Source organism: Dipodomys spectabilis, unplaced genomic scaffold (genome assembly GCF_019054845.1).
Source record: "Dipodomys spectabilis isolate Male_0828 unplaced genomic scaffold, ASM1905484v1 ptg000226l, whole genome shotgun sequence".
NCBI classification, from domain to species: domain Eukaryota; kingdom Metazoa; phylum Chordata; class Mammalia; order Rodentia; family Heteromyidae; genus Dipodomys; species Dipodomys spectabilis.
In genome coordinates, this window is record NW_024870903.1 from 2,365,720 (window position 1) to 2,437,808 (window position 72,089).

General features: G+C 43.1%; 1 long non-coding RNA gene across 1 annotated transcript; it reads right to left on the bottom strand.

Annotated features, from left to right (window-relative positions):
* Nucleotides 1-29,431: 29,431 nt before the first annotated feature.
* Nucleotides 29,432-48,413, bottom strand: LOC122123206. Its single transcript, XR_006150343.1, has 3 exons — nucleotides 45,117-48,413; nucleotides 39,303-39,307; nucleotides 29,432-29,444 (listed from the first exon to the last, which is right to left on the bottom strand). It is a non-coding gene; the product is annotated as an uncharacterized LOC122123206 (long non-coding RNA).
* Nucleotides 48,414-72,089: the final 23,676 nt, after the last annotated feature.

Genomic DNA, 72,089 nt, shown 5'->3' on the forward strand with positions numbered 1-72,089 from the left:
ACAGTGCTCAGTGCTCAGGCCCCACGACCTGAAAACAACTACTCTCATGAAAAGAGAGTAGTTGTTTCTGGAAAATAATAGTTTAATAAATGGTGGTCAAAAAATCTTTCTACTACTGACAAAATTGCATACATATTTAGTTAGATCCAAAAAAGACCCAAGATACTCATGCTCATTTGAAACTTTGGCAAAGTAGCAGGATACAACTGTAACATTATTATGGATGTTGACTCTGGCATGGAATTAATTTCCTCTTTGATCTGACAAATGAATATATGAAAAAACAGAACTTCAACTAAATATCAAGACCTAACTAAACATATAACCAGAAAAGTCATCATGCAAGCCGTATTGCAACTGGGATAAAGGAAAATATCAATCATACTGATTCTGTATTTATTGTAAATGTTGACTTTTTCATAAATTATTTCTTTCGCTTGCATTTTAAAAACATTGCGTTAAGTGTATATCTTGGTAACTAATTTTGGATTCCTCCTTCAATATAGTTCTGAGTATAATGTCTCACATCAATTCCTAACCCATGAAATGATGTTGATTACAAAATAAATAGTAATAACCACTGTTTATAATACACAAAATGTCATAAGCATGACATCAATAATCATTGGTTAACATTTTGTATCGTCTCATGACTGATGAGGCCTATCTGCATGAGCATAATTGTACCTAGATTCCTCAGTCTAAATTTAACAACTGTTAAAAAATGTTTATATCTTTATCTGTCACCCATCAGAGATTAAACCTGAATATAAAGCCTAAGGAAAATGATAAGGTAAGAATTTAGCTTTTCTAGATATAAAGTAAACAAAATGCAACATAGAGTAACTCTGGTTTAAAGTCAACCTATTTCTCCAAAACATTCTAAGCATTTCCTTACAATGTGTATTATTCTCAAGAAGGGAATGGGTAATGTGAGAAGAGGACTAACCAAGCATTGTCTTCAAATAGACATAATTTGGATTTACCTCTTTATTGTGCTATAAGCATTTTTGATTAAAAAAAAACAGTTTGAATAATTGATTTCCAGATCAAGTATAATATATCCTACTTGCATATACCAAAGTACATTCAGAAAATGTTATATAGCAATTAAGTAAAGAAAGTCCTGGCAGAAAAAATGGCATCTCTATACTATGTGATGCCCAATTCTTTGGTATTTCATTCTGCCTCCATTTAATGAATGTGATTGTTTAAATGCTTCATAAAGTATTAATTAAAATTGATCAGTATGCTAGAATACAATCGTGTATAATTTTATCCTAGAATCATGCAAGAACTGCCCATTCAATCACAACATACATCACATTCCATTGGTATTCATATGGATAGGAATGAGTTTCTTAGGATCTCCTGCATTTGGAAGTGGCAGGAACAGGATTCCAACTGTGGGCTCCTGCTCCCACCACTTAAACCTGAGGATAGGGAACTCAAGGGTGTGTCCAAGAACATCAGCAAAACCAATGATGAAGCAGGCACCAGTTGCTCCTCCTTGATACTTACAAGGCTGTGATAGGAGGATCATGGTCACTCTAAGCCAGAAAGTCCTTGAGACCCCTGTCCAACTTCAATGCCAGCAAAGCCAGAAGTAGAGCCGTGTGGCTCCAGTGGTAGAGGGATAGCCTTGAGCAAAAGCAGCTCAGGGACTGTGCCAGATCCTGAGTTCAAGGTCCAAAACTAGCAACAAATGGACATACACAACAATCTGTGCAGCCATCCGGCTCGAGCAGGTCACCCTCTTGTCCCCAACTGAATTGGACAGAGTTCCCTGGGAAAGGGACTGGGGGAGCCACTGTCATCTTAACTCTGCCCATTCTGCCTGCATCACAGGATTCTGGCCACACCCCCATTATTTTATGATTCTTTCTGACCAATGGGATACAAGAATTGTGGCTATGCCCACATTCCATGTTGCCTGGTAGATGGATGAGGCTCGGTTAACACACTGAGGCTGAGATCAACAGAGGGGAAATCATACCACAGGAGCGGTGGGCCAGCTGCAGGCACCTGTCCCTACTGGCAGCTCAGTGCCAGACTGAGCTGGAGCTACAGCCCCCTGCCCCATGAGCTGCCACCACAGCAATCATGGGGATGAGAAGCGGGACACGTGGGTGTCCAAGAAGAAAATCTGCTTCATCCACAACCTGCCTAATGAGGTGGACTTCCAGAATCCAGCAGGTGAGCTCCACCATCGATGCAGCCAGCTGTCAGCACACATCCAAACAATTGAGGAGTCCCTCGTGGTGTGTAAAGAGCAGATGTTGGTCCTGAATGAGCTATTTTGGGAGAAAGCCGAGTGTGTGTGCTGGCTGTTCCAGGAGAAGATGGAAAAGAGGAGAGTGCTGCAGGAGCTGCTGTTGATCCTCACACAGGAAGGCATGGACAGCAGGCTCCAGATGCCAACACAGGCTGAACCCCACCACCAAAGCTGCTTCAGATGCATCAGGGCCTGTGGTGGGTGAAATAAGGGAGGAGCAGAAAGGTTTTGAAGAATTGCAACTTGAAGACAGTGTGGAAACTGCCAGAGGATAGATCAGGGTTCTCGTCACCATAGAGGACTCCCCCAAGGACATATCTTACTGCAGATGCCCCAGATACAGATCTGCCCACAGCTCAGGTGAGGAGCGCTCTCTCCCTTTCTTCTGTAGACTGATGTAGATAATGACTCTCCATATGACATACTGACTCTCAAAAGCCTTGGCAGCCACCGGAATTAGGTGGTCAGGTGGCCTTCTCTCAGGCCTCCATCTGCTGGGTGATGGGAAGGTTAAACTGGGGGTCGGGTAGGGTAGAGGCTGCCTGGAGGTGGCCCAAGTTCAAGGGACATCTAATGGCCCATTGGTGGCGAGGGAAGAGACCCATGTTATGCTTATCACAAAGAATAAATTGTTTTCAAAGGGGAAAAAAGCCTCCAACAAAGATTTTTTTCTTCCAGTCCTGGGGCTTGAACTAAGGGCCTGGCCACTGTCCCTGAGCTCTTTTTGATCAAGGCTGGTGATCAACCAGTTGAGCCCCACTTCCCCTTCTAGCTTTTTCTGTGTGGAATCAAGCCCAGGGCTTCAGTCATGCTAGGTGACCACTCTATCACTGAGCCACATTCTCAGCTAGGATGATTCATCCCTCCCAAGCCCATATGGCCATTCCTCAGATAAATAAGAAGTAGGGGCTAGGAAAAATATGAAGCACTTCTGGTTCACACCAAAATACCTCTCCGCCCCCTATTCCCACACCCTTACTTGAAGTTTCTCTTCTACCATTGAGGGATGAGGGAGGGAGAGGGGAGTCCCAAGAGAGGACTATCAACAGTGGCCCCCTGAGCCCCACATCCTTCCCCACACAAGGGATCCTCCAGATTCCAATTTACCTGACTCAATGTGGAGTCTACACTGTCTTCCCACCACTGCAAGGCTCAGGATGAAATAAAGGTCAACCCTGGGCTCAGCCCTCACCCAGGGTGGAAGCTCCTAATCCCAGACCTACTTCCACCTCTGACTGCCCTGAGTTAGGCCAAACCCACCACTCACCACTATGTTGGCAGTGATGACCTCTTGGATGGATTCCAGGAAGAAGGTCTGTGGCAAAGAGCAGAAGCAGCAGGGTGAGGATGGCAGAAGGAGATGCAGTGATTGCTCTGGGATCTTCCTCCTTGGAGCCCTCCCTTCCATCCAGAGCCATGCTGACCCAAAACATGGACAAGACCAGGGGGTGAGACAAGATGGACCAGCACAGGACTAAAGGAGGCACTGCTTTGTCATGGAGCACTTGAAAATTCCAATTATATTTGGCCAATGCCAATCCCAAAGCCAACATGCAAAGCCTCTCCTTGTTGTCATTGGCCATGAACACTGTCCCTGAGCTCTTATTCTCGAGGCTGGCACTCTACCATTTGAGCCACAGGACCCCTTTTGTTTTCTGACAGTTCATCGAGGATAAGAATGTCACACATTTTCTGCCCAGGCTGTCTTGGCACTGTGATCCTCCAAATCTCAGCTTCCTGAGTAGCTAGGATGCCAGGCATGAGCCACCAGTGCCCAGTATGTGATGACTTTTGAAGGCATCTTGGCAATTTTGTAAAGGAGCCCCAAAGGGCCTGGATAGAACATGACCCATTGAAGGAGCTGGGATCAGAGAAGGATGACCTTCTACCCATTCTGTTCCCCAAAATTAAAGATGCCAGGTAGCGGTGTATGCATCAGACACCTAGGCCAGCAGCCACCAGGCTTAGTGGGGGAAAAGTAGAGAATACCCAAAGATTGCGGTGTAGAAATCTCTGATTTTCCATGCATGTGGTGTGTGTGTGTGTGTGTGTGTGTGTGTGTGTGTGTGTGTCTGTGTGTGTGTAAACTCAGGGCCTAGGCTCTATCTCTGAGTTTTCTTGCTCAAGGCTACTGCTCTACCACTTGAGCCACAGCCCCACTTGCTTTTCGATTGTTAATTGTAGTTAAGTGTCTCAAGGATTTTCCTGTCCAGGGTGACTTGGAAGCATGATGGAGACCCCAGGGAAGCAAGAGTAACACAACTCACAGGTAGAATCCCTATGGCGGGACACTCCTGCCCCCTGGTGGCCAGATGCAGGACATGCGGCCCCGTGCCATTGTCCTCTAAAGTTCAATTTTAAGAAGTGACCAGGGCCAAGCTGACTTTTGTTCACCCTGAGTGCTGATGCCAGAGCAAGTCTGTTCCACCCTAGGCCAAGAGAGCTCCAGGAGGCCTAGCTTCCCAGGGGCACAAGAAAGATAGAGGTCAGCTCCAGGCTGAGCTAAGAGCCTTTGCCCACAGACACCCCAACTTGGCCTTCCTTATCACCATAAGACCTGTCAAAGAACAACCCAAAAAACCAAAATTGGAACTGTGCCTCCAAGTGGTAGAGTTCTAGCATTGAACCAAAGAGCTCAGGGACAGGGCCGCCAAACTTTGAGTTCAAGACCCCCAGCTGACCCTCCCCCATAAAACACAGGTTGGCTAAATGTGAACTGGTAGGATTTGTGAAGTGTTTCTGAAGAATGGGGATACTGAAGAAAGCACCCTAATTCTAATGAAAGCTGAACCTGTGACATACAGCTATGTACTGAGTCCTTCAAAGGGTGCTATTTGCTGGGTCTTTCCCACATGGGGGTTTTGTTCTGAGTCCTCCAAAAGGTGCTGTTTGCTGAGACATCGCATAGGGTGCTATGTGCTGAGTCCCTGAGAAGAGTGGGCAGTGCTAAGTTTTTCAAAGGGTGCTGTGTGCTGAGTCCATTACACAACGTACTGTATGCTGAGTCCCTCAAAAGGTGTGGTGTGCTAATTCATCTGAAAGAGTCCTGCTATGTGCTGAGCTCTTGAGAAGAGAGGGATGAGGTGAGTTTTTTGAGTGCTGTGTGCTGAGTCCTTTACACAGGGTACTCAGTATTGTCCTTCAAATGGTGCTGTGTGCTGAGTGCTTCCACAGTGTGGTATGTGCTGAGTCCTGCCATAGTGCGGTATGTGCTGAAACCTTCAAAATTCTTCTATGTGCTGAGTTCTTCGAAGGGTGCTATGCAATGAGTGATTTACAAAGGGTGCTTTGTACTTAGCCTTTCAAAGGGCTATGTGTGGAGTCTTAACACAGAGGGTGCTGTGTAATGAGCCCCTGGGAAACTGCTATGTGCTGAGTTTTTCAAAGCATGCAATGTGCTGAGTCCTTTACACTGCAAGCTATGGAATCCCTCTTTCAAAGGGTGCTGTGTGCTGAGTACTCTACACAGGGTACTATATGCTGAGTCCTTCAAAGGGAGCTGTGTGCTGAGTCCTTTACACAGGGTGCTTTGTGCTGTTTTTGGAAGTGTGCTGTGTGTCATCCCAAAGAGTGCTATGTTCTGAGTCCTTGAAAGGTAGTTATCCCCAACAATCACACACACACACACACACAAACACACACACATACACACACAAGGGTCACCATGCACGTTCTTAGTGTGTGGAGTGAAGGACGATGGAGGAGAGTCTTCTCCAGGGGTGGAGCTGAGGGGAGATTCGATCCCTGGGGAAGGTACTGGGGTTGGGGGAGCGTGCTGAGCTAAGGTGATGATGCAATTGCCATGGCCTGGTAGCCTTAGAGCCCAGTCAGGGCTGTGATTGCAGCTAAGGGTAGGGGGCATGGCCTAAGGGAGGAGTGGGCATGGCCAAGTGGAGGAGAGGGTGGGGCCCTGGGGTGCACTGTGTTGGCAGCGATGGGGGGGGGAGCAGGCACGCCTGTGTGGTGGCCCAGGAGTGGAGTGGGGGCAGAGAGAGAAAGAGCAGAGATAAGAGCAAGCACAAGCACAAGGGGAAGCCGTTCCAGCGGCTGGTGGCTGCTGCAATCAAAGTGCAGTCCTGGACAGGAGCACAGAGCACCTGGAGCCAGCGAGGCAGGCACATCACTGCGGGCGGCCCCACAGGGCATGGCGGCCATGGCTGCCCTGAATCTGAGGTCCTGGCACAGGAAGCAAGGTGGTGGCTTCTGTGGTGGAGGCAGCGGAAGCAGGCAGCTGAGGCAGAGGTGGTGGTGGTGGTGATGGCAGCTGAGGCAGGGGTTGCAGAAAGCACGGCCCCATGCAGGTGCACCTGTCCCCTCCCAGCAGCACCGAATTTCAAATATGGCTCTGCCTGCTCTGATCGGCGGCCCCTTAAGCAATCTCCCAGCAGAGATGGTGGGTCCCTGCCTGGCATGAGGCCCGACCTGGTCCCTGCCCTTGGTCCTTGCACTCCGGGCCTGGGTGCACCCAGAACCATTGCCTACAGCTTCTCACAGCAGCACGCGTGAGTGGCCACCCCATGGGACCTCACCTGGTGACTCCCACACCCAGCGAACCTCCTCACCCCCTCACCCCCCCTCCCCCGCAGACCCAGACCCCCGCCTCCAGCCTACTCTCTCCCATCTTGCCTGCACCTCCTCTGCACCCCACAGTCCACCCTGGCTCTGCCACAAATGTGCCCCAGGAGAGGGGGGTGGGTGTCACCCAAGGATCCCACCCCAATTCCTAGCAGCCAGTGTCCCAGGAAAAGGGCAGATACAGGGATTGGTGAGGAGAGAGCACCACAGAAACCCTGGCCTAGAGCAGTGGAAGCCACCTCTGCACCTTTCCTCTCCCTGGTGGGAACCTAGTGGCTTTAGTTAGATGTGGGGAGGAGCACCTCCACACCTTCCTTCTCAGGTCTTTTCCTTTTTGCTGGGGGTGGGGGGTGTTGGATGCAGGGGATAGGCCCCCCTTGCTGTGTGAGCCCTTGTCTTCTGTGCTAGGTCACCCTTTCACCTGAGGAGGGTCCCAGAAGAACCCACTAGGGAGGTGAGGGCACAGGGGTTCAGAAGGTGACTATCTGGGAGGAACACACCCCCTCTGATACACACACACCTATCCTGTCCCCCCCCCACCCCAGCTGTCAACAGTACTCACAGGGTGATCACATTTCCCAGCTCTGCCAGCTTCTGCTGGTGTTCCTGGTCCTTTTGGTCTCCTAGTCCTCCCCAAGAATCCACCAATTAGCCCAGAAGCATCTAGGCTGGAAGTAGGCAATCCATCCATGTATGTAGCCTTTAAGACTCCATCAAATTCCCCAACAACGCTCCCACCCCAAGTCAGACACCTCTCTGGAGGCACCAGGACTGCCTGATTTGTTTTTGTCAGGGCTCTGAGGAGTCACCTGTCTCGGGATTCCTTCACCTAGTGTCCAGGCCTAGGGTTTTGGTGAATAGGGAGTCAAGGCTGGTTGTTCCCAATGGAAGGGTCTGGCCCTTGGTAAAGCCAGAGGCAGGGTGGTTCTGCATTATTAGAGCAGTGATCCCCTTGGGTGGGAGCCCCTGGTTCTGACAAGGGAACTGCCATGCTGGAGCTTGTACATTGCCCAGATGAAGAACTAACAAACTCAGGCGAGGCACTGCTCTGAATCTCTCTCTCTCTCTCTCTCTCTCTCTCTCTCTCTCTCTGTGTGTGTGTGTTTGTGTGTGTGTGTGTATGAGAGAGAGACAGAGACAGAGACAGAGAGAGAGAGAGAGAGAGAGAGAGAGAGAGAGAGGGAGGGAGGGAGGGAGATATCGATCATCTTTCTCCTCGTACAGCCTGACTGTGCTCAGATCAGTGATCAGTTGGCAAATTGCAGGTGCTGCATGGTGAGTCTTTTGTGACCGGTTTAGATGTGTGTGTGTGTGTGTGTGTGTGTGTGTGTGTGTGTGTGTGTGTGTGTGTGTCGGGAGATTAGGAGATGAGAAAAATGGAAGTATATTTAAGTCATCATGTCTAAAAAGAGCAAAAGCTGTTTATTTGTGTGCATGTGTGTATTTGTTGTTCTTTTTTCATAATGCCCAGTATGAGCTCAGCCACAATTTTTGTTTTCTCCTTCACCATTTCATGGCTCCTTTGGGGAAGGTTTCAGTATATGTTCCTTTCCACCTCTTTCCACCTCCCTCTTCCACTTTCTTGCAGCCACAGTAGCTGCTGGACCTGCATGGACTCCCTAGGAGGCCTGTGTGAACCACAGAACAGAGTGGACACCTGTCCTTCTGTCTTCAGCCAGAAGGCTCGTGAGGCCAGTGTGACCACAGCCACACTCTTCCAGCCAGACACTCTGCTCTCATGTGTATAGTTGGAGTTAATTCAAGGGTTGGGAATGTGTCTGCCAAATATAATTAAGGAATGAGATGGGTGGGAGTAGGGCAAGGGCTGTGAAGCTAGGAGTGTCTGGGGAGTGTTGAACGGTGTAACATGGCAGATGGTTCACCACAACCAAGGATGAGAGGAGAACCTTACCCAGGACATTGACGGTGTCTGTGGGCATCTGGGCAGGGGGCTCTGGGCCCTCACTGGTGGCGTGGATTCCCTCCTGGGGCAGTGCATCCATGTGTACTCCTCCCTGGAGTCCTGCAGTCTCCAATCTGTGTCCCACCTGGGCTGTTTCCAGCTGGACAGTGGTAGGCAAGTTTCCCCTCCTGGAGCCTGCTCGGTATCATACCGTGGCAGTTAGCTAGAGCTCTCTGAATGCCAGTTTCTGTAACCTGCTGTAGGCTGTCTGGAAGGAAAAGGGGACCACTGACTTTGGAACCCTTTAAGTTTGATTGGGACAAGTGATATGCCACCTTTTCCAGGTGTTTTTTTCTTGAAGCTGGCAATTTCCACTAATGCCTGGGTTCATGGGTCAAATTACATGAACCAATTCAGCGGTCAGACAGTGAAGTTCAAAGTGGCACACACAGAGTTCCCAAGCCAGATGGTCTCCTGCTATGAATGTCGTGCCTTGACTGCCTTTCTCTGGCAGCTGCTGATTCTTCTACAGCTCTCTCTAGGGTGACCACCACAGTCAAGGATGTCATGGGGAGCAGAGAGTGACCTCACCATCCCCAGCCTGCCAGCTGTGAGCAGAGATGATTTTCAGCACCTGCAGTGGACTCTGGGAGATTTAGAGATCCAGGATGCCTCGAGAATCCTTTCTCTGTAACATGAAACTTGGGGGCCAGATATAGTGGACCATCCTGTCTGGCCCCACAGAGAGGAAAGGAGGCCACGTGAGCCATGGGTTCAGCTCACGGCAACCTCGTTCACACCTGAGGGGGCATGGAGTGCCACAGAGTTGGTCAGCCACTGGACAGAGATCTTTGAGAAGATAGGCATCCCAGTGGCCCCAGAATCCAGCGAGCACATCGTGGCTCACATCCTGGGAGCCAAAACAGTTAAGTGCGGTGGCATCAGGAGGGTGGGAAGAGGGACGAGTGAGAACTGTGGGAGAGCTACATCAGGCTTTGCCTCCCCCCGCCCTGCCCCAGGATGCTTACATGAATTGAATGGGACTTTTCTATAATATTGTCATAGACAGATGCTCATTTAGTAATCCAACAAAGAGTTACAGTATGCGCCATGCTTAAGGGAGTAAGGGAGTGGGAGTCATAGATGATGAAAGGTTCCGGTGCTGGTTCCACAGCACATGAAGAAACCTTGGTTTGAACTGGATGCTGGGGCTTCATGCCTGTCATCCTAGCTACTTAGGAGGCTGAGATGGGAGGATCAAGGCTTAAGGCCCAGACAGGAAAGACTATAAGACTCTTATCTCCAACTAACAACCAAAAAGAAAATGCCAGAAATGGATGTGTACCTCAAGCTATAGATTGGTCGCCTTGAGTAAAAAGGCTCAGGGACAGCACCCGGGCTCTGAATTCAAGGCCAGGAGTGAGACAAAGGAAGGAAACAGAGAGAGAGGAAGGAAGGATGAAGGGGAAAAAAGAGGAAAGGAAGGAAGAAGGGAGCATGCGAGCCTTGGTTTGGAGTCCCTGGATCAAGAGAGCCAACCACTCACAATCTCCGTGGGTAACATTTCAGAGCCTAAAGCCAGTATGTAGGATTAAGCCACTGACCCTTCAGCAACTTCATGACATCCAGGAGCTGTGTGGTCACCAACTGCAGGGGGAAGCAGCCTCAGGAAGGACCTAGGGCTCAGGGGGGGGTCACCAGGTTTCAATTATCCCTGCCCCAGCAAGTTTATTTCCTGGACAGATAATAAGAAATTGTCTAAGGGCTAGGGAGGTGTTGGGATGAGGGAAGAGGTAAGACGATCCCAGGTCAGGTGTTTCAGGACATTGGAGCCATGACCTCTCCTGACAATATAGACCACCAGTTATAGAGTCTTTGACCCAGCCACACTTCTATTAAGAGTCCTGGAACCTTGGGTTCACCATTGACTGCCTGGCTGTTGTCCACTGCAGGATGCCTGTGCAGTACATCCTTGGGGACTGGGACTTTCGTTGGCTCAATCAGAAGATGACACCCCCGGTGTTTATTCCGCCACCATAGACAGAGGTAAGTGGGCCACTGGCACAGGACAGCCAGGGAATGAGGACTGAGTCGGGACCAGAGTTACTTAGAGACTTCCTGTAGAGGGCACTAGGACCACGTGACTGCCATTCTCAGAGGCAGAGGTGGGTCTCTTTGCTGGCTCAACCTTTAGTCTACGTGGCAGATCTGGGATTCAGAGAGGGCTGACTGAAGGTGGGGCAGGCTTGGATAGAGGCTGGTGGGAAAACAAGAGGCACTGGGTTCTGAGCAGGGTTGTTTCTTTGAGGATACTCACAACCTAGGAACATTCCTGGGATGGACCAGCACCTTTCTTCCAGAGAGAGAGAGACCTAGAGCCCCTCCAGTTGGAGTCCCTGGCGGAGAAATCCTTTCATATTCACATCCTGTGGTTGGATAACTGCAACTCACCTTGCTGCCCAGTGTCAAGGCAGGACAGTGAGAGATCCTGAGTCTTTGATAAGGTCAGGGGATCCTCAGTATGAGATTGTACTTCAAGATCCTAACTTGGTTCATGGTCAGTCCCATCTAAGACTGCCATGATGTAGGACATAGAATCTAGAGAATCAGAGCCGGATGGGGTCTGTTCTGGGAGTCCTGAGTATTATGTGTGAACTTTGAGCTCCCGTGTACCAACCTGCTTCCCTTTCTTGGGTGGGTCTTTGCTAGAAAAAGCTTGAAACTAAGGACTGGGTTTTATCCCTTGTCTTTGATGATCAAAGCTAGCACTCTACCATTTGAGCCAAAGCTTCACTTCCAACTTTTTTGGGTGTTTAATTATAGAAAAAAAGTTCTAATGGACTTTGTGCCATGGGTGGAATCCAACTGTAGTCCTCAGATAACAGTCTCCTGAGGGGATAGGATGAAAAGGATGGAAAATTATCTTTGGCCAAGTGCCAGTAGCTCATGGCTGTCATCCTAGGTACTCAGAAGCTGAGATCTGAGGATCACGGTTCAAAGCTATCATGGGCAGGAAAGACCCTGAGACTCTTATCTCCAACGGACCACTGGAAAACTGGAAGTGGTGCTGTGGCTCAAGTCGTAGAGTGCTTGCCTTGAGCTGAAGAACTCAAGGACAGCACCCAGGCCCAGAATTCAAGCCCCACAACTGAAAAAAGAAAGAAAGCAAAACATCTTTGCCTGCAAAGGATGGTGGAGGTGTGTGTGTGGGAGAGGCTTTGTTTGGGAGACCATCTGCTGGCTTCAATGTACAGACATTTTTAAGAACTCCCCGTTTGCCCCAGTTTGAAGCCAGAGCTTCAAGAGGACTTGGACTGTGGCAGGCAGGGAGTGGGCAAATGGGTGCAGGGGTGGGATTATTGTGTCTTTATTCTCTCCATTGAAGGACGGATTTGGATGCTGGGTGACAAAGTCTGAAGTGAAGGGTTGCAAGAAGTTTGTGGCCTGATGAGGTGAAGTTGGAAGCCGCTGGTGGCTCACAACTGTCATCCTAGCTACTCAGAAGGCTGAAATGTGAAGACCATGGTTCCAAGCCAGCTTGGGCAGAAAAGTCTGTGAGACTTGATGTCCAATGGACCACCAGAGAACAGGACTTGGTGTTGTGGCTCAAGTAGGATATTGCTCACCTTCACCTGAATGGCTGAGGGACAGCACCCTGGTCCAGAGTTCAAACCCCATGACCAACTACAAAAAAAGAAGGGGCTAAGTTTTCCACATAGCAGTATGTACATTAAGAACTGCCATGTTGGACTATGATACATTCCAGATATGTGAGAGGCTTACTGGTTTTTCTATAGTGGGTCTGATGTCGGTAGTGCCACCTTCTTGAGGGTAGGATGTGATCCTAATTGAGACATTTCATGTGTCTGTACTCAGGGACTGCTGAAGCCTTGGGCTGTCCGTGTGTGTGTGTGTGTGTGTGTGTGTGTGTGTGTGTGTGTGTGTGTGTGTGTGTGTGTATGTGTGTGCGTGTGTGTGTGTGTGTGTTTCCGTGTCTGTGTCTATGTCTGTGTGTGTGTGTTTGGAGTTAGAAGACCTGGGCCTTGAACTCAGGGTCTAGGTGCTGTTCCTGAGCTTCTGTGATCAAAGCTATTGCTCTAACACTTGAGCCACAGCTCCACCTCTGGATTTTTGGTGGTTCACTGTAGATAAGAGCCTCACAGTCTTTCCAGAATGGGCTGGCTTTGAACTGTGATCTTCAAACCTCAGCCTCCTGAGTAACAAGGAAGACAAACATGAACCACCCCTGCAGGTTGTGTGTGTGTGTGTGTGTGTGTGTGTGTGTGTGTGTGTGTGTGTGTGTATGTGAGTGTGGAAGTGGGCTGTAACAAGGAGCAATGGACCCTTTGGTAACTTCTGCATGCTTTCTTTGGGGGGTACATGGACTTTGTGGCTGAGGTCTGGGGACCTGAAAGGGTGAGATGCTTGATGGGGACTCAGCACTGTTAAATTATAAGACTAAGGGATCTGTATGTCCTGGAGCTGTCTACTTCCTTGTGCCTGGTTGGTGGCAGAAGGAGCTTAGGAGGCCCTGGGGGGGAGCCCACAGGGGGTGGCTCCCCAGGGGGACAAAGAGCATGGCCAGCACTTAGTAAGGATGAGAGCCCTGTTAATATGGAGTACACTTTCATGGTTCAGACATTGGGTCTTATCATGATGTCTGATGGGTGAGGCCAACCCTATTTTAAATGTTGAGCTGTGATCTTCAGATCTTAGCCTCCTGAGTAGCTAGGATTATTGACATGAGCCTCTGGCACCAGGGCCTCTGATTCTTTTTGGTATATTAGGGTTTGAATTCAAGGCTTTAGACTTGCCAGTCAGGTCTTCTAACATGCGAGCCAAGACTTTCTGTCTTGGGCATTTCTGAGATAGAGTCTCAATATATGCTCAAGCTGGTCTGCATCGGGATTCCTCACTGTTACCTTTCTGGCCAGACCCTGGTTATAAGAAAATGAATTCACTCTATGTCTATATCGCTTTGCTGGGGTGTCATTTCGAGGAGTGGGGGCAGTGTGAAGAGGAAAGACCCCAGAACTGCCACCTCCTGGGGGACATTTGTTCTTGTGACAGAGCCAAGTCATTGCTGTGTATGATGAGGAAACCGCCATCAGACTGACCTGGAACAATGCTGAAAGGTATGTAGGCTGTTGAAGTATCAAACCCACCCATGTCTGCTTCCCACTCACAACAAGGGAGTGCAGTGCAGGTGGTCCAGCACTTGCCCTAGGGGATTATAAATGGATGGTGGTGGTCAGGTGTCGGTGGTTCCCTCACATCATCCTGGCTATTGGGGAGGCTGAGGTCTGATGGACGTGACTCAAAGCCAGCCAGGACAGGAGCATCTGTGAGATTCTTATCTCCCATAAACCAACAACCACCCCACCACACACACAAATCCAGATGTGGTGATGTGGCTCAAGTGGTAGAGCCTCATCCTTGAGTAAAAGAAGCTCAGGGATGACACTCAGGCCCTGAATCCAAGCCCTAGGACTCACAAAAAATAATGAAATAAATGAAGAATGGGCATCTGTTACCTTACTACCAAAAAGGATGGATTCAGTCTTCTCTCTGGTACTTGTATCCAAAGATAATGGGCTTCTCTTGATGTTCCTCTAAACTTCTTCTTCTCTCCATTATCTTTCCAGGCTTTAGTTGAAGGATAGAATTCAGATCATTCCACTCAATGTGACCTTATGTACCCTCCCCTGCCTGCCTTCCTTGGGGTGGGGATCCTGGTTGTACTCACCACAGGGAGGATAAGTCACCAGAGAGATAGAGTAGGTATCCCCAAAACTTACACACACACACACACACACACACATACACACACACACACACACACACATACTTACCCAGGCCAACTCAGACTAGCTTTATCCAAAGACACTTCATCTCCTTGGATTAACTGACCTAGGAGAAGAACTTGATCCCCTGTAAATGACTATTTTAACTAGGGCTCGCTAGTTGACATGAGATAAAAAGAAGCTCAAAAGAAAGGCTCTGGTGCCCATCACTGCCACGCCTACTCTGGCGGAGTCTGCTTAGCATGGAACACCTACTTTCAGACCTGAGAATGGGGCTTCACAGAAGCCTGCCTCTGAGAATGGGCTTCACCGAAGTCTACCTCAGAAAATGGGGCATCAAAGAGGCCTACCTCCTGGAAAGGCTGGCAAGCCCCTGGGAAAGGTATGTTTCTGTTCCTGTTTTTCTTTTCTTCACTGTATAGGAGTGCCTATTAATCTTTTACTGTTCCTGCTGTTTGTTCTACTTACTCATGCTCAACGTTCCCTTATTCAGGGCTCTTTCTTGGAAGTGTTGACGACTCCAACATCCGATGAGTGTCCTAAGAATATGACTAACTCACCAGAGTTAAGTGCTACCCTAAAAGCCCCTCTTATGGAGGTTATTAGACAAGTCATAAGTAAATATAAAAGTATTGGGGGTTTCATGACGTCACTTCAGCAGAAGGAATTGTTTGTAAGAGATTTACAAGAAGCTGTCGGCACGGCTAAAACAAAAAGAGTGCATGGCTATTGGAGACTTCCCTTTAATCCTGAAACATATACAATAGACCAATATAGATATCCTGTAGATAAGAAAGATGTAGAGGGATATTTAGACCAAAAGCTAAATAAGATTCCTAAAAGGTTGGTAGATGGAAGATGGCAATGACTTATCAGAAGAAAATGGTGGAATCCTCCATTATCTAGAGGACCCCAAAGACTTCCTCCAGATCCATAGCCTTTTACAGGTGTGTATGATAAGGATGGCAACCGTTGGGTAAACTACTTAGGAGAAAGAACTTCCTATAACTCTCCGTTTACTGAGAGACTTGCTAGATCTAGGTGCTTACTATCAAAAAAAAAAAGAAACAAGAAAGATCTTATGAGACAGTTAAGGCCTTTATGAAAAAGAGTAAAAAATTTTGTGAAAGGGTTACAGAGAAGACACTATGAGCTTAAATTTGATATATGGCCAGATTTAACTAAGTATACTGAATATCATGATTTTTGGCCACAAATTGGGGACACTCTAAAGAATGGCAAAGAAGCACAATTGCTTAGAAAAGATTTAAAACACATAAAGTACAAAACTAAACAAAAATAATAATAAAGTACTAGAGTTCATGCCTTTCTGTCCAGCACTTTGCCCATATGCTCTGGTTAATGGTTAATAGGTGATAAACATCAAAACCAATTGTATTTCTTAAAAATAGAGGTAAAGCCGAAAACAAGTGCCTATCGTCATAACTCGTCATCCAAAAAACAAGATCAGGGGACCAGCTGGTGACCACCCAAGAACGAAGCCTTGCAACAAGATTGTGTAACTTTTTGCCCTTTCTCATGGAGACTTTTGCTATAAAAGCTTGTTATCCTCTGCAATAAATCGCACTCAGCATTCACTCCTCTTGTGTGTGAGTTGTCTGTTTGCCATCTCCCCACCTGTTCCAGTTACCTCCACCAGGTGTCCTCCGTCATCCCGACAGAGCCGGTCCATGGCACTGGCTCAGGCTCACACCTGACATCCTGGCTACTTGGGAGGCAGACATCTCAGGATCAAAGATTGCAGCCAGCCATAAGCTGGTGAGACTCTTCTCTCCATGGAACCACCAAAAAGTCAGAAGTGGAGCTGTGGCTCACGTGGTAAAGCACCAACCTAGAGCACAAAAACTCAGAGATGCAGCTCCCAGATCCTCAGTTCAAGCCCACCAAAGAAATGGACCCATGTTGTTGCCCCCAGACTGCCTGGGCCTTGAGTGCCCTCTCACAGAGTGTGATACAGCACCAGTCCCTGGGTAGTGTATCAGAGCCTTCAGAAATTGGGTGGTAAAAGCCAGACCTTCCTCTTCATCTGCTTTCAACCCACACCAGCAGGAAGGGAAGGCATGACAAGTCCAACATCCTGCAGAGGAGAGAAGACCCCACTCTGCCATGGTGATTGGAGCAGGCTTCTTAGAAGCAGCACTTGAAAAGGGGTCTTGCTTAACAAGGAGTTTCTGACAGGAAGCACACAGAACAAAGATGCTGTACATAAAGGACAACATAGAGGAGCATGTTCACTTTCAGCCAGAGCTGCTGCTGAGAAACTCAGTACAGATGTGCAAGACTGTCCTGAGACACGCCCGAGGGGTTACAGAAGAACAGCTATCCAGGGTTGGGATTGTGTCTTAGCAGTAGTGGGCTCGCCTAGCACACAGGAAACCCTGGGTTCTATTCCTAGGTCCCACATACACAGAAAAAGCTGGAAGTGGCACCGTGGCTTAGGTGGAAGAGCACTGGCCTCGACCAAAAGAAGCTTGTGTATAGCACCTAAACCCCGAGGTCAAGCCCCTAGACTGTCAACATAAAACAGCACTCCAAGGGTCCTTGGTGACAGGTGGATGGCTATGCCCTGTAGCTCTTAGTAGATCCATCCATTTTTATGTGTCTCCTTGTTTGACAGAGGGGAGCTGGACACTCTTTCTGCCCAGGCATCCCCTGGACCCAGTTATCAGCAACCCTCCCAATATCTTCCACCAGGACATGGAACAGCTGGCCCCAGAAATCCTCAGATACTGGTTGGGTGGGGCAGGGGGATACAGGGCAGGCCCCAGAAGTCCTAGTGGGTCTGATCTGCCCCAGATGACCATGCCTTCCAGAGGAAGCAGATGGGAGGTTAGAGAGGAGTAGTGATATGGAAGGGGCACTTTAATGCCTATGGCCCTACCCAGATTCTGAGCCTCCCTTTGCTGTCCCTAAGGGATCTAGAGGAGTGACTAGGTGGGAGTGTCTAGAGGAGGACTAGTTGGAAATTCTAAAGACTGAGACACCATAAACTATGCGCCGATGGCTCATGCCTGTCATCCTGGCTACTCGGGAGTATCTTGTTTCCCCAGCACAGGCAGGAATGTCCCAGGAGAGTCTCATCTCCAATCTCCAACCAGAAGTGGCACCATGGCTCAAATGGTAGAGCACTGGCCTTGAGCAAAAATCATCATCAGGGACAGTACCCAAGCCCTGAGTTTAAGACCCTCAACCAAAAAAAAAAAAAAAAAAAAAAACAAGAAAGAAAGACACCCCTTGCCCTTGCCTGCAAGAGATGGTGAAGGAGTGGGTTTGCTGTGGTTGGGAGACCAGGTGCTGGCCTCAGGGTATAGACATTTCTAAGAACTGCCCAGTTTTGCCCAAGGGTGAAGTTACAGCATGGTGGGCTTTGCCTTACCAAGAACTCCAGAGGTCGTGGCTTTTCTTAGGCAGGGAGTGGCAAATGGGAATAGGGGTGGGAGGGTAGTGTCAATTATATTCTCCCCATCCATGGCAGAATGGTTTTGTATGCTGGTGTCAAAGTCTGAAGGGAAGGGCTGCATGTGGTTTGTGGCCTGACAAGGTGGGTTTCCCCTGGGTGTGAGAAGGTGACTGAAGCCAGGCGTTGCCAGTGGCTCACAACTGTCATCCTAGTTACTCAGGAGGCTGAGATCTGAGGATCGAGTTTCAAAGCTAGCTTGGGCAGGAAAATCTGTGAGACTTTATCTCCAGTGAACCACCAGAAAACCGGAAGTGGCACTGTGGCTCTAGTGGTAGAGCATGCACCTTCAACTTAAGAGCTGAGGGACTGCGCACAAGCCCAAAGTTCAAACCCCATGACCAACAAATAAAAATAAGGTAGCTGAGTATTCTACATAGCGGTGTGTACAGTAGGAAATGGCATGCTGTGTCATAATCCATTCCAGACATGTGAGAGTTTCTGAGTTTTGTCTACAGTTGGTCTGAGGATGGTAGTGCCATCTTCTCAAGGGTTGGGATGTTAAGGTGCTCAGGGACTGCTGAGGCCTTGGGCTACCCATGGTGTGTGTGTGTGTGTGTGTGTGTGTGTGTGTGTGTGTGTGTGTATTTTTCCCTCATCTTTCTCTGTCCCCTTCATTGGTGCCTGTTTGCCTCTTTCTGACTTCAGTTGGTGCCCTTCCTGCACAGCAACCTTGCCTTTAGCCCCCTACCAGGGTCTACAATGAGTCTTAAATTGCCAGAGACCTGCATATTCCAGCTTTTCTTTGGGGCCCAAGTCTGGTCATCCATGTCTCTGGCCACCTCCAGGGGATTCTGGGTTAGCAGGGCAGGCTGGCATAGGTTCTCCCCTGACAACAGGGTGAGGGGGGCGAGGGTTCAGTCATGTGATGTCCTGCCCTTTTTCTCAGTTGGGCCTCTGGCTACATGTCCCTTCCTGTAGGCTGGTAGTGGAGTGGGGGAAGGGTGGTTGCCAGTGGCTCTGGCCAACTCAAGCATGATAGCTGACTGAAGGCCACCCAACCAAGGATCTTCTGGGGCTACATGGGAGGTGAGGCCATGGTGGCTTGGAAGTATCTGTCAGTGTCTAGGAAATGTCAATGTACCTTACCACAGGAAAGTATCTTCCAGCCCCAGTTGGGCCTCTCTAGGTCCTTCTAGACAATTCCAGATGCCCAGAATACAGAGGCACAGACTTTAGATTCCATGGCCAGGGAACTGGGGGATGAGAGACTGGTATGGCCAATACCTCAATGTTTTGGGGCATTAGCCTTGATCTGGCTATGCCCCCCTTGTGTATGTTTACTTGTTAATCCAGTGCTGGCCATACACCAGCCTCTTGTGGCAGTGTTGTGGAAGTGGCAGGAGTGGAAGTGAGATCTAGGATAACCAAAATCTGGATGTATGGCCTGTGGGGATGGGGATGGCAAAGGGTGTCTATTAAGAAAAAATATCTCAGAGCTGGAACTCAGGGCCTAGGCACTGTCCCTGAGCTAACACTCTACCACTTGAGCCACAGCTCACCTTTCAACCTTTTTACTAGTTTAGTGGAGAGAAGAGTCTAGTGGACTTTCCTGCCTGGGCTGGCTTCAAGCTGCCATCTTAAGAGCTCAGCTTCTGAGTAGCTGGTTAATGGTATGAGCCATTGGCAACTGCTAAAGATGTTACCGTGTGTATGTGTGTGTACGTGCACATGTAAGTGTGTGTGTGTGTGTGTGTGTGTGTGTGTGTGTGTGTGTGTGTGTGTGTGTGTGTGTGTTTACCAGGGCTTTAACTCAGAGCCTCGGTGGTATCCATTAGCTTGTTTGCACAAGGTTGGTGCTGTACCACTTGAACTAGGGTAGCTCTGCTTTCCAGTGTTTTTGGTGATTCATTGGAGAGAAGAGTCTGCCCAGGCTAGCTTTGAATCTTGATTGATCCTCAGGTGTCACTCTTGAGTAGCTAGGATTACAGACATGAGCCACTGGCATCTAGCTACAAGGATGTCTTCTCATACTCTCTTCTGTTATAACACATTGTCTACTTGCCCTGGCCTAGATCCTCTGACCTCCACATCAGCTCCCAGCAGCCCCTGACTGTGTGGAGAACATAAAGCTCAAACTTGATCCTATTTCTTTGTCCTCAGGGGAGGGAATGTTTCCTCTGAAGCCTGGGTTAGGAGGGGTAGCTGCAGCTGGGTACTCGGCTGGGAGAGAGGTACTCTGTTTTAGCCAAGAAGGAAAGTGTGGCCAGATGATAATAGCTGATGCTGTCCTATTCCTAGCTCCTCAGGAGGCTGAGATGTGAGGATTACCATTCAGAGCCAGTCCAGCTAGAAAAGTGTGTGAGACTCTCTTCTGCAAATAACCACCCAAAAGCTGGAAGAAAAGCTGTGGCTCAACTGGTAGAGTGGTAGCCTTGAAGGAAAAAACTGAGGGACAGATCCCAGGCCCTGAGTTCAAGCCCTAGCACAAAGATGCATGGGTATGCATGCACACACGCACATGCTCACACACATACACACATACACACAGACACACAGACACAGACACACACACATACACACACACACAGAGGAAGGTGTTAATGATGAGCTGAGCTAGAACTGGGGGCACTCCTGAGGCATAGTCATAGTAAACTCTCAAAGTAGATCAAGTGGTTTCTCCATAAGTCCTTTTTGAGCCAAGTGGGTCTGGGCCATGGCAGGAAGTTCCATGGAATCTGCCCCTCCATCCGTGCACGGGGCCACAGGATCAAGGGAAGGACACTATGGATGCTCCTTTGTAGTCAGTCCAAGATTGAAGACCTTCATCTGTCCCCAAGCAGTGGAGAGGAAAGCAGGGCTCCGAGCCCTGGGACTCCTGGGATAGTGACTGCTACAAGCATCAGCCAGCCAGCTATGGATTCCTGAGCCTACAAGTCTTTCATGAGCCCAACTCAACACCTGCCCAAGGTGTGCCTGACAGAGTCGAAAACTTGTGATACCCACATGAGTAGGCATTACCTGCTGTGCCATCTTGCAGCTCCTGGCCCTCCTGGCCCAGAACTGTGGTCTGAGACATCGGTTTACTGCTCAGATGTACACTATACCCATGAGTGATGCCATTCTGATGACCCGGCTGATGACCTCCATGCCCCAAGACGGGACCTTTCTCTGATACTGTGGCCCGTTCCATACACAAAGGCTGCCAAAGAGACTGCTCTGAAGACACCTAGACATTGGGAGACCCGACTCTCAGGGGCCCATTGGAAAGTACTCTGCCTAGAGTCACAGAGTGAGCTACAAGCAGGTGTTGGTCATGGGGCTCAAACTCTGGGCCTGGGCACTGTAGCTCAGCTCTTCAGCTTACCACTTGAGCCACAGCATGTCCTCCAGTTTTCTGATGGTTCCTTGGAGATCAGAGTCTCCTGGACTTTCTTCCAGGGCTGGATTTGAACCACGATCCTCTGACTTCAGCTTCCTGAGGATCTAGGAGGACATGTAAGAGCCACACGCACTTAGGTGATCTGGCCTTTCACCACAGTGGGTTAGGAGCTTCTTAAAGCTTTTCTTTATTTTTTTTCTGTGCCAGTACTGGGGTTTGAACTCAGTTTGAGCCCTGGTCCCTTAACTTTTTCTCAAGCTGGCACTTTACCACTTGAGCCACATTTCCATTTCTGTCTTTTGGTAGTTCATTGGCAAAAAAAGAGTCTCACCAACTTTTTTCTCCTGAGCTGTATTTGACCCACTATATCTGATCTCAGTCTCCTGGATAGCTAGGATTTACAGGGGTTGAGCCACTGATGGCTAGAAACTTAAGAAAGAGTTCTTCCCTGCATTTGCCCTGACTCCTCCATGCAAAGGAGGCCTCTGAGGGTCAGGAGCTGTGAAAAATAGGCTTCCAGCCACTGAAAATGGCTGGGGTCCGTGGTGAAAAGCCAAGCTAATCTTCCCCCTGGGCCCCATTCTGGGTCCCCACCCTCTGCCCTACCTGTGATTCAAGTACAAACCTTGACCCAGCCTTGAATGTCCTGCCACAGAACCTTCATTCCACCCACACCACCGGCTCTACACCATACCTCAGGACCTTTGCCCATGCTGTACCTTCTGCCTGAGGCTCTCTGTCCTGTTCCACATCTTAGAACTCCTGTGGAATTTTGGCACAGGTTGTATCACCTCCTGGAGCAACTCTTTCCTTCACTTTTCCCTCTTTTTTAAAAAAAAATATGGAATTGCTAGAGATGGAACTTGTGAAGGCTGACTGGTGTGTGTGTTTTGCCAGACTGGGGGGTTTGAATTCATCACCTTGACAGTATCCCTGAGTTTTTGTGCTCAAGGCTAACACACCAGTACTTGAACCACAGCTCTACTTCTGGCTTTTTGGGTGTTTAATTGGAGAAAAGTGTCTCATTATAGTCTTTCCTGCTTGTAATTTTGATCCTCAGATCTCAGCCTCTTGAGTAGCTAAGATTACAGGGGTGAGCCACCAGTACCTGACCTCTACCTCTTACTTCTAACCTCAGCCCTCCTCTGAGTCCCAGAAGAATATGTCTCAACCGGGTCCCTTATTTTTTTTGACAGTCTTGGGGCTTGAACTCAAGGTCTGAGCATGTTCCTGAGCTTCTTTTCTGAAGGCTAGCACTCTATCACTTAAGTCACAGTGCCACTTTTGGCTTTTTCTTTTTCTGTGGTACAGAGGAATCGAACCCATGACTTCATGCAATCTAGGTAAGCACTCTACAACTAAGCCACATTCACAGCCCAAGACTCACTTCTAACAGGAGCTATGAGGGTGGAATTTATTGGCTAACCCCTTTCGGCACAGAAATCACTGGCTATGTCCTATCTTTCCCAGGATTTGGGACCAGCCTGAGACTTGGCAGTCAGGAATGATGAATGAGTGATAGGCACCAGACCCCACATCCTACAGAGGGATTTAGAATATGGAGCCAGAACCTTGGACAACTCCTACAGCCTAGGAAGTGTGGTCTCCCTGGAGGCAGTGGCTGGCTTCTAGGTGTCCTGATGGGACACCTAACCCACAACATAATGCACCTGTTGCACACACCAGCCCAGGCAAAGCCTTTGGGGTTTCAGTACTTAAATGGCAGAGAAGGATGCTTTGTTCAAGCTGCCGGCTCAGACTTAGTATTGTCTCAGTGCTTGTCCCACCTTGCCCAGGTTTGGGGGCTGGGCATGGGCAACCTGCTGAATGCCCATCATCCATACACCATCCATCCATACACAGAGACTTAGAATTACTGCCTCCTTTTTTTTTTGGCAGGTCCAGGATTGAACTATGAGCCTAGGCGCTGTCCCTGAGCTCCTTTTGCTCAAGGGTAGTGCTCTGCCCTTGAGCCACAGCCCCACACATGTGTGCATTTTTTTCCCTGTGGTCTTTTAGAAATAAGAGTGTCAGGAAATTTCCTGCCCCAGCTGAATTCAAACTGGCATTCTCTACATCTCATCCTCCTGAGGAGCTGGGATTATAGGCAGAAGCCACTGACACCTGGCTTTCTTTTCTTCTTCTTCTTTTTTTAATCGTGACAATCTGAAGTCTTCACAGTGCCATTCCAATGGTTTGCATTCGAAGGAAACTACCCAGGCCTGGAGTTCGAATGCTAGGACTGCCTCCCACAAATGGAGGGAGAATCTGACAAACTCATTCCTATTCATGTGAATGCTAATGGAATGCATAAAAGTAATAATTTGCAGTTAATTCTTGATTCTATTTTAGAGTGCCACACACAAATTACTGGATTTATATCTTCCATTCTAGCACCTAATGGAAGGGTTTTGACTAATTTTTAATTACAGATTTTGTAAGTATTCAACCATAATACTTCATTAAATGGAGGCATAATGTAATCACTAATAATTGGTTATATATATAATATCTTAACATTCCCTCCCTGAATATATATGCATATATATACACACATACTCACATATATATACATCTATCTATCTATCTATCTATCTATCTATCTATCTATCTATCTATCTATCTATCTATCTATCTATCTATCTATCTTTCTATCTATCTATATATTGGGCACTACTGTGGCTTGATCACAGGTCCTCAGGACTTCTTGGCAGCTCAGATTGCCACACCCTGGTCTGCTAAGACTGTGACCCCATTTATGGATTGGGCATTGTGAGTTGAAATCCCAGCATGGCCAAAAATTTATTCATGGAGTAAGAAGCTAATTTTGACACATTTTTTTCTTCTCTGTGACAGTCCTTGGTCTCAGTATGATGTATAATCCATATTCAAATATAGCCTAGGTGATATGAGGAAATGAAACATTATATGTGTAATAATACTAAATTAATAAGTGTAAGAAATGTCATAAGCTGTAAACCCATGCAATATAAATAGATCTCATATATAAATATTAGTTTTTCCAGTGCTGGGGCTTCAATTCAGGCTCTAGGAATTGGTCTGAATTTCTTGTTTTCAAGGACGGTGATCTTCCCCTTCACCTACAGTGTCACAGATTTACCCAGACCCTGAGTTCAAATCAAAAGCCTGCCAGAAAAAAGGTGCAAATTCCAAGCCAGGGCTTTATTATTATTTTTTTTGGCCAAAGCATGGGGCTTGAACTCAGGTCTTGGCATCTCTGCCACAACCAACCTTGGGATCCTAGGACCAGAGTTCAAATCTTGAGGCTAGTAAAAAAAAAAAAAAAAGAGAGAGAGAAGGATAAAATTGAGATGGGAAGGGGAAACAAAGAGGAGGCAACAATGCTTGATAAGAAGGGTACTGGTTATCTTGCCCATGTAATTGTAACTCCTCTGTATGGTATTCTCACAATAAAAAAAAAAACTGAGAAGTTCAAGAAGGTGGTTTAACTTTTTCTTCCACCTTTGTGTTGTGGCCATCCAGGGTCTAAATGACAAGGCCCAGAAAGTGTACATGACCTTGCATTACTGATATTTGGTGGGCTATTAGGGAAGCCATAGCCAAAAGAGGCAACTTAGGCCTGGAGGTTGAATCCTGGTACTGCCACTAATGAATGGTGGGAGATTCTAAGGCACATTCTGATATACATCCATACAAATGAAATGTTATAAAAGTAACAAATAAATTACTAGTGTATGATTATATTATAAAACTATATACAAAAATTATACTACATTAATTTTCAATTAATACTTTATTATGTATTCAATCATGATACTTAAAAAAGGAAGGAATAATTTAATTGCCAATAATCGGTAGCAATATTGTATATGCTATTTCATAATGTACAGACATCTCTTTCTTGTTTTAAGCATATACCTCTCTATCTATCTATCTATCTATCTGTCTATCTATCTACCTACTTACCTATCTATACACCAATCTACACATTTATCTGTTTGTATACTTGTCACTCCTGGGGATCAGTGGTAGTGTGCTCTCCTAGGACATACAAAGCCCTCGGTTCGATTCCTCACTACCACATGCACAGAAAAATCCGAAAGTTGTGCTGTCTTGCTTAAGTAGTCGAGTACTAGCTTTGAGGATGAAAGCATAGGGGCTGTGTCTAGATCCTTATTCAAGACCCTAGTAGTGGCACCAAAAAAAAAAAAGATAGAATGTTCTCACTGTAATGATATAAGGATAGGCAGCAAATACCTCATCACAGAGCAAGCTGGGAGTCTGGTGTTGACAGGTGACATCTAACCCGACTTAGCCAGAGGTAAACCACTGCAACCCAGCTCCACGGAAACAGATGCTGCTGGCTCACTCACCCCTGTCATGCAAGATACTAGGGGGCTGAGATCTGACAGTGGTGGGTTTAGAACTCAGTCCTGGCATTAAGTCTGCGAAACTCTGACCTGTGGCTCAAAGTGGCAGAGCTCTAGGCTTGAGCTAAATATCTTAGGATAGTACCCCCAACCTTTGAGTGCAATCCATGTGGCTGACTCCCCCCCAAAAAAACCACCCCTCTAAATCATCAGATGTGAACTTTGTGAGGTTTGTGATGTGTTTCTAAAAGAATGGTGATACTGATTAAAGCACCCTAATTCTAATGACAGCATGTGGGATACAGCTATGTGATGAGTTCTTCATGAGTTGTTGTATGCCTAGTCCTTCACGGGGTTCATTCTTTCATCTGGTCCTTGTAAAAGCTCCACAAGTAAGATGATTGTGCAGATGGGAAAGTTGAGGCTCAGATATGTCCCCATGTCAGGGCCAAAATGATGTATGTACTGAAATGTAGTGAGTTGTTTCCTGCAGACAATTATTTTGGTTTACTTTTCTCCATCATGTACCTTGAACTCAGAGCCGAGGCACTGACTTTCATCTTGGGCTCATGGCTAGCACTCTACCACGTGGAGCCAACGACTCTTTTTAGTATAGTGTCAGAGCTTAGGTGTCTTTAGCTGAGGTCTGTCATCCTGCCTACTTAGCAAGCTGAAATCTGATGATCTGCGTTCCAAACTATCCCAGACACAAAAGGTCCCATGAGACTATTATCTCCTATTCACCACTTAGAAACTTGAAGTGGAAGCTGCGTACCGGTGACTCGTGCCTGTCATCCTAGCTACTCAGGAGGCTGAGAGCTGAGGATCACAGTCCAAAGCCAGCCTGAGCAGGAAATTCCTTGAGATGGTTATCTCCAATGAACCACCAGAAATCTGAAGGGGCTCTTTAGCACAAGTGGTAGAGCTCTAGACTTGAGCTGAAGAGACAGCACCCAGGCCCAGACTTCAACTCCTCCAACTTATAAGAAAAAAGAAACCTGAAGTGGAGTGCTAGGAATGTGTCTTAGGGGTAGAGTGCTTTGCATGCATGAAACCTGGGCTTGAATCCTCAGTGCCACCTCACTAGAAAAAAAAATCTAAAGTGCTCTGTGGCTCAAGTGGTAGAGTGCTGTCCTTGTACAAGAGAAACTCAGGTCAGTGGTCAGTTCCTGAGTCCTTCAGGACTGGTGTATGCACACACACACACACACACACACTCTCTCTCTCTCTCTCTCTCTCACACACACACACAGAACAGAAGTGAAGCTGTGACACCAAATGGGAAAACACTGAGCTTCTGCTCTGAAGTCATGGTCAGCACCTTCGCCCTGTGTTCAACCCCAAAATCTAGCCACCGAGGGCCAAACTAGGAGAGGTCAAAGGTTTCAAATCTTGATGTGCTTCACCAGCCCTAGATGACAGGAAGCATTGTGATTTTGCACAAGTGCTTAGATTTAGGAAGCTTCCGGAAACCTAGGGAGGCAACACTGCCAATAATGAATCATTTCATTAGATTCAGGGCCCTAGTTGTCTGCCAGAAGGACTCTTCAATTAATTGTAGCAGTTTGTCTCAACATTGGAACATAGTGTAACAAAGACAGGATGAGTGCAGGGAACTTGGCCTGCCACAGGAGGTGGCACAAATGAAGACTTCCTGTCCAAACAGAGCACTGGGGAGAGAGATAGCTTGGGGAAAAGGAGGGCTTTTTCACCTGGCCTTTAGAGCCCACCCACACTCATCCTCACTAATTGCCCCAGATGAAATGTTTGTTACACAGCTGTACAGGAGTAAGGCTTTTTGTTTGCCTGTTCCAACAATGAAGCAGACTTCCTCCAGCAGCCTGGGGTGTGGAGAAACCCTCAAGTTACACTGGGAACAGTGAGGAGAGCTCTGGAACATGCACTGTCTTGAAAGCTGTGCTAAGAAATCATTCTATTCAAAGCAAATTTCCTAGCTGAGTTCCTTTCTTCATAGGGACTCTGGATGTTCACCGATAGAAATACTTGCATATATACACAGATACGTGGAGTTACTGGCTCTTTTTTTTGCGGCAGGTCCTGAGTCTTGAATTGTGATTCTTGACATTGTCCCTGAGCTCCTTTTGCTCAAGGAAGCATTTTATTGTGCCTTAAAATATGATACATCATTAAATGGACGCATAATTCAATATCTATTAATTATTAGTAATATATTACATGTAATTTAATATGTAAACATCTTGCATTCTATAAATTTTTATATATTTAAATATACAATCAAATAAACCTATAAATCTCTCTCTCTCCCAGCCCTCTCTCTCTCTCTCTCTCTCTCTCTCTCTCTCTCTCTATGTATGTATATATATATATATATATATATATATATATATATATTTGCAGCAATTTACACTTCTATCTATTTATATATTGGCGACTCCTTGGGCTAGAAGTCAGGTCCTGAGAACTGCCTGGCAGTAAATTTTTTTGAGGTTGCTGTGCTTAATGGCCACTTGATGAATTGGGCATTCCAGGCCCTGAGTTCAAATCCTAGCAGTGCCAAAGTTAATAGGTGGAGTAAGAAGCCAATTTTGAACTGTTTTCCTTTCTGTGAAAATCTTGTGTCCTAGGTACAATATATAATATCTATGCAAATACATGCATATATATGATATACATTATAAATGTATATAACGATTATTTTTGCCAGTCCTGGGCCTGGAATTCATGCCTTGGGAAATGTTCCTGAATTTCTTTTCTTCAAGGCGGTGAACTCCTATGTCACCCAGATCACAATAGTGTTACCCAGCCCCTGAGTTCAAATCCCAGGTATGGCAGAAAAAATGGCCTAAATTCCAAGTCAATGCCTTAACATTTTTTGTGGGGGGGGGGGGCAGGCATGGGTCTTGAAATTAGGTTGCCCTAACTCTGCCTCAGCCTTGATTACCCTAAGCTGGGGTGCAGCTTTTACACCCACAGATGACCCAGGGATCCTAGGAACCAAGTTCAACTCCCTTCACTGGAAAAAAATCATCAAACCAACAAAAATGGAGGATGAATAAACCAGGAAGTTTTACACAACAGTATTACCTTTGTTTCCTTTGCACTGTAACCATCCTGGGTGACAGTGACTAGGCTTGAAAATTTTATGTGACCTTGCATAGCCGAGGCTGTTAATGAAGCCTGAGCCCAATCCATGCACAGAGGCCCTTAGTTCGATCCTGGGACTGCCACCTACACATGGCTGAAGATCCTAGGAAACTAGTTCCTATCTATAGGAACACTAATAGAATGTTGACATGTACTAATTGAATCACTAATTAGCAAGTCATTCTAGTATAAGATTGTACACAATAAATATAGATTATTGATTAATTTAATTAATACTTTATTAAGTCTTCTACTGTGATTAATTAATGGAGGCATAATTTTATACCAAATAATTGGTAGTAATAGAATATATATATAAATACAATATAGATATCACACTTTATATATAGTTATACACTAGAATCTACATAAATGTCTGTCTCTGTATACATTTATTGATAGATGCATATACATATATAAATACACACACACACTTCAGTCTACACATCTGTCTGTTTATATATTGGCCACTCCTAGGACATGAACTTGGGTCCTCAAATTTGCCCAACAACTTCACTTGCATCAGACTGGTATGCTAACATTGACCCATTCATGAAGTGGGCCTTCTAGGCCCTGAGTTCAAATCACAGAATTGCCAAATACTTAATCCTGGTGGAAGAAGCCAATTGTCCCACATGTTTTCCTTACCGGTCAAAGTCCTGGGTCTCAAGTATGATGTACAATATATATGCAAATCTATGTCCTATGTGATAGGATGTAAAAAATGTTATACATGCAATCATACTCACTAAAATACAAAACAAATAATTAAAAACAAAATAAAACAATTAATACACTAACTGTAATATGCAGTAAACATTTGTTTTTGGGTCTGGTTGCGGGGCCTGAACTCTGGGCTTGGGTGCTGTCTCTCAGCTCTTCAGCTCAAGGCTAGCACTCTACCACTTGAGCCACAGTGCCACTTCCGGCTTTTTTCTTTTTGCTTATGTGGTGCTGAGGAATCGAACCCAGGGCCTCAGGCATTCAAGGAAAGCGCTCTACCACTGAGCCACCTTCCCAGCCCCTGCAGTAAACAATTGAGAGTAAATGTAAGTCATGTATTTAAAATGTATACGAATATTTTTTTTGAATGCTAGGGTTGAATTCAGGCCCTGGGAACAGGCCTGACTTTCTTGTCTTCCAACACCGTGAGCTTGCCCTTCCCCCATAGTGCTGTAGATTTACCCAGATCCTGAGTTCAAATCCCAGGCCTGCCAGAAAAAAATGGCATGAATTCCAAGCCAAGGAGCCTCATAATTTTTAAAATATTTATAGTGTACATATGTATGTGTGTATATGTGTATGTATGTATGTATTTTTATTTTGCCACAGGGCTTGAACCCATGTCGTGGCAACTCTGCCTCAACTTTGATCACTCTACCCTGGGGTGCAGCCACTGGATCCACAGCCAATCCTGGGTTCCTAGGCCCCAAAGGCTGACAGGAAAAAAGTAAATAAATCAACACAGAATAAAACCGTTCAACTTGCAGATGGCTGACAGTTTTACATTTGTTTTCTTTGCAAGGTGACCATCCTGGATCTGAATGACACAGCTGAAAAATGCTCTTAACGTGGCTTACTGAAAGCTGGTGGGCTACCAGGGAAGCCATAGGCCAACATGGCAACATAGGCCCTGAGTTCAAAGCCCAGTTCTGACCCCTACCAATGGCAGGACATTCTAAGAGTCTCGTTCATATTCATAGGAATTCCAATGGAAGGTTTTGAATGTCCAGGTTAAATTAGTTCTTCCTGAATGATACTACTATAAAATTAGAGTGATTTTAGGAGGCCGATGGATTTTAATTAATATTTTTGACACATTAAAAGAATACAATTAATTACATGGACACAATAATTTCAGGACAGTGGTTGATTTAATTAATAATTCATTAAGGATGAAAACAATAATATTAATTACATGGAGTCATAATGAATATCCACGAATTGGTAGGAATGTAGCATATATAACTGAATCATGTATAAACATCTCTGGCACTATAAAGATCTATATTTATTTGTGTACTACCATCTGCATGTCAATCTGCTCTTATTTTGTCAACCCCTGGGGTTCGATCTCAGATGCTGGGATCTGCTTGTCAGCTCCATATGCCCCAGGCTGACATGCTGACACTCACCCACTTATGAGTTGGACCTTGTAGGCTGTAAGTTCAGATGCCAGCACTCACAAAAATTGAATCGTGGATTAAGAAGCCCAAAGTGACACATGTTTCCTTTTCTGTGAAAGGTCTGGGTGTCAGGTGTGAAGTTTCATACACAAGCAAATCTATGCCCTATGTAATAAATATTCCTTGTGTATTAACAGTCAATAAAATAAATGGTAGATAAATGAATAATACAAAAAGAATGAATACATTAATCACAATATGGAGTCAACATATGGGGCTTGATCTCAGGGTTGGGAACTGCCTGGCAGATGAATTGGCTAGCGGCTGCTGTGCTGACAGTCACCCATTCATGAATTAAACCTTGTAGGCCCTGAATTTAGATCCCAGCACTGCCAAAAATGTAATCATGGAGTGAGAAGCTGAGCATGACACATGTTTTCTTTTTCTTTGAAAGTGCTCGGTGTCAGGTAGGATGTATAATTCGTATGCAAATCTATATGTTATGTAAGAGGATGTCATAAATGTAATAAATGTCATAGGTGGAAAAATTATCACTACAGTAAATGATAAACAAATTGAATTAGTAGTGAATCATTGTAGGATAATATTAGATATAAGAACTATAGGACTGCATTAAGATGAATATTTTATTAAGCACTAACAGAATAAAAATTGCATGGAGACATAATTAAATACATAATAATTGGTAGTAACACATGATGCATACATAATTTAATTATATGTAGACATCTGTCTTGTTCTATAAAATATGTAATTATATGTATGGATGTATATACATATGTGATAAATAATAACAGGATATTGAGTAATTATTAATTAATGCTTTATTAATGGTTCAACTGGGACACATCATTAAACAGAGACATAATTTAATACCTAATAATTGGTAGTAATATTATCTATAATTTAATAATATACAGGCATCTCTTTTTGTGTATATAATATTTATATAGAGCAATCTCTATCTATTTATATCTTGTTCACTCCTGGGGCTCAGTGGTTGAGTTCTCACCTAGTAAGCACGAATCCCTGGTTTTGATTCCTTAGTGCCACATAAACAGAAAACCTGGAAGTTCTGCTGCCTTTCCTCAATTGAGTGCCAGCCTTGAGCACAAATGCTTAGGGACACTGTCGAAGCCCTTACTCAAGCCCCAGGACTGCTGCCAAAAAGGCAGAATGTTCTAACTGCAACTGTAGAAGGACAGGACTTCAAATACCTCATCACAAAGCAAGCTAGGAGTCTGGTGCTGAAAGCTTCCACCTAACCTGACTTAGCCAGATGTAAACGCCTGCAACCCAGCTGCAAGGAACCAGACGCTGCTGGCTTACCCCTATCATCCTGGCTGCTTGGGGGCTTTAAAACCCAGTCCTAGCAGGAAGTCTACGGGACACTTTAAAATGTGGCTTGAAGTGGTACAGCTTTAGCCTTGAGCAAATGTTATTAGAACGGTATCCCCATGCTTTGAGTTCCAGCACCCTGGGTAACTCCCCCCTCAAAAATACCATTAAACCATTAGATGTGAACTTGTTTGGTTTGTGAAATATTCCTCAAAGAATGGTGATACTGATGAAAGCACCCCAATCCTAATGACAGCTTATCGAATAGAGTTATGTGCTGAGTCCTTCATAAGATGCTCTCAGCTGAGTCCTGCAAAGAGTAACATGTGCTGTGTCCTTCATTGGGTGCACTCTTTCACCTGGTACTCGAAGACCTCCACAACTCAGATGATTATGCAGACAAGAATATTGAGGCTCAGATATGTCCCCATGGCAGAGACAAAATTATGTATTACTGAAGACTAGTGAGTTGTCTCCTGTGGACAATTGTTTTGTTTTGATTTTTCTCAGTCATGAACCTTGAACTCGGGGCCTAGGTGCTGACCCTTATCTCTTGGGCTCATGGCTAACACTCCACCACATGGAACCACTAACCACCTTGCAGCAGAATGCCACGGCCTAGGAGTTGATAGCTGAAGTCTGTTGCCTTGCCTTATAAGAAGTTGAGATCTGTGGATATGGGTTCCCAACTATCCCAGACACAAAAGGTCCTGAGACTATTATCTTCAATTCACCACTAAGACAACTGAAGTGGAAGCTGGGTGCTTGTGACTCATGCCTGTTATCCTAGCTACTCGGGAGGATGAGATCTGAGGATTATGGTTCAAAACTAACCTGGGCAGGAAAGTCCTTGAGACATATAGCTCCAATGAACCACCAGAAAACCTGAAGTAGCTCTGTGGCTCAAGTGGTAGAGCACAAACTTGAGCTGAAGAGCTCAGGGACAGCACCAGACCCAGACTTTAACTCCTACAACCTACAACAACAACAATAAAAAAAAACAGAAACAAACAAACAAACCTGACTTAGTGGTCTGGGAATGTGCCTTAGAGGTAGAGTACTTTGCATATATGAAACCCTGGGCTTGATTTCTCAGGACCACATCACTAGAAAAAAGCCTGAAGTGGCTCTGTGGCTCAAGTGGGAGAGGGCTATCCTTGTATAAGAGAAACTAGGTACAGTGCTCAGGTCCTGAGTTCAAGCTCCAGGACTGGTGTATGCACACATGTGTATGTGTGTGCATGAGCGTGTGCGCATGCACACACACACACACACACACACACACACACACACACACACATACACACACACACAGAGACCAGAAGTGAAGCTGTACGTGCATGTGTGTGTGCTAGAGAAAAACAGAAACATGAATATGCTTCTGGTGTGTTCTAGATACTTAAGGGTGTAGACAAAAAAAACATTCATAATTATTAGGTCATTTTATAGGCAAAGGGAGCAATGCAGAGAGTATGAGGATCGCTCCAGCTTTCGGTCCTCTCATCCTGAAACAGTAAATTCACTGCAGCTCAATGCTAAGTGACAAAGCTGGCATGTCCTGTGGACATTTGCTCCCAAATCCTGGGACACTCATTTCTCACTTTTGGCTTCAAACCTGTGACCAGAGGAGAAGATGAGGAGAGAAAATCCTTCTCAGAGAAAGCAGCTGTAAGAACATTGGGGTAGTTTACTTATAAATTCAAACCATTGGAATGACCCTGTTAAGAAGTCAGATTGTCCAGATTAAAAAATGAAGAAGAAAAGAAAGGCAGGTGCCAAGGGCTGCTGACTGTAATCTTAGCTCCTGAGGAGGCTGAGATGTAGAGAACCTTAGTTTGAATCCAGCCAGCATAGGAAAGTCCCTGACATTGTTATTTCTGAGAGATCAAAGAAAAACCCAGAAGTAAGGCTTGGATTCAAGGTTAATGCAATACCCTTGAGTAAAAGGAGCTCAGAGAGTATGCCTAGGCTCACAGTTCAACCCCAGGACCTGCAGCAATGATGGACCTATGATGCCTCTCCCAGGGTTCTGGAAGCTTGGGAAATCCAAGCACATGTCTGGTATCACAATGCTTCCTGTCATATGAGTCTGGTGAAGCTCATCAAGTTTTGAAATGTTTCACTTCTCTTAGTTGGGCCCTGGGTGGCTAGGTTTTGGGGTTGAACACAGGGACTAGGTGCTGACCATAGGCTCAGAGCAGAAGCCCGTGCGCGCGCGCGCACACACACACACACACACACAGACTAGAAGTGAAGCTGTGGCACAAAATGGTAAAGCTCTGGGTTTCTGCTCTGAGCTCATGGTCTCAAGATTTAGACTAAGGATTTCTGTGGAGCACCTCCTTGGCGAATCCTTGAGGAAAGCCGCTTGAAGCCTCCTCAGGAGATTGCCGTTCAAAGCCAGCCCAAGCAGGAATGTCTTTGAGACTCTTATCTCCAAAAACCAAAAGAAAACCAAAAGTGAAGCAGTGGCCCAGAGGGTAGAGCTCCAGCTTTGAGAGAGAAAGCCGAGCAGGAAAAACAGGCCAGACCAGGCAAGAAAGTTTGGAAGGTACTTATGTCCAATTAATGACCAGATGGCTTGAAGTGGAGCTGTGAGGGTGGTAGAGCCTCACCCTTGAGCAAAACAACTGAGGAACGCAGCGGGCTTTGAGATTAAGCCCTGGGATGGCCACAAAATAAATTAAAGAAGAGAATACCAAGTTATGTATCAGTGCCCTACCTACTTATGTGTGTATATTACCACCCTGAGTGCAAACAGACCATATTCAATGCTTCTGCTTTATTTACTGATTTATTTTTCAGATATACTCGTTGCACATACTGCACCATTCTTTTCATTTCAAGCCCATGGCTTTTCTCTTCCAGGGTAGCAGGCCTGTGTCTTTATATGATGCACACTTAAGCTCTCAACAGCCTTTATTTACATTTTATTATGAGGCCAAGGCAGGGACAGTGACAAATCAGGCAGGGGAAGAAAAGTGTTCATAGAAATAGCCAGTATTCAGAATTAAACTTGGGGACGTAAAATGGTAGCATACTTATGTAAAAACTACAATGAAGAAAAAGATGAGGGGGCTGGGTATTTGGATTAGTGAGAGAGTGCTTGCCTAGCATGCAAGAGCCCTGGGTTCGATTCCTCAGTAGCACACAGAAAAAAGCCAGAATTGGTGCTGTGGCTCAAGTAGCAGAGAGCTAGAAACAGTGCCCAGGCCTTGAGTTCATCCCAAAAACTGATAAGAGATCGCTAGCTATGTAGGTAAGTAGGAAGGAAGGTAGGTAGATAGGTGGATAGATAGATCTTGGACGTCAGGAGGAAAGAAGGGAATACTTCCCAGTGTGAGGCCTTCTGCAGGGAGCCAGGCCACCACATTGCCTTCACACAACCACAGAGCAGGAAGACTGTCTCTGTCCCACTTCTCAGGCAGCAGAAGGCCCAAGAGCCAAGAGGGCAGAGCCAGGTTCTAACTCAGGTGCTTAGAGACAGAAGAGAAAGGGCCCTGCCTCTCCTGGGACTGGGAATTTGCATTAATGATGTGCAGAATGAAGGAAAGAGAATGAATTGGCAGAGGTAGAAGAATGGTCTTTAAATCTGACAGATGGAGAGTCAAAATCCCATTCCTTAAGGCAGAGAGCAGGGTTTTTCTTCTCTGTTCCTCCCCTCTCCCTCTCTAAACTGGCTCTCTATTGTTAACCTAAAGATAGCCTGAGGCTCCCTTCACCTGAGAGAGGAAGGTTAATTAGTCATTGTTTGAAGAGGCTGAGAAAGGCCTGACCCTGGTGTAACTCTAACAAATGTTTCAGGGTTCCCCCCTTTGCTGGCTGTGCCTGGAATGCATGAAGTGCTTTTGCAGCTCACTTCCCTGTTGATTATGTACATTCTGCCTCCTAATCCTGCAAGCCTAGGTCTCTTCACCTAGCATGTCTTTTGAAACTGTTTTTGGTCCTTCAAATACAATGTTACACAGGAGTTCTTCCTGCTAACAGGGCTAGGGCTTGGATCCTGAATACTTCATTTGAACCCAGGATGGGTTAAAAATGTTTCTTTTCTGCTTCTATAGCTCAAGAATTCTAAGAACATTTAGAGTGCAAGTAACTTCTCATCACCAAGAGAAACACAGGAAGCTCTTGAACATCTGACCTTTCCAAAGTGGAAGTTAGATTGTCCTAGACTTTCCTGCCCTAGCTGGCTTCACCCTGTGATCCTCAGATCTCAGCCTCCTGAGCTAGGTGACGGGTGTGAGCCACTGCTGTTCTGCTGGGTTCAGAAGTGTAATGACATCAACAATACAAGTCAACTGCTCATCACAAAGGGCTTGGTGAGCATATTATGTCTTTCAACATTTGACCTTTCAGAACCCCGTAGGACACAAGGTTATAATGCTAGAGTCGGAGAGGCTGGGCATATGGATCTGCTACACTTGAACCTTGAGCTCTGATTTCAATTCTGCTATATATCAGCGTTCATTTTCCAGAGAATGTTCTCCTAATTAGCAAATAGAAAAAGTACTTTGATTAACCCTTAGTTTTTTCCAATTGTGTGAATTGAATCAAATCTAGGGACTTTTCCTGAGCAAGGCAAACACTGTATCACTTGATCCACAGCACCACGTGGGTTTTTTGGTGGTTCATTGGAGATAACAGTCTAACAGGCTTTCCTTGTCTAGGGTGACTTTGAACGGTGGTCTTCAGATCTCAGCCTCCAGAGAAGCTAGAGTTCCAAGTGTGAGCCACTGGCATATGGCCTATTGTTTTTGACAGTGTTGGGGCTTCTTTTCCTCAAGGCTAGTGCTCTACCACTTGAGCCCCTCCACAGCTTCTGGCTTTTTCTGAGTATGTGGCACTGAGGATTCAAACCCTGACATTCATGCAAGCTGAGTGAGCTCTTTACCACTAAGCCACATTTCTTGCCCCACCCTTACAATTTTATCCCTCAACTTGCCTATCCTCAAGAAAAGGCTTCTGACTATAAATCATCTAAAGAGATCACTATAGTAAGGTATCCAAAGGTAAAACACAGCTCATACTTGAGTGAGACTCTAAACATGTGAAGACTGTGACAAATGCCTCCATTTAATTATGTATCATGTTTCAACACTTAATAAAAGATTAATGAAAAATGAGTTAATGTCCTAAATTATTGTGTATAATTTTATAATGTATGTTCAAAATGTAATAAATATTATGTGTATAATAATAAAACAATAAATTAATGAATCAAATAAAAATAAAATACAAAATCAATAGTAATCATAATATGTAAAAAACATACATATGTAAGTATATATCATATATTACACATGTATAGAAATAGTTTTTCCATTGCAGGGCCTTCATTCAGTCCCTGGGAACTCTAGCCTGAATTTCTTTTCCTCAAGGACAGTGAGATTTGCCTTCACCTATGGTGCAAAAGAGTTACCTGGACAGTGAGATCAAATCCCAGCAATAGCAGAAATACTGGCACCAGTTCCAAGACTGAGACTTAATTTTTTTTAATGGAAGCTGTTATGTTTATTCAGTTTCATACTGAGCATTAAACAAAAATGCAGTGGTGAATTTTGTACAGCTATTCAGACATCCTTCCTTTACCCCTAAAGTGCTTCTCTGAGAACTATATTGTTTCATTTTGTACATTTTTATTGTAAAAATGTTGTACAGAGGGGTTACAGTTACATGAGCAAGGTAATGAGCACATTTCCTATTGAGCATTGTTGCTTCCTCCTTTGTTTTCCCCCTACCATACCTTCTCTACCATGTCCACAACTACTCCCACTGCCCAGGTCAGTGACTTATTTTTTTTTTGGCTTGGCACAGGGTTTGAATTCAAGTAGTGACAACACTGCACCTTCCCACACATTGCTACAGATTTACCAAGACCCTGAGTTCAAATCCTAGGCTAGGAAAGAAAACTGGCAGAAATTCCAAACAAATGAGCTTTATTTTTTTAATTTAATTAATTAATTAATTAATTTTTATTTGGTTTTTTTTTTTTGGTCAACAATGGGGCTTGAACTCATGTCATGGAAGTCTGCCTTAGCTTCGATCACCCTAGGCTGGGGTGCAGCATCTGGACCCATATTCGATTGGGGGATCTTAGGCCCAGAGGGATTGCAGGAAGAAAAAAAAAAGCTGGAAAGCACAAAAAGTGGTGAGCTGCAGAGGGCTGAAGGGTTTTAGGATTTTTTTCTTTGCAAGGTGACTATCCTGGGTCTTAATTACCTGGTTGCAAAGTGGAGCTGACCTGCCATTGCTGAAAGCTGGCGGGCTATCAGGGAAACCATAGGCCAACCTGTCAACATAGGCTCTTGGTTCAAACCCGGTCCTGACACCTAACAATGGTAGAAGAATGCAAGGGACTTGTTCCTATGCATATGAATGCCAACTGAAAGAGTAGTTCATGCACAAGTTGAGTCTAAAATTGGATGCAATAATCCTAGGTTGCTGATTGATCTTAATAGTTTATTAAGCATGAAAAGAATAATATTCCTGTAATGGTGGAATAATAAATACCTAAGTGTTGGTAGGAACATAGTAGGTGTCATTCAGTCATAGAAGGCTCTGGCACTGTTTACCAATGTTTATTTATTTGTATACCACCACCTGCCTATCTATTTATCGCTGTTTTGGCCAAACCTGGGGCACAAACTAGCGCCTAGTAACCACCTGACAGCTTCATTGGCTAGAGGATGCCATGCTCACACTCACCCATTCATGAATTCGGCCTGCTAGGCCCTGCATTCAGATCCTAGCAATACCAGGCATGATGGAGAACACATCTACAAATCTAGATGCTATGTGATAGGATGTAAACAATATAATAAATGGTATAGGTGTCATCAGAGTCAATAAAATAAATGGTAAATAAATGAATAAAACAAGAAATAAAATAAATAACCACACCAAACATGATATGGACTGAACATCTGTATGGAAGTAGAAATCCTTTCTTTAAAAGGTATATAAGGAGTATGTTTTCCAGGACTGAGGCTTGAATTCAGCCCCCCTAGGAGGAGGGAATGGCAGGAGAGCCTGAGATTCTCTTTTCTGGACCTAGAAAGAGCCATGGAATGCAATTGTTATCATCCTTGAATGAGTAGTTTGTGCATGATGGGAGTAGAAAATGATAGGCAAGACTCATGGGGTATCAATTATTTGTAATGAAGAATTGATGAAGCATGACAATAATCATCACAGTCATGAAATGGAGGAATCAGGAAAGATCCAAAAATCGGAAGTCACACGGTAGATTGGATTCCATCACAGGTCGCCTTCTCTCCTACTCTATACAAATACGTACTTATTTGCATACTAAATTCAGCTTATGAATGGATAACTATTGTGCTCTCCTTCTCCCTCCCCGGGGACTAAAACTCAGGTCCTGGGAATGGCCTAGCTCCTTGGTGGTTCACAGGCTGCTGTGCTCATATGGACCCATTCGCCAATTGGGCTTGCTAGGCCCCGAGTTCAGATCCCAGCCTGTCAAAATATTCATACTGATGTCAGAAGCCAATCGTTGCACCTGTTTTCTTTTCCTGTTTAAGTCCTGGGTCTCAGCTAGGATGGAGAATGCATGGGCCACCCTGTGGCCATGGGAATAGGGTGTCATCCACGTCAGCCGAGTTTTACCTGTCATCATATACTCAAGAAAATACACAATATATCCATGAATAGCATGCAAAATAGAGAATAACTACATTAAGGCACGATGCAGTCCAAACACAGATGTGAATATACATCCCATGTTTTAATGATGAATTGAGGACTCTTGTGGCCTCCCTAGGGCTTGATCTCAGCTCCTGGGAACAGCCCAGCTCCTTAGTGGTTCACAGGCTGGTGTGCTCACGTGGACTCATTGGGCAGTTGGGCCTCCTAGGCCCCGAGTGTGAATCCCAGCACTGCCAAAAATTCACCCTGATGTGAGAAGCCAGTCATTGCACCTGTTTTCCTGTGCTTTGCAAGTTCTGGGTCTCAAGTAGAATGGAGAATGTATAAGCAACTCTATACTCATGGGACTAGGTTGTCATCCAGGTCACCACAGTTATATCTGTCATCTTATACTCAAGAAAATACACAATATATCAATGAATAAGAGACAAAATAAAGATGCTGCCCACCCATGTATGGAAATATAGATCCTTGGTTTAATTATGAATTTATGACTATATTGTCCCCCACCAGGGCTCGATCTCAGGTGTAGGGAATGACCTAGTGCCTTAGTGGCTCACAGGCTGGTGTGCTCACGATGACCCTTTCACCAATTGGGTCTGCTAGGCCTTGACTTCAAATCTTAGCACAGCCAAAAGTTTCATCCTTATGTGAGAATCCAATCAATCTACCTGTTTTCCTTTCCTGTGAAAGTCCTGGGTCTCAGAGAGGATGGAGAATGCTATATAGGCAACTCTATAGCCATAGAAATAGGTTGTCCAGGTCAGCACAGTTATATCTGTCACCATACTCAATAATATACACAATATATCCATGAATAAATAAAATTTAAAAAAATCTACACTGAATGCAAGATGCATACGACACCTGTAGGTAAAGAGAGATCCTATGTTTAAAAAAGATGGGTTTATTATTTTGTCCAGTGCTGGGGCTTCAAATTAGGCTCTGGACTGGAACTGACATTCTAGTCTTTAAGGATGGAGAGCTTCCCCTTCCCCCACTGTGCAACAGAGCTACCCAGACTTGAGTTAAAATCTCAGCACTAACAAAAGATTCCTCCTTATGTCAGAAGGCAATCGTTGCACATGTTTTCCTCTCCTGTGAAAGTCCTGGGTCTCAACAAGGATGGAGAATGCATAGGCAACCCTATAACCATAGGAACAGGTTGTTATCCATGTCAGCACAGTTATACCTGTCACCATACTCAATAAAATACACAATACCTCCATGAATTAGTCACAAAATAAGAAGTACACTGAATGCAAAATGCTGTCCACACATGTATGTAAACATAGATCCTATGTTTAAATAATGAATTTATGACTATCGTGGGGCACCCTGAGGATCAATGTCAGATCCTGGGAATGGCCTAGCTCCTTAGTTGCTCACAGGCTGGTTTGTTCACCTTGACCTATTCACCAATTGGTCCTGCTAGGCCCTGAGACAGATCCCAGCATTACCAAGTGGATCATGAAGTAAGAAACTGAGTGTGAAAATTATTTTTCTTTTCTCTGAGAGTCCCGGGTGTTAGGCATGATGGAGAACATGTCTACAAATCTAGATGCTATGTGATAGTATATCATCAATGTAATCAATGGAGTGGGTGTCATCGTAGTAAATAAAATCAATGGTAAATAAATGAATAAAAAAATACAAGGAACAACCACACCAAACATGTATGGACTGAACATCTATAGGTAAGTATAAATCCTATCTTTACAATGTATATAAATAGTATGTTTTCCAGGGCTGGGGCTTGAATTCGTGCCTAATGAACAGGCCTGACTTTCTTATCTTCAAGTATGGTAAGATTCCGCTTCATCCACAGTGCTGCAGGTGTACCCAGACCCTGAGTTCAAATCGAAAACCATGCAGAATAAACAGTGCAAATTGCAAGCCAGAGAGCTAATTTATTTTTTATTTTATTTTATTTTATGCTCAGCACGGCACTTGAACTCAGGTCGTGGCAACTCTGCCTCATCTTTGATCACTCAAGGCTGGGATGGAGCCACTGGACCCATAGCTGCTCCTGGGATCCTAAACCCCCAGGCCTTTCAGGGAAAAAATGCACAGAAAAATGCTGTGAGACAGCTTTTTATGTTTTCTTCCTTTGCACAGTGACCTCCTGGGTCTAAATGACACTTTTGCAAAGGGTACTTCACCTTGCATTGCTGAAGGCTGACAGAATACCGGGAAAACCATAGGCCCACGTGGCAATGTAAGCCCTGATTTCGAATCCCTGTCCTGACACAACCAATGGCAGGAGATACTAAGAGACTTATTCTCATCCATAGGAATAACAATGGAATGTTATCAATGTCACGGTTGAATGAGTTGATTGTGAATGATGCTTCTATAAAATTAGACAGCATAATTTCAGGAGGCTGATTGATTTTATTTAATATTATGAAGCATTAAAAGAATACTATTACAGGAACACAATAATTTCAAGACACAGATTTCATTAATAATTTAAAGATGAAAACAATAACAATAATTACATGGAGGTATAATAAATATCCAAGAATTGGTACAAATGTAGTCTATATAAGTGAATAATGGACAGACATCTCTGGAATGGTATAAAGATATATATTTATTAGTATACAGCCACCTGCGTGTCAATCTGTTCTTATTTTGTCAACCCCTGGGACTCGATCTTAGGTCGTAGGAACTGCCTGTCAGCTCAATTTGCCCCAGGATGGCATGTGGACACTCACCCATTCATTAATTTGGCCTTGTAGGCCATGAGTTCAGATGCCAGCACTCCCAAATAATGAATCGTGGAGTAAGAATCTGATGGTGACATGTTTTCCTTTACTGTGAATCTTCTGAGTGTCAGGTATGAAGTGGAATACATATGCAGACCTATGTCCTATGTAATCAATGTAATCAATGTTCTATGTGTCATAATAGTCAATAAAATAAATGGTCAATACATGATTAAAACAAAAAATAAAATGAATAACTCCACTGAATGCAATATGGAGTCAACATATGTATATAAATATAAATTATATATGGAAATTATACATGAGTAGGATGTTTTCTAGTGGTGGGGATCAATTTCAGGCCTAAGGAACAGACTTGATTTTCTTGACTTCAAGGAGGAAATCTTCCCCTTCCCACACAGTGCAAGAGAGTTACCCAGACCATGAGTTCCAATCCCAGTCTTGGCAGAAAAAAATGGCACCTTTATAGTATATAAGGTCCATTTCTTAGGTATTTCATTATGCCTCCATTTTATGAATGTGATTGTTTAAATGCTTAATAAAGTATTAATTAAAATCAATCAGTGTCTTATAATATAATTGTGTATCATTTTATCCTAGAATTATTCAAGAACTGTTCAATCATGACTTACATCACATTCCATTGGTAATCATATGGATAGGAACAAGTTTCTTAGGATCTCCTACCATTTAGAGGTGGCAGGACCAGGATTCGAATAGTGGGCTCCAGCTCCCACCACTTCAACCTGAGGATAGGGAACTCACCAGTCTGTCCAAGAACATAAACAAGACCAGTGATTAGGCAGGCCCAGTGGCTCTCAGCAATCCTCCTTGTTACTTACAAGGCTGTGATGGGAGGATCAAAGTTATCCTAAGTAGGAAAGTCCTTGAGACCCCTGTCCAACTTCAGTGCCAACAAAGCCAGAAGAAGAGCCGTGTAGCTCTTGTGGTAGAGGGCTAGCCTTGAGCAAAAGCAGCTCATGGACTGTGCCCAGATCCTGAGTTCAAGGTTTGGGACTGGCAACAAATAGACACACACAAGAATCTGTGCAGCCATCTGGCTAAAGCAGGTTACCCTCTTGTCCCCAACTGAATTGGACATAGTTCCCTGGGAAAGTGGCTGGGGGAGTTGCTGTCATCTTGACTCTGCCCATGCTGCGTGCATCACATGATTCTGGCCACACCACCATTCTTTCAGGTTTCTTTCTGACCAATGGAATACAAGAATGGTGGCCACGCCCACATTCCATGCTGCCTTGTACCCCCTGGGATTCCCTAGGTTGGTTGTCACCACTACCAGCAGTTGAAGAAGGTAGAGATGGCTGAGTAGTGAGCAAGAGTCTTGAAGCTACTTTGGAGTAGGAAATTGATGTGCCCTCCTGCTTCCCAGCCCCCTCCCCTGCTTCCTCCAAGGCACTGCATTTCAAACCTCAGATGGTGGCAAGCTGCTAGCAGGCTTGCAGCCCTGGCCTGGTCCCGGCCCCTAGTCCTCTGCTCTGGACCTGAGTGTCTGCAATGCCCCCTCCATTGCTGCTCACCCCACCAGGAGCATCCACCAACAACTTCTCCCAGCAGCACAGGTGAGTGGCCGCCCAGTGGGACTGCACCCTGCGACACCCGTACCTGGTGACACCCCCCCAGGTCACAGACTTGCACCTCCCTCACACCCCACAGTCCAGCCAGGGTTCTGCCACTAATGTGCCCCAAGGGTAGGGGCTGGGTGACAACCCGGGGATCCCACTCCCATCCCTAGTGACCAATGTCCCAGGAAAAGGGCAGATGCAGTGATGGGTGAAAAGGGAGCACCACATGGTCCCTGGCCTGAAGCAGTGGGAGCTACAGAGCCATGCATCTGCACCCTTTCTCTCCCTAGTGGGAACTTGGTGGCTTTAGTCAAAGGTGGGGAACAGCACCTCCACACCTGCCTTCTCGGGTCTTTTCCTTTTTTCTGGGCATGGGGGTTGTTGGATGCAGAAGATAGACCCCCCCCTTGCTGTGTGAGCTCTTGTCTTCTGTGCTTGGTCATCCTTTCACCTGAAGAGGGTCCCAGAAAATCCCAGGAGGGAGGTGAAGGGCGCTGGGGGTCAAAGCAGAAGGTGAATATCTGGGAGGAATAACCCCAACACCCCCCACACACACATACACCCGGCCTGTTTCCCTACCCTTCAGCTGTCAACAGTTCTCACAGGGTCATCACCTTTCCCAGCTCTGCCAGTATGTTCTGATGCTTGGTCCATTTGGTCTCCTCGTCCTTCCCAAGAATCCACCAATTAGCCCAGAAGCATGTAGGTCAGAAGGAAGGAGTATGTCGATGTATGTAGCCTCAGGACTCCATCCATTTCACCAACAATGCCCCACCCCTGGTCAGACACCCCTCTGAGGTCAATTCTTTCCTGGACAACCAGCTATCATCAGGCTCGGTAGGCTTTTCACCTCTACCTTAAAATCTTCTCACTATTTTGCTACATAGATGAGTTGGCCCTGTAAAAGGCTGTTCTAGGGTAGCTCGCTTGATTTCGGGGTTTCTGGCTAAAGTTCTCTTTGTCAGAGTTTTTCTAGTTAGTTCATTATGCAAAAGGTAGAAGGTTTAATCTTTGCTTTTGTTTACTTAGGTTTTTCTTTCATCATTCCCTTACGGTACTTTATCTATAGCGCTAAAGTTAAATTTTCTATCACCTATACTAATTTTTGGTAAATGGTTTGATTTATGTGTATGTTATAGTTAATTTGGTAGTTTGTTAGGCTAGATATAGTTCAAAATATTCATTAGGATTGAAATCTTCTGAGTGTAAGTCAGATGCTTTGTTTAAGCTATATTTTGATTCTTCCAAGTGCACTTTCCAGTACACTTACCTTGTTACGACTTGTCTCCTCTCAGTCTTTTATAATTAGGCGTTATGGACTTTTAATTGTTAAGGTTTTGAGGAGGGTGACGGGCGGTGTGTGCGTGCTTCATTGCTCGATTCAATTAAACACTCTAGTTTTAATTTACTACTAAATCCTCCTTTATTCTATGGGTTTCACATAGAGTTTCGTAATGTTCTAGGATTAGAAAATGTAGCCCATTTCGCTCCACTCCATGGGCTACACCTTGACCTAACTTCTTTAGTATTTACTTTTTTAGCTTACTTTGTTTCCTTTTTAGGGTCAGCTGAAGATGGCGGTATATAGGCTGAATTAGCAAGGAGTGGTAAGGTAGATCGGGGATCATCGATTATGGAACAGGCTCCTCTAGATGGATATAAAGCACCGCCAAGTCCTTTGAGTTTTAAGCGGTGGCTTGTAGTTCTCTGGCGAATAGTAGTGTTATGAACTATTTATGTTTATGGCTAGATATAGTGGGGTATCTAATCCCAGTTTAGGCTATAGCTTTAGTGCTGCAAAAATTAGAGTCACCTTCGTTGTTTATTTTTGCTTTGACTTTGGCTTTTTACAGCGGAGTCAAGTCTTAACTCTATTTGTTTATTTGTTTAGGATTTTAGCACTCTTTACGCCGTTGGAATATTAACTTGGGTCTTTCGTATGACCGCGGTGGCTGGCACGAAATTTACCGACCCTAATGGAGTCAGCATAACTTAGTCAAACTTTCGTTCATTGCTTAAATTTTATCACTGCTGTATCCCGTGGGGGTGTGGTTAGACTTAGTGTTTTTAGCTGCGTGTTTGGGTACGCGTGCTTTATACTTGCTCCTTGTGGTCTGTAGAAAACATAGGGCTGAACTCACTGGTTTACGGATATTTGCATGTGTAATTTTGCTGACAGTTAATATTAAGGCTAGGACCAAACCTTTATGCTTATGGAATCTTTATGATTCATCTAGGCATTTTCAGTGCCTTGCTTTATAATTTAAGCTACGTAAACTAGTAGATTTAGGGAATGTATGTTGTGACAAAGTTTTTGGTTAGTTAATTTTGAAGAGCTGGTTGTGTAAAGGTGTGATAAGGTGATAGGGACTAAAGTGTTAATTTAGAATAATTGCTCCTAATAGGTCTACTAAAATCCTGTTTTTGGCTCACTTCTAGGTAAAGTGATGGGTTGAGTGGGAAGTTAGTATTAATTCTTTTTTATGTCTTATAAGCATTCATAAAATACTCGAGAGCTTAATCTTTTGGGGGTCTTGAATATTAGACAGGAAGTCCAGCTTGACTGTAATTGACTATATCAAGCCTTTGACGGCTCAGCTGAGCCTCGCATCCCGAAAATAAAAAAATACCAAAGGCATGACAGAACAGTTATGTTGATCATGGGCTGATTAGACATTAATCCATCGAGATGTCTTATTTAAGAGGAACGTGTGGGCGGTTTTACAGCTTATGGCCCTGAGGTAAGAACCAGATGTCAGGTATAGTTTCATATTAGCTACCCCCAAGTGTCATGGGCCCGGAGTGAGAAGAGAGGTCCTAGTGGGCGGGTTGATGGTTTCACGGAGGATGGTAGATTAAGAGACCACCAATGGAAGGGGATAGTCATTTGGACGAGGATAGACATAATAGGATGGTTTATGCACGTATCATGGAAAATCTAGTCTTTCGAACATTAATTTAAGTTACTGTGACGATATTCATGTTGTTGTGGTTGAATTGTGAGATTAAGATTTAATGTATTATGTACGATAGTTAGTTTAATGTACTGTACGATATTAATGTGGTAATAAAATAATGCACGAATTACATACAAGGAGTAGTTGAAGTAGAATTCCAGCTTTGGGAGTTGGAGGTAGGATGTAAAATCTTCTCCTTGATGCTTTGAGAGGAGGGGCTCCTCATTTCAGGTTTACAAGACCTGAGTAATTATTATACTATCAAAGCTTCTTCATTTTAATATTTTGTTTTCGATGATTCCTGCGATTGGCATGAGGGCTAGGATAATTGTGAAGTATGAAAGGGATGCGATTTGTCCGATGATGATAAATGGTCGTTCAACTGGTTGGCCTCCAATTCATGTTAGGATTAGGACATCGGACACTAATAATCAGAATAGGAATTGGCTGATGGGTCGGAATATCAGGCTTCGTTGGCTGGCTGTTTGAATATGTGGTAGTAGGGCTAGAATGAGGATTGAGAGAACTAATGCGATGACTCCTCCTAGTTTATTAGGGATTGAGCGTAGAATGGCGTATGCAAAAAGGAAATATCATTCTGGTTTAATATGTGGTGGAGTATTTAAGGGATTTGCGGGTGAATAATTGTCTGGGTCTCCTAATAGATCTGGAAAAAATAAAACTAGAGTGAGGAAGAAGGCTAGGAGAAGTACGATTCCTAGGAAGTCTTTGGTTGTGTAGTATGGGTGGAATGGGATTTTATCACAGTCTGATGGGATTCCCAGGGGGTTGTTGGATCCGGTTTCATGAAGGAAGAGAAGGTGTACTATGGCTATGGCGGCGATGATGAATGGTAGGATGAAGTGGAATGCGAAGAATCGGTTGAGGGTAGCTTTATCTACTGAGAAACCCCCTCAGATTCATTCTACAAGGTCTGTTCCAATGTATGGGATGGCTGATAGGAGGTTAGTAATGACGGTTGCTCCCCAGAAAGATATTTGGCCTCAAGGGAGTACGTAGCCTATGAAAGCTGTGGCTATTGTTAGAAATAATAGGATGATGCCGATGTTTCAGGTTTCTATGTAGGAGTAGGAGCCGTAATAGATTCCTCGGCCGATGTGTAGGTATAGGCAAATAAAGAAGAGGGCTGCTCCGTTGGCATGGATGTAGCGGATTAGTCACCCGTAGTTCACATCTCGGCAAATATGGGTGACGGATGAGAATGCTGTGAGAGTATTGGGTGTGTAGTGTATGGCTAGGAAGAGGCCTGAGGTGATTTGAATAATTAGGCACATTCCTAGGAGTGATCCAAAGTTTCATCAACCAGAGATGTTTGATGGCGCTGGGAGGTCAATAAATGCGTGATTAACTAGTTTTATTAGTGGATGGGTTTTTCGTATAATTGTCATTATAGGTTACTATAGTTGAATGGACAACGATGGTTTTTCATGTCATTAGTCTTGGTTTTAAATCCATGTAGTAATTATGACATATTTAATGTATATTTTATTAACAATCATGGTAGTGGGATTTGTTGGTGTTGCTGCGAAACCTTCTCCTATTTATGCTGGTTTAGGGTTAATTGTAAGTGGTGGAGTGGGGTGTGGGTTAATGATGATTTATGGTAGTTCATATATAGGATTAATGGTGTTTTTAATTTATTTGGGAGGTATGTTGGTGGTGTTTGGTTATACTACTGCTATGGCTACTGAGGAGTATCCTGAGGCTTGGAGTTCAAATATTTGGCTGTGAATGTTGCTTTTATTAGGTGTGATTATGGAAGCTATGTTGGTGGTTTATGTTCTCGGGGATGAGGGGGTAGATATGTTGGAGAATGTTTATGATGTGGATGAGTGGGTTGTAATTGATAATGATGAGATGGTATTGGTTCGGGAAGATTCGGTAGGTGTAGGGGCTATATATAGTTATGGTAGTTGATTAATAGTTGTAGCAGGGTGGTCTTTGTTTGTTGGTGTATTTATTATTGTGGAAGTAACACGAGGTGTTTAGATTACTGTAATTGTAAGGATTATTATTGATAGGAGGAACGATAGGAAGTAAATTGTGATTAGTCCTTTGTGGTTTGATGTTGAAGTTGAAGCTGTTTGTTGAAGTGAGCTGATAAGTTTGGGTATGGATTTTTCAGTTCAGATATAATCTAATGTTGATGTGGCTATTTTTTGGTTGAAAGATAGGTTGTAATATGGAATTAGGCGGTGGATTATTAGTGGGAAATAGCCTAATAGGTTTGAAAAGTTGTAGTGGTATGTGTTTGGGTAAAGTTTTAAGTGAAGTGTTATAGAGTTGAGTTCTATTGCAATAACAAATCCTGTTAGTGTAATGATAAGTGCTGTGAGTTTGATAATGGTTGGTATGGTTATAGTTTGGGTAGTGATTGGGTTGATGAAATTTGAAATGATATATCCTGCAAAGATACTGCAAAGATACACAAAGATACACAAAGGCGTGTGATAGGGTTTGTTAGGTTTGGGTGGTTTTCATTGATGTTAGTGATGGGTTGAAATCGTGGATTATTGGTTAGAACAAAAAAGATGATTCGTGTACTGTAGGCTGCAGTAAGTGAGGTTGCGATGAGAGTAATGATTAGGGCTCAGGCGTTTGTATACGACGTATTCATTGCTTCGATGATGAGGTCTTTGGAGTAAAATCCTGTGAGGAAAGGTATGCCTGTGAGTGCTAGGCTGCCAGTGATTAGGGCTGAAGTGGTGAATGGAAGGATTTTGGCTAAGCCTCCTATTTTTCGGATGTCTTGTTCGTCGTTTAGGCTGTGGATAATTGATCCTGAACATATAAATAGTATGGCTTTGAAGAAAGCGTGTGTGCAGATGTGTAGGAAGGATAGGTATGGTTGATTGATTCCTAGGGTGACTATTATTAATCCTAGTTTGCTGGAAGTTGAGAATGCGATAATTTTTTTAATATCATTTTGTGTAAGGGCGCAGATAGCTGTGAATAGGGTTGTTAGGGCGCCAATACATAGAATGAGGGTGAGTATTTTTTGGTTGTTTTGAATAATAGGGTGGAAACGGATTAGAAGGAAGATTCCTGCAACAACTATTGTGCTGGAATGGAGTAGAGCTGATACGGGTGTTGGACCTTCTATTGCTGAGGGAAGTCATGGATGTAGGCTGAATTGGGCAGATTTTCCAGTGGCTGCTAAGATAAGTCTTAGGATTGGAATATTTGAGTTTGTATCTATTGAGAAGATTTGTTGAAAGTCTCATGAGTTGTAGTTAGAGAATAGTCAGGCTATTGTTAGGACAAATCCGATGTCTCCAATTCGGTTGTAGATAATTGCTTGGAGGGCAGCTGTGTTAGCATCTGATCGTCCGTATCATCATCCGATTAGAAGAAAAGATATAATTCCTACACCTTCTCAGCCAATAAAAAGTTGAAATATGTTGTTGGCTGAGACTAGGATGAGTATAGTGATTAAAAATATAAGAAGATATTGTATAAATTGGTTAATGTTGGGGTCGTTGTGTATGTATCATGTGGAGAATTCTATGATTGATCATGTAACGTAAAGTGCGATTGGTATGAAGATAATTGATAGAAAGTCTAGCTTGAAACTAGCATAGAGTTCTATTGATTGGATAGTTGTTCAGTGTCAGTTGGAGATGTAGGCTTCTTTATTAGAGTTTAGGTAAATTGTGAGGGGGATTATGCTGATTAGGAATGCGTATTTGATTGATGATGTAACTTTTTTTGGAAAGTTGGAGTTGGGTGGTGATAAGGTGGAAAAAAGGAGAGGGTAAAGTAAGATTGTGAATATAGCTAGGGTGGATAATGAATATATGTTGATTACTTTAGTTTGGAGTTGCACCAAGTTTTTGGTTCCTAAGACCAATGGATTACTGTTATCCTAATAAAGTATGTAAAAAAGCCATATTGTTATATATGGGTCAGAAGAATTAGCAGTTCTCTGTTTGTACTTTTTTGGTAATTAAAAGATGTAACTCTTTATTTTTAGATTCACAGTCTAAGGTTTTTAATAAACTATAATTACAGAAAGTGGGGCCTAGGATTAGGCTCGGTTTAGCAGTTAGAAGGAGGATAGGAAGAAGGTGAAGGGAGATAAGTGTATGTTCGCGTGTAAAGGACGGTTTAATGTTTATAGTGTGGGGGGTAGTTTTACCTCGTTGTGTGGTGGTTAGTATATATAGTGAGTATGATGCGGTAATTAATATATTGATTCCTATAAGTAGAATGGTTGGGTGGGATCATGAGAATGACGAAATGATGATTATTAGTTCACCGATTAGGTTGATGGATGGAGGGAGGGCTAGGTTTGTGAGTGAGATTAGTAGTCATCAGAGGGCTATTAGTGGTAGGATTGTTTGTAATCCTCGTGCTAGGAGCATAGTTCGGCTGTGGATGCGTTCATAGTTGGTATTGGCTAGGCAGAACAGGGCTGAGGAGGTTAATCCGTGGGCGATTATTATGGCTGTAGCTCCTATATAACTTGATGGGGTTTGGATGAGGATAGCGATAATTACTAGGGCCATGTGGCTTACTGATGAATATGCAATTAGTGATTTTAAGTCTGTTTGTCGTAGACAGATTGAGCTGGTTATGATTCTGCCTCATAGAGATAAAAGGATGAATGGGTATATTAAAGATTTGTTAAGGGGTTCGATAAAGGTTGAAATACGTATCATTCCGCAACTGCCTAGTTTTAATAATACAGCTGCTAGAACTATTGAACCTGCAATTGGGGCTTCTACGTGGGCTTTTGGTAATCATAGGTGAAGGCCATATAATGGTATTTTTACTATGAATGCCATTATACATGCTAGCCATACTAGGTGGTTGGATCATGAATTGTATAGTGGGTCTGATTTGTACATCAGGAAAGTTATGTTTAAAGTTCCTATTGATTTGTACATATAGATTAATGCGATTAAGAGGGGTAGGGACCCTATAAGTGTGTAGAATAGGAAATATGAGCCAGCATTTAGGCGTTCAGTTTGGTTTCCTCATCGTGTAATGATAATTAGGGTTGGAATTAGTGTGGCTTCAAATAGGATATAAAACATGATTAGTTCGGTTGATGAAAATGTTAGGATAAGCGTAGTTTGGAGGATGATGATTAGGGAGATGTAAGTTTTTTTTCAGATGAGTGGTTCTTTAGATATATGTTTTTGGCTAGCAATGATTATCAGTGGGGTGAGTCATGATGTAAGGATTAGGAGTGGTGTAGATAAGGGATCAGTGAAAAATAGTGTTGAGAAATGTATGGAGCTGTAGGGGGTAATTAGGGTTGTGATAGTTAGAAGGCTGATTAAAAAGCTATATATGGATGTATTGATTCAGATAAACTTGTTGTTTGATAGTCAGACTATTGGGATTATTATAATTATGGGTATGGTGATTTTTAGCATTGTAGTAGGTTGAGGTTTTGTACGTAATCTGAGCCATATGTGTTTGAGACTTTTACGAGTAGGGCTAGTCCTACAGCTGCCTCGCATGCAGCTAGGACAAGTAGAATGATGGGTAGGGTATATGAGAAGGATGAGTGTGTAAAAGTAATGGAGATAGATAATATGATAAAGAGGGATAATATTATTCCTTCTAGGCATAGGAGGGATGATATTATGTGTGAGCGAAAGATCATTGTGCCTATTAGAGAGGCTAAGAAAGTGATATAGAGGTTAAATATGGTTAGGGACATTAATAGTAGTTATGAATTGAATCATAATTTAATGAGCCGAAATCAATTATTTTGAATTAAACTAACTACTAATTCGTTTCATTCGAGGCCTTTGTTTGATCATTCGTAAGCTAGGCCTAGGGCTAAGATAATTAGGAGAAGTGAGAGGGTTGTAGTTGAATGAATAAAGGTTAGTTGAAGAGCTCATGGAAGTGGGATGAGGAGGGCAATTTCTAGGTCAAATAGGAGAAATGTAATGGCTACTAAGAAAAATTTTATTGAGAAGGGTAGGTGGGCGGAACCTATTGGATCAAATCCACATTCATATGGGCTTACTTTTTCTGAGTAGATGTTTATTTGTGGAATTCAAAAGGCGATTAGGATTAATAGTGAGGCTAGGCTGAAATTAATTATTAGTGCGATTAGTATATTTATTACTTTTGTTTGGAGTGAGACCAAAACTGGGTGATTGGAAGTCACAAGTACTGAGTTATACTAGAAAAGTATGATCCTCATCAATAGATGGAAACGTATAGGAATAGTCAGACAACATCTACGAAGTGTCAATATCATGCTGCTGCTTCAAAGCCGAAATGGTGAGTGGATGTGAAGTGAAATTGGATTTGGCGGATTAGGCATACGATAAGAAATGTCGTTCCGATTATGACGTGTAGGCCGTGGAAGCCTGTTGCTATGAAGAATGTTGAGCCGTACACGCTGTCTGAAATAGTAAAGGAGGTTTCTATATACTCGGAGCCTTGTAAAACAGTAAAGTAAATTCCTAAAATGATAGTAATGAAAAGGGCTTGAATTATTGGTATTCGGTTACCTTCTATGAGGCTGTGATGGGCTCATGTAATTGATACCCCGGAGGCTAGGAGGACGGAGGTGTTGAGTAGTGGGACGTCTAGAGGGTTTAGTGGAGTGATTCCGGTTGGTGGTCAGCATCCTCCTAGTTCGGGAGTGGGGGCTAGGCTGGAGTGGTAGAATGCTCAGAAGAAGCCTGCAAAGAAAAATACTTCTGAAATAATAAATAGGACTATGCCATAGCGGAGGCCTTTTTGTACTACAGGGGTGTGATGGCCTTGGAATGTTCCTTCGCGGATTACGTCTCGTCACCATTGGAATATAGTAAGGATGCTGGACAAGATGCCTATGAGGAGGAGTGGGGTAGATTGATAGTGAAATCATATTACTATTCCTGATGTTAGGAGGAGAGCTGATATAGCTCCAGTTAATGGTCAAGGGCTGGGGTTTACTATATGGAAGGCATGTGTTTGGTGTGTCATTAGGTGTTGTCATGTAGGTATAGGCTTACTAGTAGGGTGAAGACGTAGGCTTAAATAAGGGCTACTGCAAATTCTAGGATTGTAAGGAGTGTGAGGATGATGAATGCTGCCAGTGATCCGATTGGGCTGATAGAATAGATTGCCAAGGCAGCTCCTCCGATTAGGTGGATTAGGAGGTGGCCAGCTGTAATGTTGGCTGTTAGTCGTACAGCGAGGGCTATAGGTTGGATTAATAGGCTGATGGATTCGATGATAATGAGTATCGGGATTAGTGGTAATGGAGTTCCTTGGGGTAGAAAGTGGGCTAGTGATGATTTAGTTTTGTGTCGGAATCCTAGTAAGACAGTTCCTGCTCATAATGGGATGGCTATTCCCAGATTTATGGAGAGTTGGGTGGTAGGGGTGAATGAGTGGGGTAGGAGGCCTAGGAGGTTTGTGGAGCCAATAAAGATAATTAGGGATGTGAGTAAGAGTGTTCAGGCGCGTCCTTTTAGGCTGTGTATGCTTATTATTTGTTTAATGATTGCGTTTATGAGTCATGATTGGAAAGTAGTGAGACGATTATTGATTAGTCGTTTTGGTTGTGGAAATAGGATGGATGGGAATATAATGACTGCAATAACGAGGGGTAGGCCTAAAAGTGTAGGGGTAGTGAAAGAGGTGAATAGATTTTCGTTCATTTTAGTTCTCAAGGATTGGTTGGTTTGATGTGCATAAGATTTTTGGTTTGTGGTTGGGGGTGGAAGGTGAAAGTTTTGAATTTTAATTGGAAGATAATGAATAGGGTAAGTGTGGTTCCTGTAATGGTAACAAATCATGAAGATGTATCTAATTGTGGCATACCATTATGGGACAATTGGTGTCCTGTCTTTAACTTAAAAGGTTAATGCTTTGATAGCTTCATAATGGGGTCTAAAGTATTGTTGTTGATCATGATTCGAAATGTTTAAGTGGGACTATTTCGACGACAATTGGTATGAAACTGTGGTTGGAACCGCAGATTTCAGAACATTGGCCGTAAAATAATCCTGGTCGTGTGGATGATAGGGTGGCTTGGTTTAGTCGTCCTGGGATAGCATTTGTTTTGATTCCTAGTGAGGGTACTGCTCATGAGTGTAGAACATCCTCTGAGGAAACTAGCATGCGGATGGGTAGGTCTATTGGAAGGACGACTCGGTTGTCTACTTCTAGGAGACGTAGTTCTCCAGGTTTAAGGTCGGATGTGGCGATTATGTAGGAGTCAAATATTAGGTCATTGAAGTCGGTATATTCATAGCTTCAATATCATTGATGTCCTATAGTTTTTACTGTTAATGCTGGGTCGTTGATTTCGTCTATTATATAAAGAATGCGAAGGGAGGGTAGAGCAATCATGACTAGGATAACAGCTGGAAGAATTGTTCAGATAGTTTCTACTTCTTGAGCATCCATAGTGCTAGTGTGGGTGAGTTTAGTGGTTAATATCAGTGAAATGATATATAGAACTAGTTTCCTTTCCCAGGCTCTGAGGAGACACCTGTCTCAGGACTCCTTCACCCAGCATCCTGGCCTAGGGTTTTGGTGAATGTAGAGTCAAGGCTGGTTGTTCCCAAGGGGAAGGATCTGACCCTGGAGAAACAGAGAGGTGGGGTGGTGTTGCATCATTTGAGTGGTGCTCCCCTTGGGTGGGAGCCCCTGGTTGTCTCAAGGGAACCTCCATGCTCCAGCTTGTACATTGTCCCAGATGAGGAATGAACAGAGGCACTGCTCTGAGTCGTGTGTGTGTGTGTGTGTGTGTGTGTGTGTGTGTGTGTGTGTTTGTGTGTGTGCATTAGAGAAACAGAGACAGAGAAGGAGGGAGAGAGAGAGAGAGGGAAAGAGAGAGAGATCATCTTTCTACTTGTACATCCTGACAATGCTCAGGTGAGTTATCAATTGGCAAATTTCAGGTGCTGCATGGATAAGTCTTCTGTCACCAGTCTGGATTTGTGTGTGTGTAGAAGTGGGTTTCAACAAAGATGGTCGAACCTTTTGGTAACTTTTCCTGCTATCTTCGCGAGGGGAGGGGGGGTGCATGATCTTCACGGCTGAGGTCCAGGGGCCTGGAATGGTAAGGTGCTTGAAGGGACTGATCACCTTTAAATTACAAGACCAAGGGATTTGTGTGCCCTGGAGCTCTCTACTCCCTTGGGCATGGTTGGTGGCAGTGGGAGCTTGGTAGGACCTGGGGGTGAGTCTCACAGGGGGTGATTTCCCAGGGGGACAGAGTGTGTGGCCAGCACTTAGTAAGGATGTGCACACTGCGAGTATGGAGTGCACCAGCATAAGTCAGACTCCGGGTCTTCTCATCATGATGTCTGATGGTTGAGGCCAACCTTATTTTAAATCTTGACCTGTGATCTTCAGATCTCAGACTCCTGAGTAGCTGGGATTACAGGCATGATCCTCTGGCACCAGGCCTCTGATTCTTTTTGGTATATTAGGATTTGAACTCAAGGCCTTAGGCTTGCCAGTCAGGTATTCCACCATGTGAGCCAAGCCTTTCTGTCTTGGGCATTTCCAAAATAGAGACTAAATATATGGTCAGGCTGGGCTGGATCATGGTCCTCCTATCTGTGACAGGCATGCTCCACCAGGCCTGGTTCTCTGTAGTTGGGATAGTAGACATGTAGCACCATGTTCAGTCATCGGTTTAGATGGATTATCTCAAACTCTTAGTGCACAGCAGTCAATTCTTGACCACAGGGTAAGCCCTGGGTTAGGCTTCAACTATTGGACCTCAGTCTCCTCTTGGGACAGTTGTGAGGAAACAAGGGATTTATACAGAGGGATCTCTGGCACAGGGCACAGAGGGAGTGGCCATTAGATATGGTTCTTGGCAATTCTGTGAGCAAATGAAAGGAAGATACCTGGAAAAGGCTCACGTGGGGCTTGTTATTAATCATGGAACAGGTGAGGGATTATGAAACAAAACATGTCTCTCTTTCATCCTTACCTTATCCCCATGAGGAAGGGGATCCTTCACTGTGTTCAGTTTTGCGGCTGGGGATACTGAGGCAAGGAGAAGCCAGGTGACATACTCATGACTTCCAGTTCACAGGAAGCTCTGCCTGACTTCTCTGCCATACTCCCTAGGACAATGGGTGCTATTCAGTCCACTTCTTGTGGTGAGAAGTCCAATTCTTGTCAGTCGTGGGGCTTGAACTCTGGTCCTGGGCACTGTCCCCGAGCTCCTCAGATCAAGGCTAGCACTCTACTACTTAAGCCACAGCGCCGCTTACAGTTTTTTGGTGCTTCTTTGGAGATAAGAGTCTCACAGACGTTCCTGCCCGGGCTGGCTGTGAACCATGATCCTCATATCTCAGCCCCCTGTGTAGTTAGGATTACAGGTCTGAGCCATGGGCACCCGGCTTAAGTTTAATTCTGACTTTTTTTCTCTCTCTCACAGGAACTGGTTGAATGTGTGCTGGAGGAGGTGGCCCAGCGTCCCCATGTGGTTGGAACCCAAGGTGGCCCTCTCATTCTGGAGGTAGACTGTGGGTTAGGAGCTGTCTTGCTCAGCCTGTTGAACCAGCTCCATGAGGTAAGCCCCTCTGTGCCCTGGCTAGACTATAACGGTTATTCATTGTCCATCCAGCCTTACTGGACTTAGTATTTTTTGTATGTTATTTTCTAGCACCTGGCCAAAATTATGATACATAGTTATGGAATGAAAATATAATGCCATCTTAAGAAAGTCATTTAGGGCTCTGGGAATGTGACTTCATGGTGTGGTGATTGCCTAGCCTGCCTGAACGCCTGGGTTCAATTCCTCACAGAAAAACACTGAAAGAGGTGCTGTGCCCCAAGTGGTAGAGTGGTAGCCTTGAGGAAAAAAAAAGCAAGCTCAGGAATAATTCCCTAGTCCTGAGTTTAAGCCCCCTGGACTGTCAAAAACAAAACAAAACAAAACAAAACAGTTAGTAAATGAAAAATAAAGAACACATACTTGGAATATATAATTGCTCCTTCCATACTGATACCTGACAATAGTCCCTAATTCATGCATTTTGCCTATATTAGGATACCGTGTTGAAAAAAAAATGTTTTGTTCATTAGATCACTGCAGTTAATGCCAGGAATGTACTTAGATGTCAAGGGAAGATGAATTCTGGAAATTAAAAGATTCCAGGCTTTTGAGTGGTCACTGCTAATCACAGAGAAGGCTAGTCTAAGTGAGATTTGGAAATCTTTTTGGTCAGTCATGGCACTAAAAAGGCAGAGACTAATAAACAGTTGTGATAGAAGAGAAAGAATAACTCCAGATGGAAGGAATAAATGATAGTAACTAACATATACCAGAAACTGTTCTAGGTAAATATTTTTGGTTATTGAAGAACTAGTTATCAACTAGGCTTAAACCTCATTGCCTTTAACATTGTAAATCTCTTAGGCTAGTTTTTAATCTCTGTGTGATAAATGTATCTCCTTCTATGCTGTTCTTTTATATCTGATCTCCTTTGCTTTCTAAAAATCTCAGTCTTTCTATATTACTCTATGAATATTGCCTAATACTAAATAACACCTACACAGATGGCAGAGGATGCTAATGTAAGAGTCCCATAGCTCATGAGTCATTAATATAACAACATGGAAAAATGAGGACATATTTATTCCTACCCCAATTTTTCTGAAAAGCTGCAATGTCATCATTTGGTTCAAATTTCCATTCTTTGTCTACATAGTGTCATTAAGTACACATAAATGCAAATATGAGCCAGGTGCTGGTAGCTCAAGCCTGTAATCCTATCTACTCAGAAGGATGAGACCAGAGGATTGTGGTTCAAAGCAAGCCTTGTCAGGAAAGTCCATGAGACCCTTATCTTCAATTAATCACAGGAAACCCGGAATTGGTGCTGTAGCTAAAGTGGTAGAGTGCTCAACTTGAGATGAAGAGGTGAGGGACAGCGCCCACAAAAAAAAGTGCAAATATGACTTTCAGTTTCCCCAAAAGGAATGACAAGGTCAATAGTAATCTTTCCAAGCATAAAAATAATTACAAAATGATTCAGTGCACCTACTTTCACTGAGTTATTTAAGTTATGGCTTCTTTGCTGGGCATATTCTCTTCTTTTAAAAATTGTCAAATATTAGCTTTATAATAAACTTCATCTAATATTTTTTTTTCAAAACAGAAGTCCATACTGTCGATATCACTTGGCTTTCTTACTATCCTATTTCAAAGCTAATCCAGGCAGGAAAGTCTGTCAAACTATTATCTCTAAATAAACACTAAAAAAGCCGGAAGTAGAGTTTTGGCTCAAGCAGTAGAGTACTAGCTTTGAGGATAGGTGGGCAAGAAAGATAACTGTTCAGGCACAGGGTCCAGCCCCTGGGTTCAAGTCCCAGAATCAGAACAAACTAAACAAGCAAACAAAAACAACCCCCAGATATTTCTTTGGGACTGTCCTTAAAGGAGTACTGCTCTGAGAAGAGGCTGCTTGTGCTGAACATATTCACAAGATCCAGCTTTTTTGGAATCCTTATTGCTATGGAGAATTCAGGACCAGACTAAAGGAATTGATAACTGACTCCTGCCAAAAGAGAATCTTCTCAGGGGTGAAATATCCATACATAAGACACTTTTAAACTTCCATGTCTTTGTTTCTTTGCAGTAGAACAACTTTAAAACAATGTTATTAGGGGCTGGGAATGTGGTTCAGTGGTACAGTGCTTGCCTTGTATGCATGAGGCCCTGATTTCCCAGTACCACATAAACAGAAAAAGTCAGAAATGGCGCTGTGGTTCAAGTGGTAGAGCACTATCCTTGAGATGAAGATCTGAGGGAGAGCACCCAGGCCCAGACTTTAGGCCCTACAATTGGCAAAAACAAATACAAACTAACTAAAAAAACAACAACGTTAATTCCTTTTATTCTATGCTGGCCTTCACATGGCACATTATTATCTTTTGTAATACTCTCAACTAGAAGTTTACAGACAAGTTTATATGAATAAAAAACACACTGGAAAAAGTAAGGGACAGAGTTTCCTTCAAGCCTTGGGATTCTTTTCTTGTACAGTAAAAAGGAAAGCACAAGTTAATTTGAACTTTATCATTTCTCTGTGTTCAATTCCTCTCCTGGGATCAGTTTCCACAAAGTCCAGTAACAATCGTTGGTGCTTCTTGAGGTCTAATGAATGTTTTCTGTCTTCATTGAAATAACACAAGGACACTTTTGGACATGAGGTAATAGGTGTTTCAGAGACAACTTAGTAAAAGAGAAAATATAAAATTTATATTGCTTATAAATACATTATCCATGAGTACATTTAGTTCAAACTTCATAATTGCTCTGCAAATTAAGCCAAATTTTAAATGGGAAGAAGATCCTCAGATCATTCTTTTTGTGAGTGTATTTGTTGTGCGTTATTTCCCTAGTGCACATGAATTAACAGTAAGAGAAACATTTGCAACAATAGGAGAAAGAGAAGTTCTGTGTTTAAGTATAAGGGTTCAATACAATATAGAAGACTACAAATAAGACAACATCGAAACAATAAAGCCAAGTCCAATATGTAGATTTATGGGAGTGTTCCTAAGTGGAATATGAAGTATGAGGCTTTTCCCTTTCTCAATCATGTTTGCTAATCGCACAAATTTTTAAAAGTAGAATGGAAGAATAATTCTGGTTCCAATGAAAGTCAGATATAAGGGCATGGACTTAACTGGAAAAACAAGTCCATCTTGAGAGAGCAGGGATTATACTGGCAATGAACTAGTGGCTAAGATCACATTTCTTTTTCTTTCCTTTACTTGCATTTTGTTGTTGTTGTTGGTCTTGGCACTTGAACTTTGGGCCTGGACACTGTCCCTCTGCTATTCAGCTCAAGGCTACTGCTCTACCACTTGAGCCACAGTGCCACTTCCAGTTTTCTTGTAGTTAATTGGAGAAAAACGTCTCTGGGACTTTCCTAGTTGGGCTGGCTTTGAACCCCAATCCCCAGATCTCTCCACCACGCAGCTTAAGATCACATTTCTAACAGTGTACACTCAGCATATGCAATGTGTATGTTCATTTACCTTTATATGAATTTTTGAGTTAAAAATGTGGGCTACAGCTTAGACTTTTCACTCACAAAAATGTTTGTAGTTTAAAAGTTGATACTTCTGGAGATACAAAACCTAAGAATGTAGCAGTCTGGGAAGTTCAGTTTGCATGCAGCCTGGGCAGAACAGTCTTTGCCACACTACTAGCCAAAACCTGAATTGGAAGAATGTCTCAGGTGATGGAATACCAGGCATGAGCAAGATTGATGAATAAGAGCTTGAGGCTTTTGCATACATACATACAAACATACACATACACACAGAGGCACTTATATGTGCACACACAAATACACAAATGAAACAACTCTTAGAATATGTAGAAAAGTTTAAAAATAGCAATAGAAAATACGTCCTGAGTAAGAATTAAGAGATGAATTTTAATATTAGAAAGTCCTCATGAACTTTCTTCAAAAAAGTTTGAGACTATTACATAGGTAGGGACGAGAGATAGTAAGAGAGTCAAGTAATTATTATTAAAGGGATCGAATGAATCAGAGATCCCAGCAGGTACATCTGATAATGATCATATCCTGTGTCAAATGTTAGAAGATCTTCTAAAATAGTACATAAACACTCTGAGCACTCTGTCTAGTGGATAATATCATTGGAGAAGTTCAGAATTGCTAGTCTATGTCTAGATTAAATAAACCAACAAACATGGCAGGGCAATGTGATACAAACCTGGAATTCTAGTACTCAGACTAAGACAGGAGATTAGAGAGTGGAATTAAATAGTGATACATTTCCTGGACCAGGTAGTATAATTTTGTCTAATAAAACAAACCAGAAAGGGTTCCGGGAAGATGGCGGAGGATAAGATGGAATCTGAACAAGCTCTCGCATAGAAAGCAGGTTTAGAGTTCCAGTGAACAGTCCTAAGCCAGAGAATCACACCAAGTGTGCCATCACAGGACAGAGAGTTAGACAAGAGAGGGGAAGCCAAGACAAGGAGACACATCTGAGCGCCTGCCAGCAGCTGCCGCGGCGGCGGCAGGGACGCGGCGGCAACTGCTGCCGCGGCCATACCTGAGCGCTCACACAGAGAGTCCGGGACGAAGGAGCCAGACGCAGCGGGTGAGAGGATTCTACTCAACAACAGCAAGAACCAACAAGGAGTGGACATCTTCATCCTGCAGTTTGCAGACCAGAGACGACCCAGGATCCAAGACTCGGCATGAGTAGAAGCCCGACATCCTCACTCCTTCTCCGGGAGCAGAGGAGGGAAGGCCACCCCTCCCCCCCCAGCACCGGTGATCTCCATCTTGGATACCGACAAAGCTCGGAGGAGCTGCTAGCTCCAACTCAGGCCTTGGAATAAAACGAGTCATATAACAGGTCACAAGAACTTAACGGCAAAGTGACCTGCCAGACTCAGCTCCATCCAGGGAAAAGTCACCCAGCTCAGGTGCCAGCCATTGGAGTGGCTTTCCTCACTGGGTAACCAGAGCCAGAGGCTGCCCCTCCCTCTAGCAGCCACCACAATCAATTGAAAAACAGAAACCCTGAGAATGGATCCAGGGTGGGCTCTGTGAATTTTTCACAAAATAGCCCCAGGGAAAAGCTACAGTTTGTTGAAAGGCCTCAACTCTACCAGAACCTAGCCTCATCACCCCTCTTTTGTGATTCTCAAAGCAGATCACCCTCCCATTAAACTAACCTGGGAGGGGGATCTCAAAATCTTGGGTAAAGCAGAGCATTTTTCTGCCTGTTTGAACAAACTGACTCAAGAAACCAATCAAGCCACAGGACCTCAAGCTGACCAGAGACTCCAACAAGAGGCTGGTTACAGACAAAAGGGAGATACAGGATTCTTCCCACCCCTCCCAAAAAAAAAAAAATCAAAGAACTTTTGTTTCTTCTTTTTTTTTTTCTTTTTTTTTTTGGGGGGGGGTACCTTATATATATAAATTTTTTTTTTCCTTTTCTAAAACTTTTATTAATCTTTAATTTTTGCCTTTTTTGAAAAAATAATTGTTTTCCAGTAACTTTTTTTTTCCTCTTATAATTTTTATTTTAGGAATACGTGAATGTACGTTTTCCTTTCTTTTCTTGTCTTCTCTCTCTTTTTCTTTCTTTCTTAATTATCTTTTTGTTTTTTGTCTAGCTCTACTGAACTTCTGATCTTTTTTTTTCTCCCTTTCTTATCCTTTTCACCTTTTCCTTTCTTTTGTTCTTCTGTATGTGACTTAACTCTTGCCCTGCACATCCTCAGATAAACCCATAGTTAACTAGTAGACCCTATCCCCCATTGTGTACACACTTAATCCACAAATTTATTACTCAATCCAAAACCTCTGAAACTTAAATTCCTTAATAGCAGTACTACCTCTTTATACCTATATAATATTTCAAGCATTTTTTAAGTTTTTCACATCTCCTCTATCTCCCTCCTGTTTTCTCATTATATTCACATTCCTCCCTAAATAGATGGTCTTTCAATCTCCATAACTATATTAATTTTTACGTTTCTAATTTTTTTTCTGGTCTCTTTTCATTTCCCTTTCCCTTTCTTCTTTTTCTCTCCCTCTCTACTTGTATCCTACCCAACCTATTTCCTGCATTGAGATTAGGACATAGTTAACTCTCCCTGGGCCTCCCCACACTAATCTATTCCTAATTTTTACCCACATCTCTCCCTAACCCTAAAAATTTCTGGTTTTCCAAATTCTTCTCTGCAGTTCGAAGCCCATTAACATATAGTTGTTTGATGTTGAATAGATGTATCTGTTGAACTAGATTGTATCTGTAGACTATTGACTGTATAAATGCAAACGTTGGTTGATGGTTGCCTTAAGATAGTGTTCTAGCACAAAACTGGTGCTATTTTCATCTCAAATGGGCAGAGTAAGCCGGAAAAACAAAAGAAAAATGGCAAATCCGGGTATCTCAATTCCCAATCTTGATAATCAGGGGTCAGATCAGATAATGAACAATCCAGAGGAGAGTTCCCAAATAGCTCTACAAACACTGGTGGCAAACATGATAAATGAGAAGTTTGACAACTTACAAAGGACTCTGTATGAGCGTGATAGGAAGAGAGAGGAGGCATCCCAAAAGTTTATACAGGAATATCATAAGCGTGAGGAAGCTACTCAAAAACTGATACAGGATTTGCGTGAACAACTTGAGAATACTCAAAGAGAAAGGGAGGAATGGCGTGAGCAGGCTGAGAACACTCAAAGAGAACTGCAGGAATCCCACGAACGGGAGGAAAGAGAACTGCAGGAATCCCACAAACGGGAGGAAGCTAATCAAAGAGTAATTCAGGAATTGAGAGACCAGGTAGAGAACACACAAAGATCACTAAAGGCATTCATGGAATCCATTAACAAATAGCTGAAGGAAGTCAGGGAGACCACAAAGGGAAGGCTGAATGGAACCCAACAGAAGGAAAGGGAGTCCAAAGAAACCATAACCAATCAACTAAGTGATTTGAGAACAAACACTGAACACCAAATTAAGGAAGTAAAGAAATTCATACAAGACCTAAAACAGAGCTTCAACAAAGAACTTGAAGCCATCAAAGCTGACCAATTAGAAGGAAAAGAGATAAAAAAACAAAGTAGAGAGTCTTGACAACAGGTTAGACCATGCAGAAGATCGAATCTCAGGGATTGAAGACAGCCTAGATATTATAGAGAAAGAACATACAACCATCCAAGACAAGTCCAAGAAGTATGATAGATCTATCCAACACCTGGAAGACACCATCAGAAGGCCTAATCTAAGGATAATGGGTGTAGAGGAGCACCTAGAAACAGAAGTTAATGGTCTAGGAAATTTGTTTAACAGGATCCTAGCAGAGAACTTCCCAAACATACAAAAAGATAGGCCTATTCAGATACAAGAAGCTTTTAGAACCCCAAATAGACCAGACCATAATAGGACATCCCACCGTCACATTATAATCCATACAGGATCAACTCAGACCAAGGAAAAGATCCTTAAAGCTGTTAAGGAGAAAAGGGTAATCACCTATAAAGGGAAACCAATTAGAATCACCTCAGATTTCTCAGCAGAGACAATCAAAGCAAGAAGAGCCTGGAATGATGTATGCCATGCCCTAAAAACAAACAACGATCAACCAAGAATACTGTACCCAGCTAAACTCTCCTTCATAACTGAAGGCCAAATAAAAACCTTCCATAGCAAAGAAAAATTGAAACAATACATCTCCACCAAACCAGCCCTGCAAAAGATTCTTAAAGATGTCCTACCCATAGAAAACCAACAAGACCGCAACAAAGGCCAAGAAACTGCACCCAAACTGAGAATCCAAGAACCATAGGAAGAACCCAGTTTTCGCAGCCCCCAAGAAGGTGGATAACATGGCAGGAACTCCCAAATACCTCTCAGTCCTATCTCTTAACGTTAACGGACTGAACTCTCCAATTAAGCGACATAGACTGTCTAGTTGGATTAAAAAACAAGACCCTTCTATCCGCTGCCTGCCGGAGTCACATCTTGCCCGTAAAAACAAACACATTTTCAATGTTAAAGGCTCGAACAAATCTACCAAGCAAACGGCCCCCATAAACAGGCGGGAGTTGCAATCTTAATATCAGATAAAATAGACTTCAAATTAAAATTCGTGAGAAGAGATAAAGAAGGTCGCTACATACTAATTAAAGGATCTCTCCTTCAGGAGGATATTACAATTCTAAATATCTATTCGCCAAACAATGGAGCACCCAAATTTATCAAAGAAACACTACTTTCCCTCAAATCCCATATAGATCCAAAGACATTAATTGTTGGGGATTTTAACACACCACTCTCCCCACTAGATAGATCAACTAGGCAAAAACTCAACAGAGAAACCGCAGATCTAAACAGCTGCATAGATCAACTAGACTTAACAGACATCTACCGAACATTTCACCCAGCAGCATCAGAATACACGTTTTTCTCAGCAGCACATGGAACGTTTTCTAAAATAGACCACATTTTAGGCCACAAAGCAAACTTGTCTAAATTCAGAAACATTGAAGTTATACCTTGCATTCTCTCTGACCACAAGGGAATAAAATTAGAACTCAACACCAAAGGCCACCAAAGAAAGTCCAGTATCACATGGAGGCTGAACAACACACTGCTGAATCAAGAGTGGGTCATGGAAGAGATTAGAAAGGAAATTCAAATGTTCATGCTATTCAACAAAAATGAACACACAAATTACCAGCTCCTCTGGGACACAGCAAAGGCAGTACTCAGAGGCAAGTTTATAGCTCTGAGCTCCTACATCAACAAATTGGAGAGATCTGAAACTAGCAATTTAATGACACATCTAAACCTCCTTGAAAAAGAGCAGCAAGATAAACCCCAATCCAGTAGACGGAAAGAAATAATCAAAATTAAATCAGAATTAAATGAATTAGAATCCAAAAAAACTATAGAAAGAATCAACAAAACAAAGAGTTGGTTCTTCGAAAAACTTAACAAAATTGACAGACCCTTAGCAAATCTTATCAGAAAAAGAAGAGAACACACCCACATTAATAAACTCAGAGATGAGAATGGAAACATCACCACGGAAACAACCAAGATTCAGAACATTATAAGGGAATACTTCTCAAAACTTTATGCTAATAAGTTTGAGAACTTGACAGAAATGGACCTTTTCCTAGCAAATATTGACATGCCAAAACTAAACCAAGATGAGTTAAACCAGCTTAACAGGCCCATATCAAGCATTGAAATAGAAACAGCAATAAGAGACCTCCCAGCTAAAAAAAGTCCAGGACCAGATGGTTTACAGCGGAATTTTACAAGGCCTTCAAAGCAGAGCTCACACCAATACTCCTCCAACTCTTCAATGAAATTGAAAGAGAAAGCTCACTACCGAACACATTCTATGAAGCCATCATAACCCTCATCCCAAAACCAGGCAGAGACTCATCAAAGAAAGAGAACTATAGACCCATTTCTTTGATGAACATTGATGCAAAACTTCTCAACAAAATTTTGGCCAATCGACTTCAACAATTCATCCAAAAAATCATACACCACGATCAAACAGGATTCATTTCAGGGATGCAAAGCTGGTTCAATATACGCAAATCAATTAATATTATTCATCACATCAACAGGAGCAAGAATAAGAACCACATGGTTATCTCAATAGACGCAGAAAAAGCATTCGACAAGATCCAACACCCCTTTATGATGAAGGTTTTGGAAAAATTAGGAATCCATGGAACATTCCTCAATACAATAAAGGCTGTATATGACAAACCTACAGCCAGCATTATACTCAATGGTGAAAAACTAAAGCCATTTCCTCTTAACTCAGGAACAAGACAAGGATGCCCACTCTCTCCACTTCTCTTCAATCTAGTATTAGAATGCCTAGGTACAGCAATAAGACAAGATGCAGACATAAAGGGGATCCAAATAGGGAAAGAAGAAATAAAACTCTCCCTCTTTGCAGATGACATGATCTTGTATTTAAAGAATCCCATAGACTCCACTCCCAAATTACTCAAGCTGATTCAAAACTTTGGCAAAGTAGCAGGTTATAAAATTAATCCCCAAAAATCAATGGCTTTTCTGTATGCCAACAATGAGAAAAGTGTGGCTGAAATTAGGAAAGCAACTCCATTTGTAATAGCCCCACAAAAAATAAAATACCTCGGAATTAGCTTAACTAAAGAAGTGAAGGACCTCTATGATGAAAACTTTAAAACCTTGAAAAAGGAAATCAACACAGAACTTAAAAAATGGCAAAACCTCCCATGCTCCTGGATTGGAAAGATTAACATCGTGAAAATGGTAATACTTCCTAAGGCTATGTACAAATTCAACGCTATGTACAAATTCAACGCAATACCTATCAAAATTCCACCCTCATTCTTCAAGGAAATAGAAGAGGCAATCCAAAAATTCATATGGAACAATAAAAGACCCCGAATAGCAAAAACGCTCCTGAATGGAAAGAACACTGCTGGAGGAATATCAATACCAAATTTCAAACTCTACTATAAAGCCATAGTAATCAAAACAGCTTGGTATTGGCATAAGAACAGACCTCAGGACCAATGGAATAGAATTGAAAACCCAGAAATGAACCTACAGACCTATAGCCATGTAATCTTCGATAAGGGAGCTAAAACAATAGAATGGAAGACAGAGAGCCTCTTCAGTAAATGGTGCTGGCAAAACTGGTTAACTACATGTAGAAATCTAAACCTAGATCCTTATATATCACCCTGCACCAGAATCAACTCCAAATGGATCAAAGACCTTGAACTCAAAGCAGACACTCTGAAAACATTACAGGATGGAATATGAGAAACCCTGGGTCTCCTTGGCTCAAGCCGAAATTTTCTGAATAGAGACCCGGAAACACAACAAATCAAAGAAAGGTTGGACAAATGGGATTGTATAAGGTTGCAGAGCTTCTGCAGGGCAAATGACATAGCTAGCAAGATCAATAGAAAGCCCACGGACTGGGAGAAGATCTTTACTAGCCGTACAACGGACAAGGGTCTCATATCTAAAATATACTTGGAACTCAAAAAATTAAACCACCCAACAACTAATCCTCAAAGAAACAACTGCCCAATAAGTAAGTGGGCGAAAGAATTAAAGAGAAGCTTCTCTGAAGAAGAAAGAAGGATGGCCAATAGACACATGAAGAAATGTTCAACATCCCTAGCCATAAAAGAAATGCAAGTCAAAACAACATTGAGATATCACCTCACTCCAGTTAGAACGGCAAAAATCAAGAACTCTAACAACAACAGATGCTGGAGGGGATGTGGACAGAAAGGAACCTTACTTCATTGTTGGTGGGAATGTAAACTTGTTCAACCACTTTGGAAAGCAGTATGGAGGTTCCTCAAAAGACTTCACATAGAGCTCCCCTATGACCCAGCAATCCCACTTTTGGGCATTTACCCTAATGTTTACAAACAAGACCACACTAAAGCTACCAGCACAACTATGTTTATTGCAGCATTATTTACCATAGCTAAGATATGGAACCAACCCAGATGCCCCTCAGTAGATGAATGGATCAAGAAAATGTGGTATATATACACAATGGAATTCTATGCCTCCATCAGAAAGAATGACATTGCCCCATTTGTTAGGAAATGGAAAAACTTGGAAAAAATTATATTAAATGAAGTAAGCCAGGCCCAAAGAAACGTAGGTCCCATGGTTTCCCTTATTTGTAATAACTAGTATATGTATGAGTCAAGCGGAAAAGGTCAGATAATGTGATGTCAGGAAAATGAACCCTTAGATGTGTATTTTAATGTTTTTTTTTCTTTCATGCATGTGTTTCTAACACATTTATAAGATTATCTCTTTGTTGCTTTGTATGTCCATCCTCCACAGTATAACCCCTGCTTTCACTATATTTGATGTCAGTATAACTTGTGGAGGAGATGGGGAAAAACCAGTTGTTTAAGGATACAGGTGGACCTGTTGCAACAATGAGAAGTACAAGTTGTCATGTCCAAAACGAGCTTTACAACGTTGGTGCGGGGGGGGGGGGGGGAAGGAGAAGGATTGGGATTAGGGGGGGAGGGGGGAGGCTGGGAAGGGATGTGAAGGATAAACAAAGGAGGAGGCTGCAATGCTTGGTAAGAAATGTACGCATTATCCTGCCCATGTAACTGTATCTCCTCTGTACAGTATGTTCACAAATAAAATTATTTAAAAAAAAAAAAAAAAAAAAACAACAAGAAAGAAATACACAGTTGGAAGTTTGGGCTACTTTTGTTATTATGTTTTGAGAAGTCAAGTTTCCTATTGAAATGCAACTCGTATATAATCTTCAGTTTTGTTTTAAATGCTCTCTTCATTACAGAACATTCCTAGATTCAAAATGGCTCATGATTCCCACCCAAAATTTGAAAAAGTAAGTAAGCATCATTCTGTTGGATTCCAAAGAAATGAGGAAGGATTACAAAATCTTAAGCCTAGAGAAATTTCAAAGTTCATCTAAAGCAGGACTTTGTAGATCTTGCTAAATTAGAATTTAGAGTTAACATAAATATTTTAGTTTTGCTTGTAATTTCATATTTTATAGGATACTACAAAATTTTTTTTGAGTAGAGGGTTTAATTGACAAATTCACAAATGATTCTGGTGTTCTATTTGCCTAGAATATGCTTTCAAGAGAGTTATAATTAGATCTTAGTTAATAGAAAATTCCAACAATTCATGTATAAAATGATAATGTAAATAATCTAGACAGAGTTGCCAACAAATCGATATTAATTTATAAATATAGAAAAATTGCAATTTTTGAGGGTTTTGTATAACATTGTATGAAGAGAATAATTGTGTGACATCTTCTTTCTTCTACCTATATGTAACACAGGAAGCAATTTCCTTAATTACGTGCCTCTGTATACAATGAGAAAAATGCTACATTTGGGGTTTGTTTTTGTTTCATTGGTTTGTCCTAGGTCTTGAAATCTGGGCCTGGAAACTGTCTCTGAGCCTGTTTATGCTCAAGGCTCGTGCGCTACCACTTCAATCTCAGTGCCACCTGTGTCTGACTTTTTCTGAATTTATTGGATATTTGAACCATAATCTTCTGACCTTAGCATCCTAAATATCTGTGATAGTTTAAAAAAGTATAAATATAAATAACATTTGCAAGTGTTCTGATCTCAAGAATCTCACTGGGGGAAAAATTATGCAACCCAGTTAATTGTAGTATTCTTTCCAGAACAAGGAGAGAATCACATTATCAGAGGTGTAGTATTTTTTTCACAATAGAGATAAGCTATTCATGATGTGAATTAAGGGAATATTAAGGTGCACTTTACAAGTTGGAAATTATTGGACTAGGATGACTTTATGGCATAAATCTTTGGATTTATGGTTCATAGAAATTATAGCTTACTCTGATAAAATTTGCTTACTCTTGAAGAATTAATTACAGATGCTTCATAATTTTATCCTCTACCAGAATGTGGCTATTTTTCTGTTGACTTCTCAATCTGTAACACTCCATTGGAAACTGCATCTATTGCAAAATTACATAACATGCAAACAGGTACTGTTTTGAATCTCTCAGGTATGGAATGTTCAGAATTTGAAAATGAGTAGTTATTAGTCATAGGAATTTTGAGGAACACATATATTCTGTCCTCTTAACAACTCATTTACTTTTAAAAGTTATGGATTTCCATAGAATTAAACTATATTCGCTTTTAGTATGAGAAAGTACTAAATTTTTCCTTTTTTCAAAATATTGTCAAGTTTATTGTGAAAATATTGTCTAGTTGGATAACATTCAAGTTGATGACTCTCTGATAAATAAAGGAGTAATCAATTCAAATTAGATGCCAAATAGTATTGATTTTTAAAAAGTTACTACATAAAATAATATTTACTATAACAATACAGTGAAATTATTTTTTATGTAGCTTATTTTTTAATTTAATTTTATTGTCAAATTGGTGAACAATGGGTTACAGTAATTGTAAGGTAGTGAATACATAACTTTTCAAACTTTTACCCCCTCTTTCATTTTTCTTACACTTTTCTTTTACCTCAATACTCCTCACAAGTTTTAATGTACATTTCCAACATATTGTCTTGTGAGTATTGTTATTGCATTGGCTTGCCCTTTGTCCTTTGTCTTGCCATTTTGTTGTTCCTCTTCCCTTCCCTAATTAAGGTAAATGTATACACAATACACAAGGCACAAAATCAAATACAGCCGATGCCAAACCATAGGTGGAAAACCCAAAGAAAATAGAAATCACATAGTACATTAAAAACAACTGCAAAAAAAAAATCTCTGTTTCCATACCTTGGAGTTCATTTTGCTCAG